General features: G+C 44.1%; 1 protein-coding gene across 1 annotated transcript; it reads right to left on the bottom strand.

The window, feature by feature from the left end:
• Positions 1–32,265: 32,265 nt before the first annotated feature.
• Positions 32,266–51,875, bottom strand: kera (keratocan). The gene is made up of 3 exons (XM_078567758.1): positions 51,720–51,875; positions 41,183–42,063; positions 32,266–33,816 (listed from the first exon to the last, which is right to left on the bottom strand). The coding sequence occupies exons 2-3, from the start codon at positions 42,048–42,050 to the stop codon at positions 33,644–33,646; spliced, it is 1,041 nt and encodes a 346-aa protein (XP_078423884.1). The 5' UTR covers positions 42,051–42,063; positions 51,720–51,875; the 3' UTR covers positions 32,266–33,643.
• Positions 51,876–72,089: the final 20,214 nt, after the last annotated feature.

The following is a 72,089-nucleotide window of genomic DNA, read 5'->3' as shown; positions in this document are numbered from 1 at the left end:
AGCAGCCATGGGCTGGAAGCACTGAGAGGTGTGTGCATGGCTGGAATTTAAATATGGCGCCCGGCGTGATGACGCAGCGAGGTGATGGTGTGGTGGGTGAATGAGAGCCCACCGTGGAAATAGCGTGTTTCCCAGGAATACATTATCAATGTGGTCGGTTTGGGACGATGCGGCATGAAAATCCGCCATTGTGGCAAGTGGGTAAAACATTGTTTTACATGCCCACTACCACACTTAGCGTAAATCTGGGATGATTCTGCCCTGCATCTCCAACAGTGCAGGACTTCCTCGGTACTCCACTGAAGTGCTCTGGCTTTCTGGCACAGAGGTGAGTATTCATGGTGATACAGTTGTAATGACGTGCCATCTGCTTTTTCACAATGTGCCCCATTGTTTCTCTAACGGTTCACGGTTATTTTGCTTTAAGTTCCATATTGGCTGAATCACCATAACAGGCTTTCTGAATCCTGCAGCTTTGAAGGTGTCTTTGAAGGCCACTTCACCTTAAAGCCATGCAAGTGTCCATGGCTGACAGGCCAGCTCCTGTGAGCAGAATTTTCACCCATTATGAAGGTGAAAATGGAGATGGGTGGGTGTGAAAATTTGTGCCTGCTTATTGGCACCATCCCGCCCCTGGTCCATTTTCCCAGAGGTGAGACTGGGGGGTGGAAAGACCACCCACCCACAACTGGTGGGTCGTCAATGTAGGTTTAAGGCTAATGATCAGAGGCCAACTGGAATTTTCCAATCGGCTTGGGGGCCTCTTGTGGTGTTGATTTGAAATAGGAGTGATAGGTCCTTAGGGGATGCCAGAGGTAATTTTTTTAAAATTCATTTATGGGATGTGGGTGTTCCTAAATAAGCCAGCATTTATTGCCCATCCCTAATTGCCCTTGGGAAGGTGGTGGTGAACTGCCTTCTTGAGCCGTTGCAGTCCCTGTGGTGTCGGCACAGGGGCAAGAAGAGGAGGCATCACAGGAGATTCTTTGGGCCATGGCTATATAGATAAGAGTGGAACATAGGAGTATAGGAAATAGGAGCAAGAGTAGGCCATTTGGCCCCTCAAGCCTGCTCCATCATGCAACAATATCCCTTGATATCTTTAATATCTAGAAATCTATTGATGTCTGTCTTGAACCATAAGATCATAAGACGTAGGAGCAGAAATTAGGCCAATCTGCCCATCGAGTCTGCTCTGCCATTCAATCATGGCTGATAAGTTTCTCAACCCCATTCTCCTGCCTTCTCCCCGTAACCTTTGATCCCCTTACCAATCAAGAACCTATCTATCTCGGTCTTAAATACACTCAATGACCTGGCCTCCATAGCCTTCTGTGGCAATGAATTCCATAGATTCACCACTCTCTGGCTAAAGAAGTTTCTCCTCATCTCTGTTCTAAAAGGTCTTCCCTTTACTCTGAGGCTGTGCCCTCAGGTCCTAGTCTCTCCTACAAATGGAAACGTCTTCCCCACATCCACTCTATCCAGGCCTTTCAATATTCTGTAAGTTTCAATCAGATCCCACCTCATCCTTCTAAACTCCATCGAGTATAGACCCAGAGTCCTCAAACGTTCCTCATATGTTAAGCCTTTCATTCCTGGGATCGTTCTCGTGAACCTCCTCTGGACCCTCTCCAGGGCCAGCACATCCTTCCTGAGATACGGGGCCCAAAATTGCTCACAATATTCTAAATGTGGTCTGACCAGAGCCTTATAAAGCCTCAGCAGCACATCCCTGCTTTTATATTCTAGTCCTCTCGAAATAAATGCCAACATTGCATTTGCCTTCCTAACTACCGACTCAACCTGCAATTTAACCTTAAGAGAATCCTGGACTAGGACTCCCAAGTCCCTTTGCACTCCAGATTTCTGAATTCTCTCCCCATTTAGAAAATAGTCCGTGCCTCTATTCTTCCTACCAAAGTGCATGACCTCACACTTCCCCACATTGTATTCATCTGCCACTTCTTTGCCTATTCCCCTAACCTGTCCAAATCCTTCTGCAACTTCCCCGCCTCCTCAATACTACCTGTCCCTCCACCTATCTTTGTATCATCTTCAAACCTAGCCAGGATGCCCTCAGTTCCTTCATCTAGATCATTAATGTATAAAGTGAAAAGTTGTGGTCCCAACACTGACCCCTGCGGAACTCCACTAGTCACCGGCCGCCATCCTGAGAAGGACCCCCTTATCCCCACTCTGTGCCTCCTGCCAGACAGCCAATCTTCTATCCATGCTAGTACCTTGCCTCTAACACCATGGGCTCTTATCTTACTGAGCAGCCTCCTGTGCGGCACCTTGTCAAAGGCCTTCTGGAAGTCCAAGTAGATAACATCCATTGGCTCTCCTTTGTCTAACCTACTCGTTACCTCCTCAAAGAATTCTAACAGATTTGTTAAGCATGACCTCCCCTTCATGAAACCATGCTGACTTTGCCCGATTTTACCATGCACTTCCAAGTATTCTGAAATCTCATCCTTAATAATGGACTCTAAAATCTTACCAACGACCAACATCAGGCTAATCGGCCTGTAATTTCCCGTCTTTTGCCTCACTCCCTTCTTAAACAGAGGGGTTTACATTGGCGATTTTCCAGTCCTCTGGGACCCTCCCTAACTCCCGTGATTCCTGAAAGATCGCTACTAACGCCTCCACTATCTCTTCAGCTATCCCCTTCAGAGCTCTGGGGTGTAATTCATCTGGTCCAGGTGATTTATCCACCTTCATACCTTTCAGTTTTCCTAGCACCTTCTCCTTGGTAATGGCCACCATACTCACCTCTGCCCCCCGACTCTCTTGAACTTTGGAGATGTCACTTGTGTCTTCCACTGTGAAGACTGACGCAAAGTACCTATTCAGTTCCTCCGCCATTTCTTTGTTCCCCACTACCACTTCTCCAGCGTCATTTTCCAGCAGCCCAATGTCCACTTTTGCCTCTCTCTTACCCTTTATATATCTAAAAAAAGCTCTTGCAATCTTCTTTTATATTACTGGCTAGTTTACCCTCATATTTAATCTTCTTCCTCCTTATTTCTTTTTTAGTTGTCCTCTGTTGGTCTTTGTAGGCTTCCCAATCCCCTGGGTTCTCACTGTTCTTTGTCGCATTGTATGCTTTCTCTTTAGCTTTTATGCTGTCCCTGACTTCCCTTGTCAGCCATGGTTGCCTCGTCCTCCCTTTAGTATGCTTCTTCTTTGAAGGGATGAATTTTTGCTGTGTCTCCCAAATTACTCCCAGAAACTCCTGCCATTGCTTTTCCACTGTCTTTCCTGCTAGGCTCATCTCCCAGTCAATTCTGGCCAGCTCCTCCCTCATGCCTCTGTAGTTGCCTTTATTCAACTGTAATACTGTTACATCTGATTCCAGCTTTTTCCTCTCAAATTGCAGGGTAAATTCTATCATATTATGGTCACTTCCTCCTAAGGGTTCCTTCACCTTAAGCTCCCTTATCAAATCTGCCTCATTACACATCACTAAATCTAGAATTGCCTCTTCCCTAGTGGGCTCCACCACAAGCTGCTCCAAAAAGCCATCTTGTAGACATTCCACAAATTCCTTTTCTTGGGATCCACTACCAACCTGATTTTCCCAGTCTACCTGCATATTGAAATCCCCCATGATCACTGTAACCTTGCCTTTCTTACACACCTTTTCTATCTCCTGGTGTATCTTATGCCCCACATCCTGACTACTGTTCGGAGGCCTGTGCATAATTCCCATTATGGTTTCTTTACCTTTGCGGTTCCTCAACTCTACCCACACAGATTTTACATCATCTGACCCTACATCATTTCTTGCTATCGATTTCATTTCATTTCTTACTAACAAAGCAACCCCACCCCCTCTGCCAACCTGCCTATCTTTTCGATAGGATGTATATCCTTGGATATTTAGCTCCCAGTCCTGATCCCCTTGCAGCCATGTCTCCGTAATGCCCATCACATCATACCTGCCAATTTCAATCTGCGCCACAAGCTCATTTACCTTATTTCGTATATTGCGTGCATTCAGATACAACACCTTCAGTCCTGTATTTCCCGTCCCCTTTCTCATTGTCGTCCCTTTATCTGATGTGCTTGAAGTTAGATTCCTAGCCCTTTCCAAACACTCTGTCAATGACTGAGCCTCCACAGCCCTCTGGGGTAGAGAATTCCAAAGATTGGAACTTCCTCACTCAGATTCCTCTGAGTGAAGAAATTCCTCCTCACCTCAGTCCTAAATGGCCTGCCGCTTATTCTGAGACTGTGTCCCCTGGTCCTAGTCCTGCCAGCCGGGGGAAACATCCTTCCTACATCTACCCTCTTGAGCCCTATAACAATTTTGTATGTCTCAATGAAATCGCCTCTCATTCTTCTAAACACTAGAGAATACAGGCCCAGTCTCCTCAACCTCTCCCCATAGGACAATCCTGCCATCCCAGGAATCAGTCCAGTGAATGTTCGTTGCGCTCCCTCTATGGCAAGTTTATCTTTCCTTAAGTAAGGAGACCAAAATTATGCACAACACTCCAGGTGTGGTCTCACCAAGGCTCAGTATAATTGCAGTAAGACATCTTTACTTCCTGTACTCAAATCCTCTTACAATAAAGGGAAAACACTATATGCCTTCCTAATCGCTTGCTGGATCTGCATGTTAGCTTTCAGTGACTCATGAACAAGGACACCCAGGTTCCTTTGGACATCAACACTTCCCAATCAAGAACTTCTAATTTCTGTTTTTCCTACCAAAGTGGATAACTTCACATTTTTCTACATTATATTCCATCTGCCATGTTCTTGACCACTCACTCAGACTGTCTAAATCCTCTTGAAGCTTCTTTACATCCTCCTCACAACTTACATTCCCACCTAGCTTTGTGTCCTCAGCAAATTTGGAAATGTTGCATTTGGTCTCCACATTCAAATCAATACTTTGTGTTAATATTATTAAGATTACAATATTAATATTAATTAATATTATTATTATTATGAACCCGGTGAGAGCAGTTTCACTCAGCTGGACAAAGAAGTTGTAGGTGAATGATTTGGCCGGCGTATCACAGGCTGCAGAGAAGTCAAGAGGACAAGCACCACAGACAAAGTCATGGAGAATGTCATTTGTGATTTTGAGCAGAGTAGTTTCAGTATTGCAGATGTTCATCCATGGAGTTGTGGGAAGGGTGGGCACAGATGTTGACCAGAAAAGAGATGGAGGTTGGAAATAGGTTGGGGGGTAGTGGTGGGGGAAGGGGTAGAGGTGTTGGCATGGTTAGTTTGCAAGGACAAAGGGGTCAAGATTTTGTGGTGGGATGATGCAGGCAGATTTGAAAGGTTGAGGATAGTATCTGAGGAGAGGGAACCATTATCAATGTCCGTTAACATAGGGGTCAGGAGGGGAATTCAACAGTTTAGTGCGTATCAGTCAAGAGAGCAGGAGGTGAGTCTTGTGGACAAGGTAAGCTCATAGAGGGCATAAGAAGAGAAGCCAGGTAAAGCTATGATGGGATGGTGGGGGGTGGGGGTGGGCGGTGTGGTGAGGGAACTTCAGGAAAACTTCACTTGGTGGCCAAGGGGAAGTAAGGAGAGTGGAAGAGACAGATGAGTGAATGGTCCTAATTGTAGCGACAAAAAGTCCATGAGCTCCTCACAACCTTGTTCTTAGATAACTCATATTTCTTCAAGATTTTGAGTTTCCTTGAGATTAACCCCAAAGCAAACTTTACTCTTTCCTTGAGGACTCCCTTGTCATTAACCTGCATTGGTCATTACAGGGCATTTTCTTATCTATCCGAAATATTTTTTTACTGGGCTCCAAGTGCATACTGGCTTTTCACTCCCAGAAACTGGATTTGAACACAGGCCAGGCTAATGTCATCAATCCTTCCCTTTCTGCTGGCTGCAAGTGTCTTGTTTGAAATAAGTCTGGGCCATCCTCAGCCAGTTCAAACTGGGCAGGCTGCCCAGTTTGAGCTGCCCACAATTTGGGCACAAGTTATATTAGATTGGCAGCCTTGGAGTGGTCAATGTGGCAAATGGAAAAATGGATACTGGTGCAATTGTATCGTTTTAACACAATGTTGAGGTTGCAGCAAAGGCAGAGTCAATGGAAAATCCTGGGGCATGATGGGGACAGGAATATGCTTGAGTTTCGCACGTGTACTCGCAGTGTACAAAGTTCTCTAGCAAGAGTACCAAAAACAAAATATACCCCATCATTAGGTCTGGTTGAAAGTGCTTGTTTCTGCAGTTTATTTGAGAAGGCAGTGGTGGGCCTCTAGTATTGTTATCCCTCTCCTTAGTGAACACACATATTTAGCAAAAAAAAAATGATTTTTCAGGGTGCTTAATGAAAAATAGTTGAGCTTAAACCATTTTACTCATTTAAGAACCTTAACGTAGTGTAGCTACTTGCACATTTTTCTACCATTAGTAATTCTGTACTAGGAGGAAAAAAGCAACATAAGACATTTGTTGGGAAGTGGTGGCATAGTGGTATTGTCACTGGACTAGTATTTCAGAGACCAGGGTGGTGTTTTGCAGGCCTGGGTTTAAATCTCACTATGACAGATGTTGAAATTTGAATTCAATAAAAATCTGGAATTAAAAGTCTGATGACAACCATGAAACCATTGTTGTAAAAACCCATCTGGTTCACTAATATTGCTTTAGTGAGAGGAAATCTGCTGTCCTTACCTGGTCTGGCCTACATGTGACTCCAGAACCACAGCAATGTGGTTGACTCTTAAATGCCCTCTGAGCAAGGGCAATTAGGGATGGGTAATATATGCTGTTTTATATAAAAGTCTTTCAAATGTAATCAGTTTTTTCTTAACACTGTTATTTTACCTTACTGAAAAAGGAATTTTAGCCAAATAAATTTTAAAGTAAATTATATTTGAGAAATACCAGTAGAGGTCAGTGCGTCAACAGTTATAAAGAGAACCCTCAAACTTTTAAGTAATTTTTTGTCTGCAGATTAGAATGTGAAGAATGATTCCAGAGTGATTTCCTAATCAGATGCCTCTTGATTTTCCAAGGCACATGTCCTGTAGTCGTTACTGCCTGACGCACATGTTGGACCTCAAGGTTTTTATTGTTGTACAAATAAGAACCAGAATGCAGGGGCTGACAGATGCTTGCTGAAGTGGTGGATGTGCTGTGAAATCTGTTCCTCTTCATAACAAGGTCAACAGAGCTTTGAGATTTTCCCAGGCACCAGCCAAACCTGACAGACAGGGGAATAAATTGAGTGATACTGAATGCCTGCTGGGCATATTGCAGGGATTCCTTCACTTCATCCTTTTAAATATAACAAAGTTATTAGCTTGACAGGATTTTCCACAAGCTCAGACTGTTTTGGTCAGCAGTAAGGGATAGGAGAATGCGACCATGAGTGAGGCAGGTAAAGGGACCAAGCAGATAGGAGTGGAGGAGCCCCAGACTTTGCAATTGTCAAACAGGCTTGAGGTACTTAAAACTTGTGTGGATGAAGGCGAGATCTTCAAGGTCGATGAGCAGGCTGGCCATGGCACCATTGGACAGAAAGCCTTCAAGCAGGGGGAGCAGTATAGTGAGAGGGATTGACACTGTTCTCTGCAGCAAAGAATGAGAGTCCAGACGGCCGTGTTGCCTGCCCGATGCCAGGGTTCCAGGCATCTGCTCTGGGCTGGAGAGGAACTTGGAGTGGGAAGGGAAGGATCCAGTTGTCATGGTCCATGTAGGTACCAATGACATAAGAAGAACTAGGAAAGAGGTTCTGTATAGTCAGAATGAGAAGCTAGGCATCAAATTAAGAAGCATAACCTCAAAGGTAATAATCTCTGGATTATTACCTGAGCCATGTGCGAATTGGCCAGGGCAAATAAGATTAGAGAGATGAATGCGTGGCTCAAGACTGGTGTGGGAGAAGTGGGTTCCAGTTTGTGGGGCACTGGCATCGGTACTGGGGAAAGTGGGGGCCGTACTGTTGGGGCGGCCTACACCTGAACCATGTGGGGACCAATGTTCTTGCGAGCTACATAACTAGGGAGGTAGACAGGGCTTTAAACTAAACAAGGGGGATGAGGGATTAAGCTTGGGTAGATGTTACAAATTATGGGGTGGAGTAAAAGTAGGAGAGCAAAATAGTAATACTGGAAATGAGGATCAGAGAATGGCAGGAAGGAAAAAAGAGAAAAAAACTTAAGAATGCACCATAAGTCAAGACTAGATGTTACAAAGATAACAAAAACGCAAAACTAAAGGCTTTGTATCTGAATGCACGTAGCATTCATAACGAAGTAAATGAATTGATAGCACACATTGAAGTAAATTAATATGATCTGATAGTCATTTCAGAGAGATGGCTGCAGGATGACAAGGATTGGGTCCTGAATATTGAGGGGTATAAGACATTCAAGAAGAATATGAAGTGAGGTAAAGGTGGAGGGGTAGCACTGTTAATCAAAGAAAGCGTTGGTGCAATAGTTAGAGATGACCTTGGTTCAGGAGATCAGGATGTAGAATCAGTTTGGGTGGAGATAAGGAATAGTAGAGGAAGAAAGTCACTAGCGGGTGTGATCTTCAGGCCCCCTAACAGTAAAAAGAAGAAATATTGAGTGCTAAAGGGATGGCAATAATCATGGGTGATTTTAATCTACATGTAAACTGGAAAAATCAGCAGTAGTAGCCTGGATGAGGAGTTCATAGAATTGTTTCAAGACAATTTCTTAGAGCAGCATGCTCTGGAACCAACCAGAGAGCAGGTTATATTCAACATGATATTGTGTAATGTGACAGGATTAATTAGTGACCTCAGAGTAAAGGCACCCCTAGGTAGCAGCCTCCACAATATAACAGAATTTTACATTCAGTTTGAAAGAGAGTAGAGTGGTTCTAAGACTAGTATTTTAACTTAAATAAGGGCAACTATGTGGGCATATGCGAAGAGCTAACTGAAATGAACTGGGATACTAGGCTAGAGGATAGATGAATAGAGGAGCAGTGGGAGACATTTAAGGGATATTTCAGAATATTCAGAATATGTACATTCCTACTATAAAGAAATATTCTAAGGTGAGGACCCACCATCCTTGGTTAACTAAAGAAGTTAAGGAAAGCATCAAACTTAAGGAAAAAGCATATAACTGTGCAAAGAAGAGTAGCATGTCAGATGATTGGTCAGAAAATAAAGAATGGCAGAGAATGACTAAAAGGTTAATCAGGAGAAAGAACTTGGAGTATGAGAGGAAGGTAGCTAGAAATGTAAGAACAGATAGCAAGAGCTTCTTCAGGTATTTAAAAAGAAAAAGAGTAAGTAAAGTGATTGTTGGTCCTCTACAGAGTGAGAATGGGGAGCTAATAGTAGATAATAAAGAAATGGTGGATGAAATGAATAAATATTTTGCTCCTGTCTTCACTATAGAGGATACAAAAACATTCCATTAAAAGCTGTAAATCTAGAGTTTGAAAGGAGAGGGGAACTTGGTGAAATTACAATCACTAGGAAAGCCTTACTGAGCAAACTGATGGAGCTGCGGGCTGACAAGTCTCCAGGTCCTGATGAACATCATCCTAGGGTCTTAAAAGAGGTAGCTGATGAAATGGTAGATACATTGGTGTTAATTTTCTAAATTTGGCTAAATTCTGGAAAGGTTCAATCAGACTGGAAATTAGCAAGAAGGGAGCAAGGCAGAAAACAAGAGACTATAAGCCAGTTAGCCTGACGTCTGTTGTGGGGAAGGTGCTAGAATCAGTCATTAAGGAGGTTATAGCTGGGCACTTAGAAAATCTCAAAGTAATCAGGAAGAGTCAGCATGGTTTTGTGAAAGAGAAATCATGTTTAACTAATTTCAAGGAGTAGCATGCATTGGGAATAAAAGTGACCCTGTAGATGTGCTATACTTGGATTTCCGGAAGGCATTTGATAAGGTGCCACTTCAAAGGTTATTGCAGAAAATGAAAGCTCATTGTGTAGGGGGTAACATATTAGCATGGATAGAAGATTGACTGACTGACAGAAAACAGAGAAATATAAATGCATTGGTTTCTGATTGGTAGGATGTGACAAGTAGAGTCTCTTAGGTTTCTGTGCTGGGGCCTCAACATTTTACAATTTATATCAATGATTTAATTGAGTGGAGTGAAGGCATGGTAGCTAGGTTTGCATAAAGAAAGGTAGGAAAATATGTTGTGAAGAGGACATAAGGAGATTGCAGACGGATATAGATAGGTTGAGTAAGTGGGCAAAATCTGGCAGATGGAGTATAATGTGGGAAAATGTGAAGTTGTTCACGTTGGCAGGAAGAATAAAGAAGCAGAGCATTTCTTAAATGGAAAACAACTGCAGAATTTCGAGATGCAGAGGGATCTAGGTGTTCTAGTGCATGAGTCACAAAAAGTTAGTATGTGGGTACAACAAGGAATTAAGAAGGCTAATGGAATGCTATCCTTTATTATGAGAGGGATTAAACATAAAAGTCAGGATGTTATGCTTCAATTATACAGGGCATTGGTGAGACCACATTTCGAATACTGTGCTGTTTGGTCTCGTTATCTAAGGAAGGATGTAAATGCGTTAGAGGCGATTCAGAGGAGGTTTACTAGATTGATACCTGGAATGAGTGAGTTGTCTTATGAAGATAGATTGGACAGACCAGGCTTGTTTCCACTGGAGTGGGTGGGAGCATGAATCATGTTAAACTCTGGGTAACCAGTTGGTGAAGGAAAAAACCAGAGCCAGCCTTTACTTGGAAAAGGTTTCTTCATAGAATGAAACATTACAGTATATATCTCCTGACTACTCCGCATCCACCTTGTCAAGACTATTCAGGGCCTTTACACTTCAATCAAGTCACCCCTCACTCTTCTGTCCAACCTATCCCCTTAAGACACCCAACTCATCCCAATCTAGTAAACTTCCTCTGAACCACCTCCAATGCATTTACATCCTTCCTTAAATAAGGAGACCAAAACCGCACATGGTATTCGAGATGTGGTCTCACCAATGCCCTGTATAACTGAAGCATAACATCCTTACTTTAATGTTCAATTCCTCTCATAATAAAGGATAACATTCCATTGGCCCTCTTAATTACTTGCTGTACCTGCATACTAACTTTTTGTGACTCATGCACTAGAACACCTAGATTCCTCTGCACCTTGGAATTCTGCAGCCATTCTCCATTTAAGTAATGCTCTGCTTCTTTATTCTTCCTGCCAAAGTGAACAACTTCACATTTTCCCACATTATACTTCATCTGCCAGATTTTTGCCCACTCACTCAATCTATCTATATCCGTCTGCAACCTCCTTATATCTTCTTCACAACATATTTTCCTATCTATCCCTGTGTCAGCAAGTGCCTCTTTATTTGTGCTCTTGTAGACATCCAATCAACTTGGACACCCTCCACTTGTATGCACTTAACCTTAACTGATACAATTCACAGATCAGAGAGTGGGATACCCTCCCTCAATAGGCCAATTCCTCAGCCCTGTCTGACGGGGCTCCATAACAGGAGCAAAATGTTCCAAAATACCCCTCCTCTGTCTCCTCTACTCCACCTGGATTACCACGGATGAAACAAAAAGATGAAATAGCCATTTTTTAAAAGGCTGCACTGGACCAGTTTCATGTAAAGTTTGTTTCATGTAAAATGGAACTGAAGTGGATCCGCATGAGCTACGTGCCCCAAACAGTGGATCTGATGAAGCTCGCCCATTTGGGAGGGTGGCCCAAAGCTGATGGCGAGAGGGCAGAACCGTTTCCACGTTAAGACCTTGGTAGCCTAATTTGATTGAGCAAGAGCAGGCAGTTTACCACACTGGGTGGGTGTTTGTGAAGAATCCAGAGGCTCCATTGGCCGAATCTGAAGACAGAGGTAAAAGGAAGGGCACACTGGGTTGGAGGCAGGAGCAGAGGCCTGTAGGAGGTGATCCCATCATGGGCCCCCAGCAGACTGGAGTATTTTTGTGGTGTTAATAGCAGTGACCATGCATCCCCTGGCTCCACAAAAATAAAAGGCAAAAGTAATGTGTGTATCTTCGGAGCTGTCTCCAGCCTCATTGGATTACCTCTGGCAGATCCCCCGTTGGGTCAGTCAGTCAGAGGGGCAAAGTTTGTGTGGCACACGTCTTATCCCTTTGTGCCTCAAAATTACTACTGGAGTTCCCTAGACATCATAGGACTCCAATTTGCGTATTAAAATGGCTTCCAGCCTGGAAAAGGTATGCACTCTGGCCACCTGACTAAAGGCCCCGACCAAGATGGCGATGGTCAGAATGCCAACGTAAATGGTGACCCATTTTTGGACAGCCACCATCCCATTTCCAGCATCCGCAGTAGTTTTTTGTTTTTACCATCCCACTTATGTTGTGTGAACACTGTTAAAATCAACCCCAGGGACATCGAAAGTTTGGATTTTGGAATTACAGTCAATTTCTCCATGCAAATTAGCACTGACTTTATTTTGTTAATATCCAGTTGAGGGACACTAGTCCAGGAACACATCACTCAAAGCTCTCCCTACTCTACCCCAACTTCAGCATCAGCCCAATCTTATTGCTCATATTCCTGTTTACAGTTGATTAAACTTGTCCATTCGTTTTTCATTATTGTCAAGAACCTTGGAACATTTTTTTCTTCATTATAGACACTAAATAAATATTGGTTGGGGTAAGAGTAATGGTAGCATTTGCGGTAATAGCAGTAGTGGTGATAGTGATATAACAACAGTGGTAACGGTGATACTAATAATGGTAATAATAGTACTGGTAATAATGGTAACAGTAGTGATAATCATAGTAGTTGTCTGGCCTTAGCTGAAAACTGATAAGAGTATAAATTTTTACACCATGTGAAGTTGAGATTGTTGTAGGGTGGTCGAGTTGTACTATTAGTAATGGAGTAGAACTACAGACACTTTTTGGGTGGAGACATTAAGTTTATTTACAATATACTTGGCAGCAACTACATGTGTGTTTTCAACTCCAATTCTACCTCTACACTGTCTGCTGAGGTAGCCCACGCTACTCTCCTATTGGTTACTACAGATCATGTGATCTTTCCTAACACGTATTATTCTTAAAGGTACATTACACACTAAATAAAACCATAATTACTATATTCCTCCCCCTTTAACTCAGCTATACATACATTTACAAGTACATATTTTTCAAGACAACATAATATTTAAACTAGGTAAGGGATTTACAAGTTCAGTCTTTCAGGTGGTTTCCTGGTATGTGTGGAACGTCACAGCTCCACAACATCAGATTCTTTGTCAGGAACCTCCTTTTCCAGAGTTGCCTGAATATCAGTTGCTTCAGTGGGCACTTGCAGTTCTGAATCCTCAATTCTTACAGGAACATCAGATATGTCAGTCCTGGGTTGAGTATCCTCAACACGAAACGCAGGCCCAGTCATGGACACTGGTGGAACCATATTTTGATGATTTGTCTCTCTCTTCCTTAAATGGTCCACATGTTTATGGATGATCCAGCCTCCCACCTCCACGTGGTAAGATAGAGGTCCAGGCACTGCACTTATTTCACCCAGTAACCACTTTGGCCCTTCCCCGAAGTTTTTCACGTATACCAGCTCTCCCACAGTAAATTTCCTCTCATGACTATGCCAGTCATGTCTAGTTTTCTGGCTTCCCTGACTCCTTTCCACCTTCCCCTCTAAATTCAGCATTATTAAGATCAATCTCACCCTGACACAGTGTTTCAACAATAACACTGCAGGTGTGACACCTGTTGTTGTGTGAGGGGTAGTCCTGTAATGAAAAAGAAAGCATGCCAGCCTGGATGCCAAGGAATCACCAGTTAGATTTTTCACGCCTGTCTTGAACGTTTGAACCGTCCTTTTGGCCAGTCCATTTCAGGAAGGGCGGTAGGGTGCAGTTTTTGCATGGGTGATACCATTGAGGCTGACAAACCATTGAAACTCAGCACTCGTAAATGCCGTTTTTGGAAACAACTACTTCTGGTAGTCCGTGAATGGCAAAACTCTGACGTAGTTTCTCAATTGTAACACCCGACGTTGGTGACTTCACCTCATATACGTCCAACCATTTTGAATGGGCATCGCCAGTGAGCAGAAACATTGTTCCCAGGAAAGATCCAACGTAGTCAATGTGTAACCGTGCCCAGGGTCTACCTGGCCACTCCCATGGGTGTAATGGAGCTGTCACTGGCAACTTTTGCAGTTGCTGACATTGCCCACAGTGCTTTGCCATATTCTCTATTTTGCCACCCATCCCAGGCCACCAAAGATAGCTGCATGCTATGGTCTTCATTCGGGAAAATCCTGGATGGGCACTGTGTAGTTCAATTAAAAGAGGCTCCCTTCCCTTTGGAGGAACAATCTCTTGTGCTCCCCACATTAAGAAGCCATCCTGACTGGTTAGTTCATGTCTTCTGTTGAAGTACGGTTTTACTTAATCAGATATGGGCTCCTGTGGCCAACCATGTAGCACTTGTTCTCGCACTTAAGATAGGATCGGGTCCCAATTTGTCCAGTCTCTGATCTGTTGAGCACATACTGGCGAGGAATCTAAGACATTTAAAAGTAAAACAAGTTCCTGTGGAACTGAGACATGTTCATTATTTTCTTGTAAAGGCAAATGACTAAGGGCATCGGGGTTTGCGATTTGATTGCCAGGCCTATGTTCGAAAGTGTATTCATATGCTGCCAGAGTACTTCTGTATCTTCTTTCTACATGTCTTCTTCTTTCTAGTACAGACTTTAATCTCGGCCTTCTTTTTGACTTCACTATTGGCCTGACTTCTGTTAGATGCAAGCTCAATTTGCCTGAGCTCAGTGGCTGAGTCTCCTAAAATTTCATTATCTGTATGTTTCTTGGAAAATTCTACGTTTTTTGCTTCCAAAGCCTCTTTGGCTTCATTTAGCTGATTCTTCATCTCTTCCATCTCTTTTTTATTTTTGGTTGCTGCCTCCTGGAAAATTGAACATTGTTGTGTCTTCTCTGCCAACTTGTTCTTCAGTTTGTTCAGAGAAGCACTGAAGTCTTTCTGTTTCTCTTCATACTTTTCCAGAGGTACAAACTTAGACCTGAGGGAATCTTGTAGTGTGTGAAGGTCTTTCAACAGGTTTTCTTCTTCCCTTCGAAGATTGCTCACCTCGTCTCAAACTTTGTCATCAAGCAGGGTCTCTTCAAGTTTCTTTTGCTGTTCTTTCAGGTTTTGGCTTAAGACAGCCTGCATTTCTTCACACGCTCCTTTTCCAAAACAGGAATGCTTCCAGCTTCCTTTTGGAATCTCAGTGGCCAATCAGGTTGATTTCCCTTTGCCAATTTTGCCCTAGAAGGCTTGGTCCTCTGCCTCTCAATACTAACACTGTTGGCTTTGCCGATTGGCTTCCATAATAGACAGTTACTCTGCTTATGCCTTTAACTTGAATGTCTTCACCTGTGTATGTCTTTAGCTTGGCTGCTGTTTGTTCCAAGTTTAATTGATGTTCACCATTATTCAAATATCTGAAGGTATGTTCCCCAATTACTGTAGTGGAAGCTCCTGTGTCTACTTCCATTTTAAAAGGCTTGCCATTTACTTTCACTGTGACAAATATTGGTCCTGCCTTTCCAACTTTTAGATTAAACAACGAGTAAATGTCTGAATTTGTTGTTTCAAGCTCTTCTACATTATGCATTTCATTGAGCTTCTTCTTTTGTTTGCAAGCCTGCTTGAATCTTTCCTTGCGCCTCCTCATTATATGTCCATTTCTGTGACAATGGTAGCATTCAAGTTTTTAAAACTGACAATCGCTAAAAGACTGATTGTTTCCACCTCTATTAAAATTATTCTTCAATCTCGCTGCTGAGTTATTTTTCTTTATTCTTCAGGTAGCGGGGGCTCTTTCCCACTTCTCAGCAGAGTCTCGCTTGTTTGCGTCACTTTCGCTTGAGATTTCCCACCCGATGTGCAGGAAGGCGCCATCTTGCACACCCTGTATTTCTTGTGAATTTCTTATAGCGCGTTCCATGGCCAGCACTATCTCTAGTGCCTTCTGAAATCCAGATTCACTTCGGACAATAATCTTTTCTGAATAGTGTCCTCTTTCACACCACACAGTAAATGATCTCTGAGCATGTCGTTCAGAGTCATACCGAGCTCACAATGTTCTGTTAGCTGCTTCAAATTTACCACGTAGCATGCAATTGTTTCACCCGGGGCTCTATTTCGTGAATTAAACATGAACCTCTGTATTGTGACTGAGGGATTGGGTTGAAAATGACCCTTCACGTGGTTCACCAGTTCATCGAAATCCTTCAAACCTGGGCACTGGTGCCGTCAAACCTTGAATCAAACCGTAGGTTTTGCTCCATAAGTACTCAAGAGGATCACTCACCTCTTCTCTTCCCCAGTTATCTCGTTCGCTTAAAAAAAAGGATGTGAGATGTTCTATGTATTGAGACCAATCATTGTGGCTGGTTCAAAAGCATCAATTCTCCCAATTTATAGCATTTTGAGAGAGGATAACTTCTTCAATCCTAATGGAGCTTGCTACTTAAAATCACTGGGCGAGGTATAGTGCTGATTTTTTTTTAACTTGATTTCTCCTGTTCAATCCTGTTTATCCTCATTGCCAGTTTGTAGTAGGGTGGCCGAGTTGTACTAATAGCAATAGAGTTGAACTGCAGACACTCCTTGGCTAGAGACATTAAGTTTATTTACAATATACTCAGTAGCAACTACACGTGTGCTTTCAACTTCAACTTTATCTCTACATTGTCTGCTGAGGTACTCTGCGCTATTCTCCTATTGGTTACTACAGATCATGAGATCTTTCCTAACAAGTACTATTCTTAAAGGTACATTACACACTAAATAAAACCATAATTACTACAGAGATCATATGTCTTTTGTCAATTATTCTTTCATGGGATGTGGACATAGCTAGATAGGCCAGCACTTATTGCCCACCCCTAATTGCCTTTGAGAAGGTGGTGGTGAGCTGCCTTCTTGAACTGCTGCAGTCCATGTGGTGTAGGTACACCCACACAGTGCTGTTAGGGAGGAAGTTCCAGGAATTTGACCCAGCGACAGTGTGGAATGGCAATATATTTCTAAGTCAGGACGGTCTGTGGCTTGGAGGGGAACTTGCAGGTGATGATGTTCCCATGCATCTGCTGCCCTTGTCCTTCTTGGTGGTGGAGGTCACGGGCTTGGAAAGTGCTGTCAAAGGAGCCTTGGTGAGTTCCTGCAGTGCATCTTGTAGATGGTGCACACTGCTGCTACTGTGCGTCAGTGGTGGAGAGAATGAATGATGAAGGTGCTGTATAGGGTGCCGCTCAAGCGGGCTGCTTTATCCTTGATGGTGTTGAATTTCTTGACTGTTGTTGGAGCTGCATTCATTGAGGCAAGTGGAGAGTATTCCGCCACACTCATAACTTGTGCCTTGTAGATGGTGGACAGGCTTTGGGGAGTCAGGAGGTGAGTTACTCACCGCCGGATTCCTATCCTCTGACCTTCTCTTGTAGCCACAGTATTTATATGGCTAGTCCAGTTCAGTTTCTGGTTAATGGTAACCCCCAGGATGTTGATAGTGTGGGATTCAATGATGATAATACCATTGAATATCAAGGGGAGATGGTTAGATTCTCTCATGTTTTATATTCCATCAAACCAGAGTGTAGTGACCTAGCATCTGTTTTCAGTACATTTGCGTAGATATTGATCAGGAAAAGGTACGCTCGGGTTCAGGAGAGTCAGCAGGTCCAATTATAGCAGTGGTTACAGCCACTGCACCCAAGGAGCGTATCTGGCACAAGAAGTGCACCGCATACAATTTCAAAATTTGAGAATGATACAAAACTTGTCAGCATTGTGAACTGTGAGCTTGGTGGAATGGGTGGACAAGTGGCAGATGAAATTTAATGCAGAGAAGTGTGAAGTGATCCTTTTTGGCAGGAAGGACACAGAGACACAATATACAATAAAGGGTCCAATTCTAAAGGGAGTGCAAGAGAAGAGAGACTTGGGTGTAAATGTACTCAAACCCTTGACGGTGGCAGGACAGGTTGAGGAAGCAGCTAATAAAGCATGCAGCATTCTGGGCTTTATTAAATAGAATACAAAAGCAAGGAAGTTAGGTTAAACTTGTATAGAACACTGGTTCAGCCTCAACTGGAGTATTGCGTCTAATTCTGGGTGCTGGACTTTAGGAAGGATGTGAAGAGAGTGCAGAAAAGATTCACAAGAATGGTTCCAGGGATGAGAGACTTCAGTTATGTTGATAGATTGGAGAAGTTGGGACTGTTTTTCTTGGAGAAGAGAAGGTTGAGAGCAGGTAGAGCTATTCAAAATCATGAAGGGCCTGGACAGAGTAGATGGGGAGAAACTGTTCACATTAGTGGAAGGATCGAGAACCAGAGGGCACAGATTTAAGGTAATTGGCAAAAGAAGCAATGGAGACATGAGGAAAACTTTTTTCAAGCAGCAAGTGGTTAGGATCTGGAATGCGCTGCCTGAAAGTGTGGTGGAGGTTCAATTGAGGCATTCAGGAGGGAATTAGATTGTTATCTGAAAAGGAAAAATGTGCAGGGCTACAGGCAGAAGGCGGGGGCATGGTACTCGGTGAACTGCCCCTTCGGAAAGCTAGCACAGACTGAGCAGGCTGAATAGCTCCTTCCATGCTTTAATGATTCTGTGATAACACACCCATCAATCAGAGGGAACTTTAATCCAAATTTAAGCCAAGCCCTACAGTTTAAGGCCGAGTTTGCTACTCTCGGTGCCCATTGAGGATGGTCATGCAGTTTAATTCTGACATGGGCCAGCTGTTTTTGACAAAAGCCAGGCTTATTTGGCTTGTGATTCCTGGGGGCTGAGAGGAGTGTTGACTGCAGTCCAAGAAACAGTGGAGGAAAACAGCAAGCCTTTATTTTTAATGATTAAATCAGCGTGAATTGCATAGAGAAATGCCAGAAAATATTTAGACTTGCCAAAAGAAACATTAAGGAAAATGCTTAAAAGCCCTGGAACAGAATAATAAACAATAAATAATTCAACAGTCTACTTTTAATTAATAGCTGTTCACAATTTTGAATATTTGGAGCTTCACCGATTTCTTGGGTTAACCACTAATGAAATGCAATTAGCAATATTGACATACATGAACACATTTATTCACAATTACTTGTTCTGTTGTTTTCACAATGACATCAACCTGTTTTGTGTAAGAATTTCGTACAGATCTATCAATGTATGCTAAAACTGCACATTGAAATTTTACTCCTAAGCATTGCAATTATATTTCTTTCCTGACTTTTTTTGATTTTGCTGTTCAAGTTTACTTGCACGTTAATTATTCGCAAGTACCTTTCCTAGGCAAGACTTTTCATTAAAATTAATTGTATGGAAACTCACGGCTGGGGGTGCAGACTTTCCAGATGTACAACAGGGGTGCCCAAAGCAAGAAATCTTCCCCCTTACATAGGAACAAGAATTTAGCTTCTTTGAAACACTTAACTTTGTGTTAATCTCACTCAGCTGTGTTTAGCTGGTAGCTCTTTTGTCTCTGAGTCAGAAGATTGTAGGTTCAAGCACCACCAACGCAACCCCCATCCCCTCCCCAGCCCCCAAAGATTTCAGCATTAAGATTAAGGGGTGACACCCCAGTGCAGTATTGTGGGAGATCTGCACCATTGGGGGTACTGTCCTTCGGGTGAGACATTCTTCCAAGGCTCTGTCAGCCCTCGAAGATGGATGGGCTATTTTGAAGAAGAGAAGGGGAGTTATTCTGAGTCTTGGCCAATATTTATCCTTCGGCCAACATCACGAGAAACAGATCATTCTGATGATCATAGTGCTGTTTGTGGGAGCTTGCTGTGTGTAAATTGGCTACCATTCTCCATTTCTCTTGTTAGAGGGGATTGCCACAATGCTGGTTGATCATTCGTTCCTATCAACCATCATTTTTGATGAAAAATCAAAAACTTTCTGTATTTAGTTGTTGGTTTTTCAGCTGCGTGTACTTCCTCCTATGAAACCGCCATTTACCTGGGCTGTGGGAACCAGCAACAGTACACACTGGCTTGCCTGCAACAGTTGCTCCGTTCTTTCACAGCCAACAAGTCCTGGAGTGGAATAAAAGCAAAGTACTACGGTGCTGGAAATCTGGAATAAAAACAGAAAATGTTGGAACAGCTCAGCAGGTCTGGCAGCATCTGTGGAGAGCGAAACAGAGTTAATATTTTGAGTCCATATGCCGTTGAAGAAGAGTCATTTGGACTCGAAACGTTAATTCTGGTTTCTCTCTTCACAGGTGAAGCTAGACCTGCAAAGTCTTTTCAGCATTTTCTGTTTTTTAAAGTCCTGGAGTAGGACTTGAACCTAAACCTTTCATTTCAGAGGCAGTAGCGCTACCCGCCAAACCAGTGAAGCAGTCCATGTCCAAATGCAGCAAGACCTGGAAAATGTCGAGGCATGGGCTGACAAGTGGCAAGTAACATTTGCGCCACATAAGTGCCAGGCAATGACCATCTCCAACAAGAAAGAATCTAACCATTGCCCCTTGACACTCAATGGCATTACCATCACTGAATCCTCCACTATCAACATCCTGGGGGTTACCATTTGCCAGAAACTGACTAGCTATATAAATAATGTGGCCACAAGAACAGGTCAGAGGCTAGGAATCCTGCGGTGAGTAACTCACCTCCTGACTCTCCAAAGCCTGTCCACTATCTACAAGGCGCAAGTCAGGAGTGTAATGGAATACTCCCCACTTGCTTGGATGAGCGTAGCTCCAACAACACTCAAGAAGATCGACACCATCCAAGACAAAGCAGCCCGCTTGATTGGCACCACTTCCACAAACATTTACTCCCTCCACCGCCGACGCACAGTGGCAGCAGTGTGTACCAGCTACAAAATGCACTGCAGGAACTCACCAAGCCTCCTTAGACAGCACCTTCCAAGCCCATGACCACTACCAAATAGAAGGACAAGGGCAGCAGACTCATGGGAACACCACCACCTGAAAGTTCCCCTCCAAGCCATTCACCATCCTGCCTTGGAAATAATAAATGCTTATATTTCACCTTTCTCCTAACTATACTCAGTTCTGCCGAAGGGTCATGAAGACTCGAAACGTTAACTGATTTCTTCTCCACCGATGCTGCCAGACCTGCTGAGTTTTTCCAGATAATTCTGTTTTTGTTTTGGAAATATATTGCTGTTCCTTCACTGTCGCTGGGTCAAAATCCTGGAACTACCTCCCTAACAGCATTGTGGGTGTACCTATACCACATGGACTTCAGCGGTTCAAGAAGGCAGCTCACCACCACCTTCTCAGGGGCATTTAGCGGCGGGCAATAAATGCTAGCCTAGCCAGTGGTGCCCACATCCCATGAATACATTTTAAAAAGCCACTCCAGCACCCTGCAAGCTGGCTGTCATATTTGTTATGCTACAAGAGTGACTGCACTTCAAAAAAAAATGTACTTCATTGGCTGCAGTGTGCTTTGGCACATCCTGACATTGTGAAAGGCACTATATAAATGTATCTTTCCTCTTTTCCCTTAGATGCTGAACTGCTCAGTGAGTTGCAGTGTTGAGCTTCTTTAGGTTTTAGAAATTAAGAATCCGACTTAAAAGCTTTAACTATGCCAAATATGATGGTCAGTGAACTCGCACAATTCTCTGTAACAACGCTGCGTGTTTTGATTGCAATGCCTGAATCATAACATTTTAAGACTTTGCACTCCCATGGGGAGCCTGGCTTATCGGTCATATTACGGAAATTGAGGCATTAATTTAAATAGATGGAATATTGTCTCCACTCAGATTTCCACTGTCTGTTACTGGGAGGCGAGGCACAGTGTCGGGAGATTATAGTTGGAAAATTAGCTAAAAAAATGTAATTTATAAAATACACTCCTGTTCACTTTCACTCCTGGATCTGGCTTTCCTTGCTCATCAAGATGACATTGCACAGATGGCTAGATTTTCTGGAACCGTCTTACATTAAATAGAATTTACAGCACAGAAACAAATCATTCAACTTAATTGTTCCAAGCTCCTCCAACTTCACCTAACTTTATCAGCATATCCTTCTCTTCCTTTCTGCTTCATGTGTTTATAGAGTCATAGAGTTATACAGCACAGAAACAGGACCTTCGATCCATCGTGTCCATGCCAGCCATCAAGCACCTATCTATTCTAATCCCATTTTCCAGCACTTGGCCCGTAGCCCTGTATGCTATGGTGTATCTAGTGCTCATCTAAATATTTCTTAAATATTGTGAGTGTTCCTGCCTCTACCACATGTTATGACCCAGCAGTTGGTAAAGCTGAGTTATTTAAACATCCCAGAGGGAAACTTTAGACAACTGTCATAACCTATATTTTTAAGTGGTATGTTTGAGATGCAGCTCTAAATTCAGGAATCAGGCCACCAGTTTTCGAGAGGTTTTTATATCAAACTACATGAGACATTCATTAACTTAGACAAGTTAAATATATATACATGGCGACAAATTACTACCATCATAACTTTTAACAAATTCCCAAACTAACCTCCATTTAGGTAACAGCAACCTGTAAACTTTAAGCAGACACCAGCCAAGGATTTTCACCTTACAAATTCAAATGAGGTTCCTTTCACTTCGGTTCCTTTACAGACACAGTGGTAGACTTACAGGCTTTGATGTTACATGCCTCTGTCCTGCACACATAAAATTGCTATCTGTTATACCCAGCACACCTCATTGAATGTAAATTCTCATTGTATCACCAGCCCTTTTGAACCCCACCTCTTCTAACAATAAAACCCCTTTCATAGTACTAATTTTATTAGTAATATAAGCATTGCTTGGTCTCTTCTAGCTAGGTGCCAAAATTTCACTCCCCTTCTTAAATGCTCTATTCAACAAAATGCAAGTGCACTCCACCTCACTTACACTTCAAAACTAATATACATCAAAGCACCCAGACTAACTAGCTTTAATCCAATTAAGGCACGCCCACAGACTAAAACTCTATTTTTTTTAAAAATTCCAATAATATTATATACATTAATAGCTTCATGACACACCCCCTCAGGCAGTGAGTTCCAGATTCCAACCACCCTCTGAGTGAAAAAAGATTTCCTCATATCTCCTCTAAACCTCCTGCCCCTTACCTTAAATCTATGCCCCCTGGTTATTAACACCTCCGCCAAGGGGAAAAGTTTCTTCCTATCTACCCTATCTATGCCCCTCATAATTTTATATACCTCTAACAAGTCCCCCTTCAGCCTTCTCTGCTCTAAGGAAAGCAATCCTAGTCTATCCTGTCTCTCTTCATAGCTGAAATGCTCCAGCCCAGGCAATATCCTGTGCACCCTCTCCAGTGCAATCACATCCTTCCTATAGTTATTTGGGCTTCCATATAAACGTGTCCGTGCTATTCACCTCAATCACTCTGGGTGACAGCGAGTTCTACATTCTAATCACTCCCTGAGTAAAAAGGTTTCTCCTGAATTCATTATTGGATTTGTTAATAGAAACATAGAAACTAGGAGCAGGAGTAGGCCATTCGGCCCTTCGAGCCTGCTCCGCCATTCATTATGACCATGGCCGATCATCCAACTCAATAGCCTGCTCCTGCTTTCTCCTCATACCCTTTGATCCCTTTTGCCCCAAGGAGTTATATCTAACTCCTTCTTGAAAACATATAATGTTTTGGTCTCAACTACTTTCTATGGTAATGAATTCCACAGGCACACCACTCTCTGGGTGAAGAAATTTCTCCTCATCTCAGCCCTAAATGGTCTACCCCATATCTTCAGACTGTGACCCCTGGTTCTGGACTCCCCCACCATCAGGAACATCGTTCCTGCATCTACCCTGTCTAGTCCTGTTAGAATTTTATCGGTTTCTATGAGATCCCCCCTCATTCTTATGAACTCCAGCAAATATAATCCTAATCGACTCAATCTCTCCTCACATGTTAGTCCCGCCATCCCAAGAATCAGTCTGGTAAACCTTCGCTGCACTCCCTCTATAGCAAGTACATCCTTCCTCAGATAAGGAGACCAAAACTGCACACGATATTCCAGGTGTGGTCTCACCAAGGCCCTGTACAATTGCAGCAAGACATCCCTGTTCCTGAACTCGAATCCTCTGGCTATGAAGGCCAACATACCATTTGCCTTCTTTACCGCCTACTGCACCTGCATGCTTACCTGGTGTACAAGAACACCCAGGTCTCATTGCACATTCCCCTCTCTCAATTTATAGCCATTCAGATAATAATCTGCCTTCCTGTTTTTGCTACCAAAATGGATAACCTCACATTTATCCACATTATACTGCATTTGCCTACTCACTCAGCTTGTCCAAATCACACAGAAGCATCTCTGCATCCTCCTCATAGCTCACCCTCCCAACCAGCTTTGTGTCATCTTCAAATTTGAAGATATTACATTTAATTCCCTCATCTAAATCATTAATATATATCATGAATAACAGGGGTCCCAGCACCGATCCCTGTGGTACCCCACTAGTCACTGCCTGCCATTTGGAAAAAGACCCGTTTATTCCTACTCTTTGTTTCCTGTCTGCCAACCAGTTTTCTATCCATCTCAATACACCACCCCAAATCCCATGCGCTTTAATTTTACACACCAATCTCTTATGTGGGGCTTTGCCAAAAGCCATCTGAAAGTCCAAATAAACCACATCCACTGGCTCCCCCTCATCAACTCTACTAGTTACATCCTCAAAAAATTCCAGTATATTTGTCAAGCATGATTTCCCTTTCATAAATCCATGCTGACTCTGTGATTCTGCCACTGTTTTCCACGTGTTCAAATATTAAATCTTTTATAATGGACTCTAGAATTTTCCCCACTACCGACATCAGGCTGACTGGTCTATAATTCTGTTTTCTCTCTGCCTCCCTTTTTAAATAGTGGAGTTACATTAGCTACCCTCCAATCTGTAGGAACTGTTCCAGAGTCTATAGAATCTCAGAAGATGACCACCAATACATCTACTATTTCTAGGGCCACTTCCTTAAGTACTCTGTGATGTAGATTATCAGGCCCCGGGGATTTATCGGCCTTCAGTCCCATCAATTACCCCAACACCATTTCCCTACTAATACTGATTTCTTTCAGTTCCTCCCTCACTAAACCCCATGTTCCCCTACATTTCTCGTATGTTATTAGTGTACTCCTTTGTGAAGACAGAACCAAAGTATGTATTTAGTTGCTTATAAGCCAACCCAGTCCCCCACCAACCGCCCACTCACCACCCATCCCTCCCCGCCCCGCTTTTGGACCTCCCCTACAACCCTTTGTCAAGCCTGCCAGACGTCCATATCATTTTTAAGGTCACCCACCACCCCGCCCCACCAACGCACCACCCCCCCTCCCCCACTCCAGCTTTTTCTTCTCTCTTTTCAGTTATGAGTGTGCATATGGATCAGGATTTTCAGCTTGGTGTGTGGGTGCATGTCCAATATGCACGAGCGTGAAATAGCTTGGGTGTTGGCAGCATGACCGCCGACAATTAAGAGGGCTGTTAAGCCCATTAATCGCTTAACCTTAAGATTGGTGGAGGGCAGGCGAAGAGCCCAGGCGGCCTTCGCATTTTTCATGAAACCTCATCCATAGGTGGGATGAGGTTTCACGAAGGGTTTGTTAATTAAATTAAAAAAATTTTAAAAATTAATGGACATGTCCCAGCTCATGTGACAGTTTCATATGAGGGGACATGTCCTTAAATTTTTTTTCCACCTTTATTAAACCTTCCACAACTTAAACTAATCTCCCTGAGGCACCTCCATGGCCCAGACTCAGGGAATCACCCCCGCCTTCACAGGGAGTGCACAGCGCTTCCGGGTGCGCGGCACGCTGGGTGAGCCTTAATTGGCCCGCCCACGTAAAATGGCGGCGCACACCCGATCAGAGGCGTCGATCGGATTTGCGCTCGCTCCCGCCCGCCCCCGCACAACCCCCCCCAATGGGGGGAGAATTCTTCCCTAAGTGATCTTCATATTTCAGTCAGCTTTATGTCAACATGTTAAGCGAAAGCTACGCTGGCACATCAGTATTTTACTTAATTTAAGGCTGGCAGCGCCTATCTTTGCCCTATTCCCCCGTCCATTCAGGCTGCCAGCTGTGTTCAAGCAGCTCGTTGACAACTTGCCCTGGGCCTCTGCCAGTGCTGCTTTATGCCAATCGTAAAGGGGTGTACAAGTTGTCCATTGATGTCTCTTCTATTGGCATTGTGGCCTCTGTTCAGAACATCCTCAGTGAGGCACAAGTCCATGCCCAACAAATGCACAATACCATTCCGCGTGGCACAGTAAAAATAGCTGGTTTCTGACCTAAGATAGCACTGACTGTCTGCCTGAGCACTGTCAGGTAAAAGCAGCCACTTGCTTCATGTGAAGGGAAAATCTGAACTTCCCAGTTTTAATCATCATCCTGCCCTAGAGTCCATTTCATTCTTCCCTCCCCCTCCGCTGCTGGCTACATCGTTCTCCATTCCACAGAAAGTAAACGCTGGTGGCAGGGCCATTGGTGGGGTGGGGTTTACTGTTCAATTTTAAGCACACCTTCCCCCTTGCTGCCTACTGCTACCCAGGCCCAACAGGTATAAAAGTCATCGACCTGAAACATCGGGCTAGATGTTGCCGAGATTGCCTGGACCCTGACGTTGGATGCAGTTCCAGGTCGGGAACATGGAAGCGGGAACGTGCAAGACATAGGTCACGATCTACCCAGAGATGCCCAATTAAGAATCCACCTCCAGGAGCCCCAACCAAATGAGGACACCAGGTAGCTAAGAAACCAGCAGGCTCAGTCAGAGAGCCAACATGATGTCAGACCAGCAGCCCCATGGGGAAAGGTGGGCACTGTTCGAAGTCGGCAGGCGACCGTGAGGGTGTCTCAATGTGGAGGCACTCTTGGTTGCCTGCAATGAAGTTGTAAATTAAAAAGCCCAAGTCTCACAGGGCCATCGGGTTAAAGGGGAAACCCTTATAGAGGCCTATTCACGGATGAGGCTGCGACCTTTCATCCTCACAGCCCCGTCATCAGTGCATGGAGCCTCTGGCTCTGCGGCCCCCCTGGCCTTCTGCTAGGTGCCCATCCAATTGAGCTGATGACCTCAGCGTGGTGGTGAGGGGAGGGTTAGGGATTGGCGGGGTGGGGGTTGCCATTCTGATGTTGGTAAAATACCGGTGCAGCTCAAGGTCGTCCTAAGCGGGCCCTTAATTGGAATCTAGAACTAGGGGTCACAGTTTGAAAATTGGGGGTCTCTTGTTGAACACAGAGATGAGGAGGAATTCCTGCTCTCAGAAGGTCATTAATGTTTGGAATTCTCTGCCCTGGAAAGTAGTGGAGGCTGGGTATTGAATATATTCAAGACTGAATTCGACAGATTTTTGATTGAAAAGGGAATGAAGGGTCATTTGTGGGAGGGTGTGAGGGCAGTTGATGGGGGAGAGGCATGAAAGTGGAGTTGAGGCCACATCAGATCAGCCATGACATTATCAAATGGTGGAGCAGGCCTGAAGGGCCAAATGGCCTATGCCTGCTCCTATTTCTTGCGTTCTTATATCCTTATGCAATAGGCAGTCAACCTGGTTCCCAACCCGCCCTTAGGAAAGTCCCATGGAGATGGTAATATTGAGTCATTGCGTCATAGAGGTCTACAGTGCAGAAAAAGGCCCTTCGGCCCATCGAGTCAATGCTGATCAAACAAGTACCTAACTATTCTAATTCCATTTTCCAGCACTAGGCCCATAGTCTTGTATGCCATGGCATCGCAAGTACACATCCAAATACTTCTTAAATGTTATGAGGGTTTCTGCCTCTACCACCCTTTCAGGTAGTGAGTTCCACCACCCTCTGGGTGAAAAAATTCTCCCTCACATCCCCTCTAAACCTCCTGCCCCTTACCTTAAATCTATGCCCCCTGGTTATTGATCCCTCCACCGAGGGGAAAAGCTCCCTCCTGTCTACCCTATCTATGCCCCTCATACTTTTATACACCTCAATCATGTCTCCCCTCAGTCTCCTCTGCTCCAGGGAAAATAACCCCAGAGTTTCCAATCTCTCCTCATAGCTAAAACTCTTCAGCCAAGGCAACATCTGGTAAATCTCCTCTCCACTCTCTCTATTGCAATCACATCCTTCCTAAAATGCGGATTCCAGAACTGGAATCAGGGAATTGTCCTGATGCGATTCCCTGCTGTTTCCCGGACCCCAATCCAGTCTCCACTGGACTGGGAAAATCCAGCCCGTCGACTCAGTTTCTCTCTCCACAGATGCTGCCTGACCTGCTGAGTGGTTTCAGCATTTTCTATTTTTATTCCGCCAGATATAAGGGGATATGGCAGGAAATTGGAGTTGAGGCAAGAGATCAGTCAGGATTGAATAATGGAGCAGGATTGAGGGCTTACTCCTGCTCCTACTTCTTATGTTCTAATAAAGTAGTGGTGACTGGAAGAAGAAGGCCTAGTCGATTGACGTCGTCTCTTTCTAATTCAACCCCTATACACTCATATTTGTGGGCGATGCCCTCTAGAGCTGGCAGTTTCCTTTATTCTCAGGTTCTTTCTGCCCCTTTAAGGTACCTTGCGGCCTCACTGGTACTGCAGTGGTGATCTTGCAACTGCACAGTCCCATTTTCTTCTTCAACAGTGGGGAACCAAGGTGGTGTCAGATGTAGCTCAGTTGGCAATACTCTCATCTCTAAGTCTGAAGGAGATGGGTTCCTACACACAATTTTGGCTCACACTCCTGTACAGTGTTGAGGGAGTGCTGTACTATTGGAGGTGCTGTTTTTTCAATGAGCTGTTCGACCCAGGCATGTATTTTCCCTCTCTGGTGGAAGTCAAAGATCCCACCATTCAAAGAAGAACAGGGAAGTTCTCCCTGGTGTCCTGGCCAATATTTGTCCCTTCAACCAACATCTCTAAAAATAGATGATTTGTTCATTATTATATTTCTGTTTGTGGAACCTTGATGTCTGCAAGTTTGACTGCTGTGTTTCTTACATTACAGCAGTGACTACGCTTCAGGAGTATTTCAGTGAATATAAATCATGAGGGTTCTGAACAGAGTAGATAGGGAGAAACTGTTCCCATTGGCAGAAGGGTTGAGAACCAGAGGACACAGATTTAAGGCGGATGGCAAAAGAACCAAAAGCAACATGAGGGAGCACTTCTTTATGTAGTGGGTGGTTGGGTTCTGGAATGCACTGCCTGAGATGGAGGGAGGTTCAACTGTGGCTTTTGAAAGGGAACTAGATGATTACTTGAAAAAAAAAAATTGCAGGGCCACTGGGTAAGGGTTGGGGCAGTGAGATTAGCCTAGTTGTTTTTTATTGATTCATGGGATGAAGGCTTCACTGGCCAGACCATCGTTTATTACCCATCCATTATTGTCCTTGAGAAGGTGATGGTGAGCTGCCTTCTTGAACTGCTGCAGTCCCTGTGGTGGATATACCCACAGTGATGTTAGGGATGGAGTTCCAGGATTTTGACCCAGGGACAGTGAAGGAACGACGATATATTTCCAAGGCAGGATGGTGAGTGACTTGGAGGGGAACTTCCAAGTGATGGTGTTCCCATCCATCTGCTGCCCTTGACCTTCTAGATGGTGGTGGTTGTGGTTTGGAAGGTGCTGTATAAGGAGGCTTGGTGAGTTCCTGCAGTGCATCTTGTAGATGGTACACACTGCTGCTACTGTGCATCGGTGGTGGAGGGACTGGATGTTTGTGGATGGTGTGCCAAACAAGAGGGCTGCTTTGTCCTGGATGGTGTTGGGCTTCTTGAATGTTGTTGGAGCTGCACTCATCCAGGCAAGTGGAGAGTATTCTATCACATTCCTGACTTGTGCCCTGTGAATGGTGGCACTTGTGTGGTATGAATGTTACTTGCTACTTGTCAGCCCAAGCCTAGATAATGCTGCATTTGGACAGGGATTGCTTCAGAAGCTGAGGAATCGTGAATGGTGCTGAGCAATCATCAGCGAACATCCCCACTTCTGACCTTATGATGGAAAGAAGGTCATTGATGAAGCAGCTGGTTGGACTGAGGACACTACACTGAGGAACTCCTGCAGTGATGTCCTGGAGCAGAGACCGATTGACCTCCAACAACCACAACCATCTTCCTTTGTGCTAGGTATGACTTCAACCAGTGAAGAGTTTTCCCCCTGATCCCCATTGACTCCAATTTTGCTAGGGCTCCTTGATGCCACACTCGGTCAAATGCTGTCTTGATATCAAGGGCAGTCACTCTCATCTCAAGTTGCTCTTGCAGAGGGCTGACAAGGACATGATGGGCAGAACAGTCTCCTCCTGTGTTGTAACCATTCTAGGATTCTATTCGAATCTTATTCTAAAATCAATACACATTCATTGCATCGAGAGATTGCCCATGAAAGTGTAAGCTAAGGTTTCACAATGAGATACCAACATGCAAATTTGGTTTAAAGTCCTGTTCCCAGGACCTAACCAGTAGTATAAAGCCATAGGTTAAATGTTTTGACAAAACAGCACGGGGGAACTTTCAGACGTATGCACAATTTCAGATGTCTATCTGTCATTTCTGTGAACATATCCGCAGGTCTCTCTCTTTGCACAAGTTGTAATAAGTTAGACAGATTTCTTTTTCTTTGGCATTTTATTATTTTTGCGATAATATAAAAACACTCCAGTAGCTTATTTATCAGAAATGGAAATAAATTAATTTTGTCCATGCATGTTTATTGTAAGATTTTGCAATGCTGTAATAACGTGCATATTACACAGCACTTTACTATTATAATCAGCTTCTTAACTCTAAATTATTGCATAATAAAGCACATTTGATGCATAAAGATCTAGTTAAACATAGACATACCTTCTAACATGCTGTATAGGTTTTTCTATTGTATCTAGGAATATAAAAACAATTTTATTTCAGAACATATTTTTGTGGCAATTTAGCAGTATTATCAGATGAAAATGTGTTGTTGTGTCTTGTCAGTTCCCTTGTGAATGTCGCGTTAAATCAGTGAACGCATCGCTGAGTGTGTGAGGGGGCGGGGGGTGGGGTTGGTGGGGGAGCGAGATGCAGTCATTTTCCAAGATGGCATTTCTGGTGTGAGCCTTGCCCATAGTTTCCGTGTATCGGGGGCTGGGCATGAGCATTGCGAGATTGAGTTTGCGAGGTGAGCTGACGATCAACGAGGCTTCCAGGCAGCAGCATAAACTCCCAAAATTGCTCCCTATTTCTAGCACAATCCAAGTGTATACTAACGTGCCATTAATCCTTCACTGGGACCATTTGCACAATACTACACGGACTTCTACTTGCAAACCGTGAAACTGTTTTCACTGGCAGGAGAGTCGGTAAGCATTTAGGGTAATTGGCAAAAGAGCCAAGATGGGGAGGGGGATGAGAACTTTTTTAACACAGTGAGTTGTTAACAAATTGGAAAACACTGCCTGTAAGGGCAGTGGAAGCAGATTCAATGGTAACTTTCAAAAAGGAATCATATAAAATTTGCAGGGCTATGGGGAAAGAGCCGGGGAGTGAGACTAATTGGATAGCTGTTTCAAAGAGGGGGCAGAGGCACGATGGGCCAAATGGCCTCCTTCTGTTCTCCTCTTAGATGCCAAACTGACCTTCTGTATGCTTCCAGCATTTTATGGTTTGATTTTGAACATTTTCAGAATTAAATTGTAATGTATAAACTTACTGATCAACTGAAAATATTGAAAAAGACAGTTTCTGGTTTTTATTTCTTCTTGCTTCTGTTTTGCCATTAATTTTCTATCATGATTTATTTTTTTAAAATCACAATTTAGATTATTACAGTATGTTGTTGAATTCTAAGCCACTTCTCAGTTCAATGACTGGCTACCCAGTTGTGGTGTAGTCGGAATGGGGATGATATCCAAAGGCTACTTAGTGCAGCTGGCTAATGCACAGGAATATACAGTATTGATGTAAAGAATCTGTAAAGCATTTTTCTGCATTTGGCAAGAGAAAAGGCAAGTTAGTATCTTGGGAAAAACCTAAAGTTCTCACCAAGACACCAATCTTTTGTTTTCTCCATGGTTAGAAGCATTAGGAGGAGTAGTAGGCTTTTCAATCTCTTGAACCTGCTCCGTCATTCAGTTAGATCCTGGCAGACCCATAACTGGGGGAGATGGTAGGGTCAGAGGCCCAGGCAGATGTGCTCGGACATAGGTTCAAATCCCACCATGGTGGAATTTAAATTCAGCTAACTCTTTTTAAAATTTGGAACTAATAGCTATAGTCTCAGTAATGGTGACCAAGGTTGATTGTTCACTAATGTCCTTTAGGGAAGGAAATCTGCCATCTTTACCTGGTCTGGCCTACATGTGACTCCAGATACACAGCAATGTGGTTGATTCTTAACTGCTCCCAACAAGCAATTAAGGATGGGCAACAAATGCTGGTCCGGCCAGCAACACCTACACCCAATGAATGAATAAAAAACCTGCCTTTGATCTTTATCCCTTGACACCCTCACCTAACACAAATCCACCTATTTTGGTCTTGAAAACTCCAATCACACCCTAACATCCACAGCCTTTTGCGAGGAGAGAGTTCCAGATTTCTTCCAATGACGTGATATTTCCAACATTTCCTGCTTGTATTTCAGATTTCCAGTCTTTGTATTTGGGATATTTCCTGCTGGATCCTTAGCAGGTGAAGTCCTAAGATGGAGTAACAATGTCCTATAGATCAGAGGAAGACAATGATGGGGTAACAAGCAAGTTATTTTGTTTTTGCTTTGAATGGAGCATGTACAATATGGCTTAAAAGTTCCAAATTTGATTTTCACCATAACTAGGAAGATGTGTTGGTGATGACACAACCTCGACCTAGACGGTCCCTGCGGGGAGGTGATGGCGTAGTGGTATTGTTGCTGGCCTAGTAATTCAGAGACCTGTTCTGGGGACCTGGGTTCATATCCTACTATAGCAGGCAGTGGAATTTGAATTCAGTCAAAATCTGGAATTATCTAATGATAACTGCCATTGTCAATTGCTGTAAAAATCTATGTGGTTCATTAATGCCCCTTTAGGGAAGGAAATCTGCTGGCCTATGTGTGACTCCAGAAGTGCCCTCTAAACAAGGGGCCAACTAGGGATGGGTAATAAATGCCTACATCCCATGAATGAATAAAAAAATGCATGCCTTGTAAACCCTCTATCAAACAATAAGCAGTTAGTTCAACAGAGAAAGGATCAATGTATAATATCAACATCAGATAGGTTCTGCTACCAGACCAAATATCAGATAGCACTTTGGTCTGGTCAAGATATTTGAGATACTGTAGGCATTAAGACAGACTAAAGAGTACCAATTTTCCAGTCCAAACTTGCAGAGAATCGGATACCTAACTATAAATGAGAGCTTGGAAAATCTACCCAAACAATTATACCAGGTGGTGACTGTTCTTTTACTGGCCAGAGATTTCATTTCAATGTAGTTCCTAGCAGTATTTATTCCAAACTAGTGCACTTGAATTTCTGCCATTGCTTTTCTGCCATTACTAGATTATTATTTGTCCCCCTTTTTTTTCTCCCAGTTTAGAAGGTATACAACTAGGAATCATCTCAAACTGCAAGTACTAGACCAGCAAGACTTGCATTTCTTTTTCCCTCTCTGAACTAATTTGGAGAGTAGGTTTTATTTGTTTAAATCACAATCCCAGTAAGGAGCCTAAAACACATCAAAAGCTCAAGTGGGATGGGAGGCTTGATTCCATTGCCGTCAAGGCGGAGGTAACGGAGACGAGGCTGTTGATCCCTTGAGAGCATGTGGTCAATTGTGTTGACGGGTATGGGGCAGACTTGAGCTCCATTAATATCTGTGGATTAAAAACAACACAGCTGCAGGTTAATTTTGTGTTTGGGAGAAAAACTAAATTATCATTAAATTTATTTTCATTCTTCCTCTTGGTTTTCTGTGACACTGAGAGATCTAAATATTTGAGCATGTCCAAAAAATAGGGGAGCAATCCCAACATCTGAATAGGTAGAGGCCCAAGGCGCACATGGTATTGGGCCTTGGGCCTCATTACCATGGAGGACCAAGAAGTCCCCAGCAATAATATGATGTATAGCTCTGTTCCCCCTACCCACCATATTGGAGGCTTAAACGGACATTTAGCACCTGAAAAACATGGATGAATTTCCAGCTCTGACCCTCTCATGATGAGGTAGCCCATGGTCCAGAACCCAGCACTGGTGAGGAAGAGATATTGATGAGTGGTGTTTAATGTGTGGCGGTTATAAAGTTGAGGGGCAATGCATTGAATACCTTAAGTGCATTCCTTGTGAATGAGTCTGCTTTCAAATGGAGGCATACTGGGGATCCACTGGAGAGCAGCCTAGGCGGTTTGGAGGAGATTAGCGCTCAGATAAACATTGCCATTTCCCTCCAGGGATGTTGTAACGTTATGGATCACTAATTACCTGACTGTCTGACTTTGAGTATGTGCTGTGGAGATCTCACCCACACAGGCCTTTGGAAAATCTCCAATGAGCATTTCCAGCAGTGGCATAAATTCCCTGGAGGTAAAAACTAAAAGAGACTGCAATTTTTGGCTTCTACTCACTTGGAGGCAGCCAGAAATAATCTAGAGTTTGTAGATGCTCAATAATTCAATAGGCACCCGGCAATGACCTTGAACATTGGTACACATCGAGGTCAATGATGCGGTTCTGGCTGGGACCTAGGGCATATCTGAAAAAAACATTTTTCACAATTTATTCTTAGGATGTGAGCGTTTCTGATAAGACCAGCACTTATTGCCCTTGAGGAGTTGATGGTGAGTCATCTTTTTGAACCGCTGCAGTCCATGTGGTGTAGGTACACCCACAGTGCTGTTAGGGAGGGAGTTCCAGGATTTTGATCCAGTGATGATGAGGGAGCATATATTTCCAAGTCAGGACGATGTACAACTTGGAGGTGATGAAAAAAGAAAGGCTTACATTTATATAGCGTCTTTCGCAACCAATGGATGACCCAAACTGCTTCATAGCCAATGGGGTATTTTTGTACTCTAGTCACTGTTTTAATGTAGGAAATGCAATGTGTTCCCAAGCACCTGCTGCCCTTGTCCTTCTGGTGATGGAAGTTGTCATCTGGGCGTGTGCTGTTGAAGAAGTGCTGACTGCTGTTACACTTGTAAAACACATCCAGCATTTAGTAGGTGATGTACACAGACTGCCATGGTGGTTGGGGACAAGATTATCAAGCACAAGTAATCATTGAGAGGTTGCGAAGCTGTGCCTGGTTTTGGCATAGCTTCGCTTGCTCTCCATCTAGCTTACCTTGCCAGGTGGTGGTGGAAGTCTGGGGATCTGGACAGAACTCTGACTACTTCGGACTGCCATGCCCCTGGTTGAAATCGGGGCTATAGTGAGAGGGAGGCAAACATGCCAACAAAATGGACGACTACCAAAACTATGCAACTGAATTCATTTAATGCGCCATTAATTATGCCGTGTAATCCGTCATTTTTAATTGTGCAGAAAGGAAGGGTTATCTGTTGCTAGGTTCACCCAGTTAAACACTCCACACATGTTTACTTTTCCATAAAGTACGATGAATAGAAGAATTTTAAAAATTAATTCACAGGATGTGGACATCACTGGCTAGGCCAGCATTTATTGCCCATCCCTAATTGCCCTTGAGAAACTGAGTGGCTTGCTAGGCCATTCAGAAGGTGTTTAAGAGTCAACCACATTGCTGTGGTTCTGGAATCACATGTAGGCCAGACCAGGTAAGGATGGTAGATTTCCTTCCCTAAGGGACATCAGTGAACCAGATGGGGTTTTCTGACAATCAGTAGTGGTTTCATGGTCATCATTAGACTTTTAATTGCAGACTTTTATTGGATTGAAATTACACCATCTGCCATGGCGGAATTCAAACCCAGGTCCCGAGAGCATTACACTGGGTCTCTGGGTTACTAGGCAAGTGACAATACTCCTACGCCACCACCACCACCACCTTAATGGGCCATATAGCAATGAGTTAACAATCAGATTGGGAAATGTAAGGTAGCGCATATAAATATCACCTTCAGTTCTCTGCCTAAAGGCAGGTCCAGCCCACAGCGCCACAATGGCTAGGACAAGGAGGCAGGTTCCAAATCCACCCCAGCTGGAACTCCGTGCTGTTGGCACCAATCTGATCCACACCAGCCCCCAAAGGAGTTGCTGTGGCAACATACATTTTTACGTGCATGTTGTAGTCTGGAGTGATGGTAGAGGCTCCAATTTTCTTGCTGAACATGGCTGGCCAGGAATCGCTCCCGTTCTTACTGTATGTAATTTCCATATGTTGGAAGGATTTACAAGTTGACGCTTGATCTGTTTGGTCACGTTACGAACTTTGGCCATCAAGTCCTGGAGTGGGACTTGAACCTGGATCTCCTGTCTCAGAGGCAGGGACCCTACCCAACACACCACAAGTTCCCTGCATAGAATTATAGCAAATAGATTTATAAATGAAAAATGTAGCAATAATTATTCTCCTCTGGGCACCAAGAGGACCCAATTGTTATGTAATCATAGGGTTGGATTTTCAATCTGGGGTTGGGAACTGGAAATGGGGGCTAGTTCCAGGTCCTGATCCTGCCTGATGTGTTTAGACACGCTCACTGCAATTTTCAATGTTTCAGTGAATTAAGGGTCAGGGAGCTGGCCCGCCATCCAATCAGGGACGGTACGAAGACTCCCAACAATGGAGGGCCAATGGGAGGCCCTCCAACATTTAGTGAGTGGTGTAGTGTTCTTTGGTTCAGTTGTTCTATGTTCGATTATGTCAGTCTGGTAACTGATCTATGCTCACTGTGCTTGGTTGGTTAAGCCTGGGTGTTGAGTCCAAGTAAAGACAATAGACATCACTGAAGCTGACCTCAGATAAGCATGGTGCAGACATTTTGTGATTGCAGACATACTTTGAAACTCCTGTAAGTAAATGTGTTACGCACTCAGAAACTAGTATCATCTCTTCTTTGCTCTGAGATATATATAATATACCATGATCGACAGCCCCACCAGTAAAGGTGGAAGCTGCTGATGTGAACATGGAGACAAGTGATAGTAAGTTTGTTTTCAGTCTTTAAAAAGCCATAGCTGCCTGTCCATGAGCCTGGAGGGGCAACCCCTCCAAGGGTCATCCAGCTGCCATAGCCTTGGTCTTGAAGACGTTATAAATACGAGGGAGGAGGCCCCTTTCCTGACCCATTGGTTCCCCACCTCCCACCCTGTGCCCACCATATTTGGCTTGGGCATGATGCAGGCCAACTGGGCTGCCCACCTTTACAACTGGAAATTCCAGTCAGTGCTGGAACAGGGCCTTAATGGGTCAGGTAATGAACAACAATTGGCCTCAATTGGCTGCACATTGCTTCACAGCTGGCAGCTGATCCACACTTCTCTGTTCCTGAAGTGAGGGTAAGAGGGGATAATGTACAAAAATAATACAATGTGAATGCAGCTGAGAGAGTGTGGATTGAAGCCAAGAATAATAAGAAGAAGCAGGTGATTATTGGTTGTCTCCTCCCAAAGGATAGACCATGGGTGCAATTTTCCAGTCCCCCCCACCACGGTGAGTTTAATGTTGGGCGGGGGGAGCAATGCGGTGGGAGCTGACTAATTGGTTTCCAGCTGACGGAAAATGACGGCGGGATCTTCTGCTCCCACCCACCATGGCGGGTCATCATTCCTGCCAGAGGCCAGCATGAAACTGATTTGCATCCCATTGATAGGATGCAGATGAAGGCCTGACCGGAATCGACCCACTCTGCCTGATCGTCCGCACCACCAGCAGGAAATCATACCGGCCCCGAACACGTCTGGACCCAGTATGGTGTGGAGATGTCAGACTTACCTGAAGAAAGCCTGGGCCAGCTTCCAGAGTTCAGGATTGAGGCCTCCAGCGACCGTGGACCCTGGAACACGCAGACTTGGGTTGGGGGAAACATCTGCCTGGTTGATCTACCAGCTTCAGAGTCTTCTAGTCCATCTTCTTTCTTCAAAGTCTTCCTGGAGTCCCAACTTCTATTTTCAGCGGTGGGTCAGTTATGTCCGGATGCCTTTTAAATATGGCACCTGGATATGACGATGGGGCGCGCGCACTATCCAGCCTGCCATCCAGCCTGCTCCATTGCGCGGTACGTCGGGAAAACCCCAACTGCATATTTAATGCGATGGGGGTCACGTGATATGGCGCGCATTCCCAGCAGCCTCTGTGGTGGGAAACACTCCCCATCCCTGCCCCGCCACAGGACTTAGTCATGGAATGGAAAATCCGTCCTGTGTCTTCAGAGGTAAGAGAGGGCCGCAATGAGGCCAGGACATAAGGAATTTCAATTACCCAGCTTTTGACATGGGAAATGGTAGGAGATAATCCAAAGAGAAACTTTGTCAAGATTGTGTATTGCTGTCTTGTTAATGATTGGATAATCAGGAGTTTCACGAATCACTTTGCAGTGGCCTGTGACCCTGATTCTCTAAGAAATGTTCCCTTCAGTCGGCACACCACTGCAGGAGCGTAGCTCACTCTGAAATGATCTGGAGTGTTAGAAGTAAGAGGAAGGCTTTCAAAATGCACAAAGGTTTCAGGAACATACTGATCACAGTAATGTGAAAGTAATGAGATTCACAGGAAAATGTTTACTGAACATATGATTTCTGGGACCATCTCAACGGTTTGCCTGCAAGTACATCTGCAACAAATAAAGGGTGAAAGAAAAATAGAATCGATGAACAAAGAGTGAAGCAGAGTTATTACTTTATAGGATCATTTTTCCATGTGTGGGAGATCAGTCAAGAACCCTGCCTGTGGTGATGCACTTCAGGATATTGTAGGCATGCTGCCCATCATCTTCAATGGATGCCATAAGGGCACTGCTGCTGCAATTTCCCGCTTTATGCAACCAGCTGGCAGAGATTGAATTGTCCCTCGCATGTGTTTCTAACCGCACAGGGGAGGGCAATTTGCTTAAATTTAGACATCAGATTTTCAGGAATGTCAGAGCAACTGGCTTCTACATGAATAATAAAGCTTATGATTAAAAAGAGGTTACATCTATATTGTGCTAAAAAAAATCTTAAGCTGGTGTTCATTCCCGTCCCAAAGATATGATTTCCTGTTGCTTAATTTTTGATTAACACTCTTACGTAAATATTCCAAATCAGCATTCACAATGGGAACTCCCTACCTGCCTCTGTCAACAATAGGTGATCATGATCCATAGGAACATAGGAGCAGGAATAAGCCATTCAGCCCATCGAGCCTGCTCCGCCACAATACTACCATGGCTGGTCATCCACTTCACTGCCTTTTTTCCACACTATCCCCATATCCAAGCCTCTATTCAGTAGTGACACTCTGATAGGGATATGTGAGGAGAAATTTTTTCTTTCAGAGGGTTGTGAGTCTTTGGAACTCTCTTTCTTAAAAGACAGTGGAAGCAGAGTCTTTGAATATTTTTAAGGCAGAGCTAGATATGTTCTTGATTAACAAGGGGGCGTAAGGTTATCAAGGGTAAACAAGAATGTGGGGTTGAGGTTACATTCAGGTCAGCCATGATCTTATTGAATGGTGGAGCAGGCTCGAGGGGCTGAGTGGCCTACTTCTGTTCCCAATTCATATGTTCATATGTTGTCAGTCTCCCACCAGCTTGGATGGTAGCTAGCAACCTACAACCAATTTTTCAAACCAATGTAGAACTTCTTGTGCCTGTCTGTTTTAAATGTTATGTATACATTTTTTGTCCTTCTGCCTGTACTCTGTCAGTCAAGGCTGAAACTACACTAGTGCAGGTACTAAGGAGGTGCTGCATCATCGGAAGTCTGACTTTCAGATGAGACGTTACTTTCAAATGTACGTAAAAGATCCCAAGGCAGTATTTCGAGGAAGAGCATGGGAGCTATTCCTGAGTACTGGCCAATAATTATCACTCAAACTACTTTAAAAAAAGATTATCTGTTCATTACCTCATTGCTACTTGTGAGAGCTTAATGTGCATAAATTGGCTGCAGTGTTTCCTAAATTATAACAGTGACTGGGGTTCGGTTGGATGTAAAGTATTTTGGCTCATCCTGAGGTCATGAAAGGTGTTATATAAATTCAAATCTTTTTTTTTTTGTCTGGAACACAGATCTTCAACTAGGTTCTGCCCTTCAAAGACCATAGGCATATGGATTTATGAGAGTTGATAAAACAGATAATACACCAGGTCCAGACAGGTTGACCAACAAAGTCTCAAAGGAAGTGGGGATGGAAGCGAATGAAGCTTTAAATGACATAATTTTGGTCCAGTAACATTAGAAACTGTCTTTGAAACAGTCTTGAGAGGTCAAATGGATGATTTTTTGAAAAGCATAACTTGCTAAAGGTCAGCCAGCATGAATGGCATAAGTGCTTGACCAAGATTCAAAGTATTTCAAGGGCATCATTGATAATGGTGGGCAAGGCAAATTGAATTAGGTAATATAATTGGAGCTCTAGACTGCTTTCAATAAGGTTTCAAATCAATGATTACAGTAAGGTATAAGCAATAATGTATGCTGCTGGACTCAAAATTGATTAGAAACATGAAATCAAGGGCAGGGAGAAAATCAAATGTCAATTCAGGTGGAATTCTTCTACCTAACAGATAATAGACTGTGGAATGAGCTACCAAGAAGGACTATTGGTTCATCCAGTGTAATTTTATGATTTATGAATGGAAAATCCTGCAGTGTCTACTGATCTCCATGTCCAAATTCTGATGATTTTTTATAGGAGTGGAGATTGGGTCATTAAATATATTCAAGGCTGAGTTAAACAGATCAGTCAAACCAGCCATAATCTTATTGAATGGCATAGCAAGCTCAATGGGCTGAATGGCTGACTCCTGCTCCTATTTCTTATATTCCTGTGTTCACTCCCAATAGGCAAAGTTCTGCCCCCAGGAATGCAACTTCATAACACCTGCCGTACAATCTCACTGATACCAGATCCAACTATTATGTGATCTATTACTTCAAGTACCATGAACCTACCTAGAGTGCAAAAAGCAACAGGGGCAACAGTGGTGAATAGCCTATATGTGTCATATCTGCTAATTTCTGAAACTCATTACTGTGGCTTGCCCAGTTTGTTAATTATGCTTGAAAAGCATTTACTCTTGTTCTGAAAACAATAAGGTTTCATAGTAACCTGCTACTTACTTTTGATTTGGTTGTGGTCAAGGTACAAATGTTCAAGACTAAAATGGATGGGTGGAACTGCAGTGAGCTGATTATGCGACAACTGCAAGTCTAAAATGGATGACACGTTAAAAACAGTTTCAGGTATTCCAGTGTCAGAAATCTCATTATGATTCAGCCTGATGGTAGACAGCTTGGGCAGACCGCTGAAGTAGTTCTGTGGTATCGCTTTAATGGCATTATTGTCCAAGAAGAGTTGCAGAGTTGAAGCGGGGACCTGCTGGGGCATTTCCTTCAAGCCATTTGTGGCCAAATTGAGCTGCATTAGAGTCTTCAGTCCTCGAAAAGTGTTCACCTCAATGGCAAAGTCTCTCAGGTTGTTCCCCTGCAGGTCCAGCACCATCAGCTTCTCTAGGTTGGTGAAAGTTCCCTCAGAAATGCTGGAAATCTTGTTCCTAGCCAGGCGTAAGTGCTCTAGGCTGCTTGGCAGGGGTGCAGGAACTTCTTCAAGATTATTATCTTCCAAGTACAGGTACAGCAGGTTTTCCATCTTCTGAAAGAGACCTTTATCAATTTTGCTGCTTGTGATCTTGTTCTTATTTAAGTTTAGCCAACTCAAATGAGTTTTGTTCTTGAAGGACTTCTCTGAAAGTGCTTCAATGAGATTGTTCTGAAAGTACGCATACAAGACCCTTGATGGCACTTTGGGCATCTCTTTGAGGTTTTGGCTGTCACAGAACAGGGCATTAGAAAAGTTAGGAGGGCATCGGCACTCTTTAGGGCATTCATAAAAGTATTCCATACGCTCTAAATAGTTTGATATGTCCTGGCACCAAATGCCACTGCTTAAGAATAAAGCAACTAGAACAGGCTGGACCACAACTTTCATGTTTGCAGCTACCCTGAAAAAAAAGAAGTGGAAAAAAATATCAATTGTTTCTTAGCAACTTTTTGTTCAGCGTAAATATATATCATGTGAGGAATTTTATAAACATGTAGACTTAATGGCTGGTGCATCGATTCTGTCCCATGATGACTGGAGTGTTACAACTAAAAACTTGCCCCCCATCACCACCATCCCCCTGCCTCCCCATCCCCCCAGTGCCCAGGGGAGCCATGGTAATCTTCTGAAAGAGGCAAAAGACCTAGCAATTTGGGACCAGTGACAAAAAGAACAGATCAATAAGTGAAGAAATGTTTTGGAAAGTCCCTCTCTGCCTGCGTCAGATTGACTGAAACAACTACAGGAGATCAAATTTACCAAGTGTTATCTCTAAAGCAAAGCTTCCCAAACCTTTTCCCAATGAGACCCCATTTTAATGCTTCAGACTTTGGGTGGGGGAACAGGAGTTGAGTTTTAGGGCAGTTGATAAAAAGGCAGGGTTGCTACGAAAAAAAACCTAACACCTACTTACAGGTTTTTTTTGCCGCAGCAATCGGGCTTCAGAGAGCGGTCCATTAGGCCATGCCCACCAATGGAAAAATGTGAGGATTTAAAGGGGCCTTGCAGCAGTCAGGAATCAGCCCGTAGAGCTTCAGAGCTTGCAGTCACAAATTCTTATCTCGTGACCCGGCTGGGGGTCACGACCCACAGATTGGGAAGCCCTGCTCTAAAGATTCATGCTTTCCATATGATGTGATCTCTGCCCCACTCAAGAATTGGTCCAGCTCCCACTCAAAGGCGGAGAGGGAGTCAACATCTACCACATCAGCCGTGACTAATTAAGGTCAAATCTGTTTACAATTTCATTACAGACGGTGAGTGCACCAAGAATTTTTTTTCCTCTGACATACCTAGTTCCATGTATTAGGATTACATTACACATGATCACCTTTCTATACAGGGATACGTGCTCACAAGGGTCCATTTTCCAAGGTTGTCCTGCCAGCTGTGAGCACCATATGTACAGCTCAGAAAGTTCCCTGTATGTCATCTGGCAGACGAGCTTTCTAACTGACAGTGCTAATGCAGAAAATCATTCCTGCCTTGTCTAATTTTGCTTAAAATTTTATACTTGCTCTTTCAATCCAAGTCTACCTTTATGGATTGGAGGAGTTAGGGCTGTTTTACTTGGAGAAATGAAGGCTGAGGGGAGATTTGATAGATGTTTTCAAAATCACAAGGCGTCTAGAAAGAGTAGATATGGGGGAAACTGTTCCCACTCATGAAAGGATTGAGAATGAGATGAAACAGATTAAAGTAATTGGCTAAAGAAGCAAAAGCAATTTTTTTCATTCTTTCAAGGGATTTTGGCAAGGCCAGCATTTGTTGCCCATCCCTAATTGCCCTTGAACTGAATGGCTTGCAAGGCCATTTCAGAGTCAACCACATTGCTCTAGGTCTGGAGTCACATGTAGGCCAGACCAGGTAAGGATGGCAGATTTCTTTTCCTAAAGGACATTAGTGAACCAGATTTGTTTTTACAACAATCGATGATGGTTGTCATGGTCACCATTACTGAGATGAGGTCTATAGATTTATATTTCAGTTATGAGAAAAAAGGTTTCCATGCAGTAAGTGGTTAAGATTTGGAGTGCATGCCTGGCAATGTACTGGGGGCAAGTGCAATTGAAGCATTCAAAAGGGGATTAGACTGTTATCTGAAAAGGAAGAATGTATGGGGTTACAGGGAGAAGGCGGGAGTATGGCACCCAGGGTATTGCTCTATCAGAGGACCGATGCAGACACAATGGGCCAAACTGCCTCCTTCTCTGCCACAACAATCCTGTGATTCCATGATTCTGTGATATTAAATGTGACTCTTGGATCCTGAAAATGAAATAACTTGGATTTATAAAACACTTTTCACAATCTCAGGATGTCCCAAAGGAATTTCCAACTGTATGTTTGAAGTGTAGGCTGGTATTTTCCAGCCCCACTGCGGGGAATGCGGCAGGCCAGCCATAAGTCCATTGACTTTCGATAGGACAAGACAATCCTGATGGTGGGCAGGGTTGGAAAATCCCACCCATAGTCTCCAGTGTAATGTAGGGAACGCAGCATCCAAATTGCGCACAGCAATGCACAGCAATATGATAATGACCAGATAATCTGTTTTAGTGATGTTGGTTGAGAGATAAATATTGGGTGGGACATCAGGGAGAATTCCCCTGCTCTTTGAAACTTTGAATAGTGCCACGGGATCTCTCACGCCCACGTGAGAGGGCAGACAAAGCTTCGGTTTAAATGACTCATCTGAAAGATGGCACCTCCAGCGGTGCAGCACTTCCTCAGTACTGCACTGGGAGTGTCAGCCTAGATTTGGTGCTTAAGTAACTGGAGTGGGGCTTGAACCCACAACCTTCTGAACAAGAGGAGTGAGTTCTTATTTTGACACTTAATTGGATACCCTTAAAATATATTGAGTGCTTAATTAGACTTGTTCTTTGCAGTCTCATAATCATTGAATGCTATCATTGAATGTTATCAATAAGTGGTCAATAATCACACCTACATCTTTCTTTTATCATATTACATGTCTCCATCATCCACTTGTTTATTCATGCTTCTTTTCCTGATGTGTATTATGTAGATTAAAATTAATTTGCTATTAATCTGAACTGACCAGGATACACTAAAAAAGTAGTCCTGGGTCAACAATCTGGACGTCTTGAATTCACGATCATCTGTGATGATCATCTGTGTGCTGATCCCAGAAGAAAGAACTATGAAAGCTACTGGATCATTACAGAAACCCAACAGATTCGCTAATGTTCTTCAGGGAAGAAAACTTGCTGGCTCCTATCTATCTTCCCTACCCATGACTCCAGTAATACCCCACATGGTGACCTCTGAAGTGGCCGAGCAAACCACTCAGTTGAAAGAGAATTGTTTCAAGAAGGTGGCCCACCATCTTGTCAAGACAGCTCGAGGATGACCAATTGATACTCACTGCCCAAGAGCAAATAAAAAGATATCCCCACTTCACTTGTCACCTAGCCATGCATTACTGCAGCACCCAATAATGTTCAAAATGAAAGTGTCAACCTTGGCTCAGTGATAACACGCTAGCCTTTGAGTCAGACGGTCGTAGATTCAAGCCACTCCGGAGAGTTGTATGTGTAATCAAGGCTGATGTTTCAGTATAGGACTGAAGAATCTGTTTGATCAAGCGGATGTAGAAGAGCTTCATGGCACTATTTGAAGAATGGGGGAGTTTTCTCCCGGCCAATATCTATCTCTCAACGGCGACTGCTATGAAACAGATTGGGGTAGAAATTGATCTATACTAGGAGCATGAAACCAAGTCAGCGAATCAGCGGCTTGTTTCAAACCACTCCTGATTTCCTTTTCCATCAATCAAATTGTAAAATGGGCTTCCGGTTTACAGCGAAACTGTTTTGCCATACTTCCATCGACCAATTGCAACCCCATTAACAGATCTTCTATCACATTGCTCTTTATAGGGCCTTGCTGTGTGCAAATTGCCTGCACAGCAACAGCACACTTCAGAAGTAATCCATTTGCAGCGAAGAATTTGGGAACGTCCTGGGGACATGAAAGGAATTAAAGGATTTATATAGACAACATCTTGGGTACTGTGCACAGTTCAGGACACTGGTCCTGAGAAAGGACATATTGGCTTTGGAAGGCATGCAACACAGGATCACAGAATGTTACCAGGAGTTAGGATATAAAGAAAGATTCCATAAATCTCAATGTAGAAGATTGAGGGATGATTTGACTGAGGCTTTTTGCATGTTGAAAGGTATTGATAGGAGAAACTGTTTCCGCTGCATGGGGGGAGGCCAGCAAGGGGATGAAACCTTAAAATCAGAGCCAGGCCATATTCTGGAGAGAAGTTCAGAAACAATTCTTCATGCAAAGGTAGTGGAAGTGTGGAACTCTGCCCCAACAGAAAGCAGTAGTTACTACCTCATTTAATAATCTTAAATCTGGGATCACCAGTCTTTTGCTAGCCAATGGCATGAAGGGATATGGAGCTAAGGATGGAGTCAGGACACAGATCAGCAATGATCTCACTGAATGACGAAACAGGCTTGAGAGGCTGAATAGCCTCCTCCTGTTCCTTTTGCTCCAAATAGGCTATCAAGCGCTTTGGGATGTCCTGAGGCCGTGTAAAGCATTGGATAAACACCACTTCTTTCTTCTTCTTTCTGTATTATTGATGATTGTGGGAAGAGCAGGAAAGCTATATGGGAACACTGTGAAAGTTCAGCAAGCACTGCATCCCAGAGAGAGCCATTGTCATTTGTTACTACTGCCTGTTCTTTATAGCTCATAGGCAGTTTTCAAGCCAGTTTACTAATTTGGCATTGATCCAATGCACCTTGACCTTTAGAAGCCTCCCACATAGAACATGAAGAAATGTCACAAATGGCTGAGGGCAATACTGCAGGCACTAATGAAAAATAGCAGAGGCTCAGATGCAGCAAAAACCAGGGACCAAAAGAGACTGACACATTGCAGGATTTTGGAACAGCTATTGATATAGAAATGAATGGAAAATGTTCTGAGACAAAAATGCCTCAAAACCAAAGCATAACTACACAGGGTGTCACGTCATGAATCCTTAAATAAGAGTAAGCGATCGACAGAAATACCAACACCTGGTTTACCATACCCTGGACTGAAACATTCAGAGGAGTCACTGAGCGCAGTCACAAGCTGGGAAACATAAATATTCCCCTGCCAATGTGCTACTCTGAATACTGATTCATCTAGTGAGAATTTCAGTCAGTGGATTGTAGCATAAATATCTGGTGACTATCTCAGTGCTATCTGCGGGATCTTGCTGTGGCGCAATATGGCTGCCGCATTTTCCTACATCACAATGGTTACAACACTTTCAAAAGGCTTCACTGGCCGCAGTTTGGGATGTCCTGAGGTTGTGAAAGGTGCAGTAGAAATACAGGTGTTTTCTTTCTTTCATAGTTTGAAACCACAAGAATGGACAAGAAGTGGGAGGAAGGCATGGGAAGCAGGGAGGGGGAGTGTGGGAGCCCAGGGCAGGAAAGGCCCATGGTGTCCTTTTAGGATCTGGAGGCGTCACTTGGCCCCACAAAGAAACCTGTCTGGCTGCTATTTCTGGCAGGTTTTGACCAACAGTGAAAGATATTGCTCAAGCTTCAGGTTAAAATAGCAGATTGAATCCGGATGACATCAGCAGAGCTCAATTTGCATATTTAAAGAGGACCCTGCCTGGCTTGGGACAGGTATCCACACTGCCTGTAATTTAAAACTGCAGTCAGCCAGTTTGGGCAGAAAAAGATGTAGGTAAATCCATCTCAACTGGGGTGGGGGTGATATTTTAACTTCCCCTGCTGAGGGGGAGGCAGGGGGTTTGGAGGGGGGTGGTGGTGGGGGAGATATTAAAGACAATCTATTACATTGAGACTATTTAAAATCTACCATACGGTGTACAGTCTGACTGATCAAAGACTCTTCTGCATCACTACATGCCCTGAGGGAAATTTCCGCCCAACGTAGTCCTTGATCTTTCAAAAGGAAATCATGCGGAAATATAGACAATTTATCCATTCGGTATCCTCACTGTTCACTCCAGACCAGCTGTCTCCACCAGTAAACCCATATATCATAGAATGTCACAGAATCACTGAATTGTTACAGTGCAGAAGGAGGCCATTTGGCCCATTGTGTCTGCACCGGCTCTCTGAATGAGCACTATGATTCAGTGCCATTCTCCTGCCTTTTCCCCGTAACCCTGCACAGTGTTTCTATTTAGATAATCATCCAATGCCCTCTTGGATGCCTCTGTTGAACCTGCCTCTACCACACTTCCAGGCAGTGCATTCCAGACCCAAACCACTCGCTGTGTGAAAATGCTTTATCTCACATTGCATTTGCTTCTTTTACAAATCACTTTAAATCTATGGAGAGTATAATGGAGAGTTTCAAACTGCCCACTCCTGAATCTCAGAATTTCAAAAAGTAAGTGTCTTTGGCCATCTTTGCTAATACACTGAAAGAAACATATTAGTGTTGAACAACATGTTGTCAACAGTGCAAAGAAGCATCCTCAATCTGAAATTCAGCATCAACTGTATTTTTTCACTAATACCAGGATACTGTGTTCAATATGTTAATACAACAACAACATGCATTTATATGGCTTCTAATATACGAAAATATCCCAAGATGCTTGACACAAGTGTTATCAAACAAAATTTGACACCGAGACACATAAGGAAACACTAAAACAGGTGACCAAAAGCTTGATCAAAATAGGTGACCAAAAGCTTTAATCGAGGGCCCAGGCAGCAGAAGGCCCAGCCACCAATGGCAGAACAATTAAAATGGGAGAATCATCAAGATCAGAATTGGAGGAGCACAAAGCACTTGGAGGGTTATAGGGGCTGGAGGAGATTATGGAGACAGGCCATGGAGGGATTGATAACAAGGGTGAGAATTTAAAATGAAGGTGTTGGTGGACCAGCAACCATGATAGGTCAGCGACAGGGACAGGGAGAGAAATCATAGGCCCTGGTGCTTCTCCTGTTTCCGGGGCCCTCATTGCCACACCCCCTCCCTGCCATACCTCCACACCCTTCCTCTAACTCTCCTCCTTAATTAAGTGGAGCCAGTTGACATGTGCTGCTTCAATGATTCTTTGAATATGGAACTGAAGCCAACTGGTTTGACTTAAGTCAAAAAAGACTGCCTTCTCCCGATCGATGGTGGCTCATCCTGGAAGCCTGACCATCGTGCGGGAAGAGGTTGGGAATCGAGTGTGGATCTCAGGACACTTGACGTAATGTGATGCTGGGAACAGAGGAGCTGGAATTTTGTGTCAGGAAACTTCAAGGCAGGATGTGGGGATAAAGCCCTTAACTTAACTCAGAGGCAGGCACTTTAGATTATTCACCTTGCATTCCAGATCTGAAGAAATTTCCCGCCAGGCCCTCTGCTACTAATGCCCAACAAACAGAACTCTCCTCACATGAGGCAAGCAAGAAAGGAAGGACTGGGGGAATCTGATGAGCCCTAGTTGGTCAATGATTGCTATTGTCCTGATAGTGTCCAAAGCAGCCAATGTGACACGTGGACCATTCTGATCGACAGACTACTCTGCCAATGATTACTGTTGTTCTGGCAGTGTCTTGAAAATATTTGCTTGAGCCTGGGCCCTCCTAGGCCATGGGCCCTTGTGTCTTGCGTCTTGTGCACCCCCCTCTCCCGGGCCCTAGTCAGCGAGCACAGGGTGAACAGGACTTGGTGTGAGTTAGGATGAGCTCCAAAGAGAGTACAGTTAGAGCAGCCAGAAGAGTGCTGGAGTATTCATGTCTAGAGGTAACAAAGGCATATACATATGTTTGAGTTTATATACATTTAATCACCTTGAAATAAAATAAAGTCATCTGGATTACATTTTCTAAAGAGGAGATTTTCCCCATTACCTACCCAACATCAAAGGAAAATATAGTGGCTGCCTGTCATTGCTCCTTATTGGTCAGCTCAAAAAATCCTGGTGGATAATTTTTCGATGATCATTGATCCAGAATACACAGCTGATTTCTTTAGAGGTCAAATAACAATCTTACCTTACACCTAAATAAACAACGTTTGAACAGAAATCACCTGTAGTTGAGAGCTTTCTACTCTCCATGTTTATTTTAGTCCCTATTTTGCCAGATCAACTAAGGAGTAAACTGTTTAAGTGAATCATTATTTCAATTCAATAGCCAAAGACTCTGCACGGTTAACATTTACACTGTAACCATTGCTCTAATCAATTGACTGCATTCAAGAAAAAAAGGTTAGGATGAGAAGACATGACAGGAGGTAGTAATCTCCCAAACAAAAGCTCATGAGACTGTTAGCTTTATGACACAACAAATACTGTCTTGAATACTTTGTGCAGTTTTGGTCTCCTTATTTAAGGAAGGATGTAAGTGCATTGGAGGCAGTTCAGAGGAGGTTTATTAGATTGATACCTGGAATGAGTGGGTTGTCTTATGAGGAAAGGTTAGACAGACTGGGCTTGTTTCCACTGGAGTTTAGAAGAGTGAGGGGTGACTTGTTTGGAGTATATAAGATCTTGAATGGTGTTGACAAGGTGGATGTGGAAAGGATGTTTACTTTTGTGGATGAGTCCAGAACTAGGGGGGGCGGGGGTGGGGGCATTGTCTTACAATTAGGGGTCACCCTTTTAGGACAGAGATGAGAAGAATTTTATTTCTCTCAGGGTTATGTAACTTTGGAACTCTGCCTCAGAAGGCAGTGGAAGCAGGGTCACTGAATATTTTTAAGGCAGAGGTAGATAGATTCTTGTTAGGCAAGGGAATCAAAGATTATTGGGGGTAGATGGGAATGTGGAACTCAAAACACATACAGATAAGCCATGATCTTATTGAATGGCAGAGCAGGCTCGAGGGGCCAAATGAGTGGCTACTTCTCCTATTTCATATGTTCGTAACAAGAAGCCTATTAACTAGCACTACTGTGCTGTTCTATGATTTATATCAATTTTTTTTTGTGGTCACTTGGCTAATATCGAGAACATTAAATGCCTGCACCCTTTGTTGCCGGTATAAATATAAACCAGCAGGGACAGACCTGGATGTGCAATGCAGCACCCACCACCTGACACCGGAGGAAATGGCAATGGATATTGGGATACAGGGTAGGAATCTAAGTGGAATAGGAGAAGGATGACGCATGGGGAGACTACAGAGAGCCTGCAAAGCAATGACATCTCATTTGCTGTCCTGCAGTGTTTGGTTTATACTGAGACAGTGAGAGTTAAGGATGACTAGAGATATATCTTATCACAAGTGAGCCACTGCATCTCAGACCACACGTGCTGTGTCCAACTGCATAGCCCCAAACGCTAGCTTAGCACTCCAACTACCTGAGATGATTTGTAGATCTGGTTGACAAGACAATTATGTCTTAATCCTTATTTGAGAACCATGTTCCAAATGGAACAAAATCACCAGAAAAGAACAACAAACAATTGTAAATATTTCCATATGTCTTAGGTATGTTTGATAAATTTAAACTTCCTCAATCCAAACCATCATAAAACTTGAGCCAAGGTTTTCTAGAAAGCAAGTGGAGAATTCAGCATGAAAGAAATTTCAGTTTATAATCAGTAACTTTTTGGATTTAAGAGCTGGTATGAGTATAATTTGTGGGCTTAAGGTCATCACCTTGCTTTCTAAATCTGCTTTCACCTGTGTAAATCAGAGCCACAGATTATTAATTTCCTCATATTTTCAAGGGTTGAAGAAAGATGGAAAAGTGTGCTGATAAAATATGGACATCAAACAATTAAATAAAGTAAAAAGAAATTTGAAAATCTATAATTATCGTTCTTGTTTTCATTGAGATTATCCAAACTCAATTTCATGTATTTCTAATTATTTAATTACAGCATTCTCTTAAACAGTCTTTTAAGATGGTTCTTTCACAAAGCTAGACAATTCCTTATCAAAGCATTAACTCTTGACTAATTTTGCAGACCCTATAGTGCATATGGCACTAGGATGTGTGGGCTTCACACTGAGAATCCCACGTTCATAAATATTCTGAAAAATCTGATTTATGCTTTCAAAAAGTGCAATAACGGTTTACCTTGGATTCCAGAAGTTCAGCTCAACTCTCCTTTGAATGGTTTTTTTCCCCTTTGTGAGGGTTTGCTCCTGCTAAAGGGAATGCTGGATTATTTTAAATAGCTTTCCTCCAATCCTGAGTTCCTGAAACTAAGCATCAACTAAAAGCTCTCCAGGGTCTATCTTTAACCTCTTGCTCTTACATGCACAGCAGAGTTTAATCTGTAGACACACTTTTCTGCAATCTCTCTTACACCATTGTTCGCCTGTTAAAGATTGGCTGAGCTTGCATGCTGTGCTTTATTAAGGCAGCCTAATATATATACACCGATAAAGTCCTTTTTTTTAACCCTAAAATAGCGGACACCCCCACATATCAAGCTCAGAGGGGGGGTTGGGAGGATAAGAATTTGTAACAGCTGCTTGTACTGCAATTAATCTTTTAATATGATCCATAAATTAAATCATTTTACTTTAACGCGATGCATAATGCAAACTGTCACCACTTGAAAAGGATGCAAATTAAAATAGAACCACATGGAATGGTGGTGAAAAAAGCTTCAGATCAGCTAATTATATTCAGTAATGACATTTTGTATTGCAGTCACATTGCTGAACAATAAGGAAACCCAGCTGTTTCTGAATGATCTTTCTCGGATTCAGGATATAAACCAGATGCAAGGATATTTAAGTCTAACATCTAGGATAGCCGATTCATCCTGCCAGTGTCTAAAACCAGACTTATTAACTACGTGCATTGAATAAATGTACTGCATGTAGATTGTTAAAATCAATTCTGATCACACACGTGTTTCAGCCACATGTGGTAGTTGGCCTTTGCCTGGAACGAGAGAATTCCCAGCTGCCTGGAGCCCTACCTTGGAGGTCTTTTCAGTACAAGCCCCCATCTACCTCCTCCTCACTGACTCATCCATAACTGGGGAAGGGAACAACCCAATCGGTACGAGCAAGCAGGGCCACTCTCCCATAGCTTCCTGTCCCTGCCTTAAATGAGCATCAACATCCAAGAACCAAATGCCTCAACCCTTGTATGAGTGGGGATGGTAGCATAGCAGTGAGGTCACTGGGCTCATTATCCAGAAGCCTGCTGTAATGCTTTCAGAGATGTGGGTTCAAATCCCACCATGTGAGTTGGGGGAAATTTAAATTTAATTGATGATCGGCACATACATGATGGCCTGATGGGTCTCTTTCCGTGCTGTAAAACTCTATGACTATGATATAGCACCTTTGGCAGGTGACCAAAAAGTTGGTCAAAAAGGGATGTTTTAAGGACCATCTTTACAGAGAAGAGAGAGTTAGAAAGGCAGAGAGGATGAGGGGTGGAATTGCAGTGCTGAGGGCCGAGCAGTGTGAAACCTCTTCTTGAACCGTTGCAGTTCATGGGGTGTAGGTACACCCACAGTGCTGTTAGGGAGGGAGTTCCAGGATTTTAATCCAGTGACAGTGAAGGAACGGCGATTTATTTCCAAGTCAGGATGGTGAGTGGCTTGGACGGGAACTTGCAGGTGGTGGTTTCCCCATGCATCTGCTGCCTTTGTCTTTCTAGATGGCGGGGGCTCCTGGGTCGAAGGAGCCTTGGTGAGTTGCTGCAGTGCATCTTGTAGATGGTACGCACTGCTGCCACTGTACATCGGTGGTAGAGGGAGTAAATGTTGAAGGGGTGTCGATCAAGTAGGCTGCTTTGTCCTGGATGGTGTCAAGCTTCTTGAGTGTTGTTGGAGCTGCACTCATCCTGGCAAGTGGAGAGTATTCCATCACATTCCTGATTTGTGCCAAAGACAGTCTTTGGGGGGTCAAGAGGTGAGTTACTCTCCGCAGAATTTCCAGCCTCTGATTTGCTCTTGTAGCCACAGTATTTATATGGCTAGTCCAGTTCAGTTTCTGGTCAATAGTAGCCCCCAGATGTTGATAGTAAGGGATTATGATGGAGGGAAGGTCATTGATGAAGCAGCTGAAGATGGTTGGGCCTAGGGCGCTACCCTGAGGAACTCTTGCAGTGATGTCCTGGAGCTGAGATGATTGACCTCCAACAGCCGCAACCATCTTCTTTTGAGCTAGGTATGACTCCAACCAGCAGAGAATTTTCCGCCTGATTCCCATTGACTCCAGTTTTGCTAGGGCTCCATGATGCCACACTCGATCAACTGCTGCCTTGATGTCAAGGGCAATAGCTCTCACCTCACTTTTGGAGTTCAGCTTTTTTTTATCCATGTTTGGATGAAGGCTGCAATGAGGTCAGGAGCTAAGTGGCCCTGGCAGAACCCAAACTGAGGGTCAGTGAGCAGGTTGTTGTTGAGTAAGTGCCACTTGATAGCACTGTGATGGCCCCTTCCATTGCTTTACTGATAATCGAGATAAGATTGATGGGGCGGTAATTTGCCGGATTTGATTTGTCCTGCTTTTTGTGTACAAGACATACCTGGGCAATTTTCCACATTGCTGGGTAGATGCCAAATCTGGCCAATTACCGCCCCATCAGTCTATTGGAACAGTTTGGCTAGGGGTGTGGCTAGTTCTGCAGCACAAGTCTTCAGTACTATTGCTGGAATGTTGTCAGGGCCCATAGCCTTTGCAGTATCCAGTGCCTTCAGCCGTTTCTTGATATCATGTGGACTGAATCAAATTGGCACAGAGACTGACCTGTTGTGTGTTTTCAAGATTTTAGCTATTTTGATTTTGCTTCTCACCTTGTCAATATTTAACTTAGTGCCTATACATAGCATCCGACTCTGTTGGACTTATTCCTGATAGCTTCATCACATGATCTCACACCTTTAACTGCTCCACCCAGTCACACCTCCAGCATTGTTCCAGTATTTCTGAATCTAATGAACAAAAATATTCAAAGAAAATGAGTAAAAACACATATTTTGCCCTTATAACTTTTCTCTGAGATTGAATACAGCAGTGCCTAGGAAATTAATTTTTAATTCCTAAGGACTCCAGGCCAGCCCTGATGGGTTGGCAACACATTGCCTGTGGTGTAAGACTTGACTTCCTAAAAATTGATTGTACATTAACAGTTCAGCCTGTGTTGTGACATTTAAATTGATGACTTCTCACAATCTGCGCTGCAGAATCATAAAATGAAACAGCACAGAAGAGGAGGCCATTTGGCCCATCATGCTTGTGCTGTTCGCAACAGTGCAATGAGATCTTTTACATCCACCCAGGTGGGCCTCGGTTTAACGCCTAATCCAAAAGGCGGCATCTCCAACAGTGCGGCACTCCCTCAGTGCTGCACTGGATTGTCAACCTGGATTTTTGTGCTCATTATCTGGAGTGAATGCATGGCCGATTATCACAGAGGTGAGAGAGCCATCCCCCCGAGCCATGGCTGATGTTACTCTTTCCTCCTCAATGCAGATTTGCACATTAATTTCCAAACACAGTTATGTGTGCATGGTACAGCTGTGTGCCTTTTCTATCTCCTGTGGCTTAACAGAGGTAAGGGCAAATATTTAAATCTTTAGTCTTGAAACAGAGTTTCTTTTGTTTTTAAGAAAAATGTTTGTGCAACCTCCCAGTGGAGCTCCAGTGGTGCAGTAATTAGAGAATTCGGTTGATGCCCAACTCTGGGGTTTTATTGCATCCGACTTAGGTATCCTTTCAGAAAACTCATTTAAAAGTAGACAAAAATAAGTATTCTGTCCTGAAATCTGTTCTGCTCCTGAGCAGAACAGACCTATTGTGAAGATGAAAATGGCATATTAATATCAATGAACATTGTATCAATATATCAAATCCCTTTTCATATCTCTGGGCACCTATTATTATCATTTCCAATGCTTTGTATGATTTTGATTCAGAATAAATAATGCAATGTCCTATACCAGCCATGGTAATAGTAGAATTGTGATTATGTCACTGGGCTAGTAATCCAGGAGGCCTGGCCTAAACTTTCCAGAGATATGGGGCAAGATTTTACCAGCTCCCGGGGGCATCTAAGAGGTGGGAGGGCTGGGCCAATAAAATGCTGGGAAGCTGCGTCAGGACAGCTCCCCAGTGCAGTCCCACCATTGGCGGCGTCTCCCAGTGCTGGGAATAACCGGATCAGGCATGCCCAGTTAAAAGCCCATTTGATGGGCAACTTCCTAGGCCACTTTTTTTTTTCTCAGGAGCTCCCAAAGAGCTATCGGAGCCAGAGTCTCCAAGGCCGAAGCAGGGGCCTGGCAACAGCAATAGCTGCCCCTGTGGCCCTGACACCCCCACTGGAAGGGTGCCCCTTCTGAACACCTGGGCTAGGCTGCCTAGCCAAGGCAGAAAAATGAATTGTCTTCTTTGGTTCTCCTTGTAGCATCGGCAGCGATCGCCCCTCCCAGTACCGAGACTGCAGAGCTACCTGTTGTGTATTTGCCAGTTTGCTGTACATTTTATATATCACAGAAGAATGCAGAGTTGACATTAGTTTCTAAGTGTGTAACAGTTTTAATTATATTGCTTTAAAACATCTCTGCAATCACAAAATGCCTGCACCAATGCTTATCCCTGTGTTTCCTCAATCTCTGAGTCATCACCCAGACTTAATCAATCAAGCACAGTGAGCATAGATCAGTTAACAGACTCTCATAATCAAACACAGGACAATTAAACCATTGACCACTACACTGATTGGGCCAGCAGCGTGGAACACCTCCTGCTGTCCTTAATTGGCTCGGGACCTACATGTGGTCCCAATATTGGGAGTTAACCCCTGCCGAGAAAATTCTGGCAATGAGCTCAATCCCAGCACAGCAGCTGGCAAATTTCAATTCAGTTCATTAAATAAATCTGAAATTGAAAAACAAGTGTCAGTAAGGGTGACCATGAAAACAACCGGATTGTTGTAAAAGCCCACCTGGTTGAATAATGTTCTTTAGAGAAGGAAACCCTTAGCTGGTCCATCCTATATGTGAATCCAGACTCTCTGCATCCTGAAATGGCCTAGCAAGCAACTCAGTTGTACCAAAATTCCAGAGGGGAACTCACCATCACCTTCTGAATGGCAATTGGGAATTGGCAATAAATTGTCACCAAAACCCACATCCTGTGAAAGAATAAAAAAAAGTCTAACTTACACTTTGGGCAAAATTTTTAGCTCGGCGGGCGGGCGCACGCCCGACTCACTCGAGCGTAAAATGACACATGTTGACGCTGGGCGAGTATCGGGTGGTATTTCGGATGGTGGGCACGTGCTGAATTAAAAGGCCTGTTAAGGCCATTAACAAGGTTATTAGCTTAAATTTTTCACTGCCCGTCCAACCTTAAGGTTGACGGGCAGGCGAAAAGGCCAAGCAGCCTCTGCGCTTTTTAGGAAGCCTCATCTACAGGTGGAATGAAGTTTCCTAAAGCAAATAAAAATATAATTAAAGTTTTAAAATTTGATTAATAACATGTCCCTGCTCATGTGACAGACTCACACGAGGGACATGTCTTATTACATTTTTCAATTATTTGTTTTTAAATCCTTCATCTCCTGAGGCAGCTCTATGCCTCAGGGAGATTCTGAAGCACTCACGCACATGCGCGAAGTTTGCACTCGCCCCGCTCGCTCTCCTCTCCCCACCTGCACAGGTAGCGATGAGCGCTGCCGCTCATGTTACACGCTGGACGGGCCTTAATTGGCCCACCAGCGTGAAATCGCCTCCTGGCCTCGATTGCAGGCAGCAGTCGACTTCCAGACCGCCCCCGCCAGCCCCCGCTGAGCCTACCCGACAATGGCTAAATTCTGCCCTATATAATGTCAATTCTCTCATTATGTTTAGGGCTCTGGTTTCAGTAAAATCACAGTAAATAAGAGTGGCCAGATTGCACTGTTTGTAAACATTGCTTTGCTCTGAACATTAGAGTTCCAAGCACTTGTGCACACATACAACCTGACATTAATAACAACAATTTGCATTTATATAGTGCCTTTATGTAGTAACAACATCAAGGGGCTTCACAGGAACCATATTCACCATTGGCACCGAGCCACAGAACAAGACATTAGGACAGGTGACCAAAAACTTGGTCAAAGATGTGGATCTCCAGAGGTGGCTTAAAGGAGGAAAGAGAGGTAGCGAGGAGGAGAGGTTTAGAGAGGGAATTTCAGAGTTTAGGGCCTTGGCAGCTAAAGGCACGGCACCAATGGTGGACAATGAAAATTCAGAATTTGCAAGAGGCCAGAATTGAAAGGTGGTTACAGATTGTATCTGCTTTTTTTATTCTTTCATGGGATGTGGCAAGGCCAGCATTTGCTGCCCATTCCTAATTGCCCTTGAACTGGATGGCTTGCTAGACTATTGCAGAGGGCAGTTAAGTGTCAACCACATTGCTGTGGGCCTGGAGTCTCATGTAGGCCAGACAGGGAAAGAATGGCAGATTTCCTTCACTAAAGGGGCTAGCGAACCAGATGGGTTTTTATGACAATCAATGATAGTTTCATGGTCACCATCACTGAGACCAGCTTTCAATTCAAGATTGTATTAACTGACTTTGAATTACACCAGTTGCTGTGGCAGGATTTGAACCAATGCTCCCACAGTATTAACCTTGACCTCTAGATTATGAGTCCAGTGACATCACCACTACACTACTATCTTCCATTAAATGAATCTAAGCGAATATGAATAGTCCTGATCAATGAAGTATTCCATTTTGATACATAAACTTCATTTCTGATTTGATTGTAATCAGTTTAGTGGTGCCAGATTAGGATTTGTTTTGATCTGTCCAAGGCTTTTTGTCTTCATTTGTCTTCACGTCTGTACCATGCAACCTTGGGCTTGCATTAATTTGCTTGCATATCAAGTTGCCGATTCAGAAGAATCTGATTGGGATTTATCCAACAATTATATTAATGCACCAAAACAGCCCCTGTCCAAACCTCCAGGATTGCATAATCCAAACAGAATATGCCACCAAATAAGAACTGAACTGTCTGAGCTGCAGGGATTGGATCACCAGGGCTGAAACTGGTATTCCTGGTCCATCTGATGCACAAGTTTGGCCCAGACTATTGTTTTCAGTTGGTCCTCGATGAGGTTTGTCCAGTTTATTTCAGATCCTTGCCTTAAGCATTCTGACCTCGATGCCTCTACATGTGGTTCAAATTTAATAAGAATATGTAAATATGCATAAATTCATTACTGCAATGCAGACCATAATTCCTGGCAGATGGCACAGCAGACAATGGTTTCATTGTGCTGTATTTTGTTGCTTCAGTGCTACGTTGGCAATGCTTGGCTGGAACGTATTCAACTAACTGAAAGGGATGTTGACCATTATGGCTGCTGTCAGTTCAGGTCCCGAAAAGGCCGCCCCGCCCCCACATATCAGGCAGGCAATTAGGCCGGTCAATAGCCACGTTAATCAAGGATTAAGGAAACTGACTCAGATTTTCCAGTCGGCATCCAGTTTCCCGACACAACGCAGCTTAACTGCCCTGGAGGCAAGAACCCAGCGGCAGGCCGGGGTGCTTTTGGTATTTTTTCATTAAAGTTCTAAAAAGAGTGGCTCGGAGAACACCTTCAGTTTGAAATGCCCATGTAGTTACTTGCCCTTTACTGTAGCTGGGTGCTCCTCTGAAGCTGGAGGCCTTTGATTGGCTCTCCAGCTTCAGACAACGAACCAGTCCCCATGCCACTTAAGGGGGTGGCGTGGTCGAAATTCCAAGACAGTGACTGTTCCTCCCCAGGGTAATTTCAAGACCCAGAAAGGAATATTCCCAACTCCTGTTTACTATTCATGAGATAAAAATTCAGCCCAGTGAGATGAATGTGGTCTAAGAGACACATTTCCCAATTTGCTACAGATTCCTATTATTTCTAAGCTTTGAATTATTTGTGGGGTAAAATAAAGTTATTATTTCAACTTGGTCTATTTTTAGTAGACTTACTTGTTAAATGTATCCCAAGTTAGATGGTGGCGTATGAAATGAGACACTATCCTTTTATTGATAATAGGTTTATTTACAGAATGCAGCATTACATGTCTACTTACCTCTATGATATTCCAGCAGTCTCTCCTTATAAGTGCTCTAGGTACTTAATTAAATAATGCCCTTCATCTCTGTATCTTAAAAATATAATTAACATATCTTAACATTACTGTGATTATTCAATGTCTCTTTTCATAGGCCATCCCTCGAGATTGAGGATGACTTGCTTCCACTCAGGTTTGATGGGTTCTAAGATGGCTGATAGATCCAATGCAGGATCTGCAGACTGCCACACGTGGGCAGGTGGTACTTGAAGGATTGGGTTAGATGGGTTATTTTGAGTTTTGTGCGCGTTCTCCAATGCCTCGACTTCCCTTCTGCACGTTCCCGGTTAAGTCACTTGATGTGTTCAGTGCCTTCCTGGGTGAGCCTTCTCCATTTTGGTCAGTCAAAAGTTGACCACATGGTCTCCCATGATTCAGTGAACATGTTTGATCTCTTCAGGGTTGCTCTGAGGACATCCCTAAAGCATTTCCGCTGTCCACCTGGGAATCTCCTGCTGCAAGTAAATTCTGAGCAGAGCAGTTGCTTCAGCATATAAATAGTAAAAGAGTGGTAAAAGGAGGAGTAGAGCTTATTAGGGACCATCTACAGATGGAAGCAGTGGGCATAGCTTAGGTATTAAATGAATACTTTTCATCTGTCTTTACCAAATAAGAAGATGCTACTCAGACCATAGTAAAAGATGAGGTAATTCAGACACTAGAAGTGTTTAAAATTGAAAAGGAAGTGATATTGGATAAAGGTATTGGGACCAGATGGGATGTATCCAAAGATACTGAGGGAAGTGAGAGTGGAACTTGCAGAGGAATTGGCCATAAATTTTCAGTCTTCCTTAGACTCAGGGGTGGTCCCAGAGGACTGGAGAATTGCAAACATTGCCCCTTTGTTCAAAAGGGGTTAACAAAAAAAAGTGTAAGAGTAAGCCCAGCAGCTAAAGGTTTAACTTCAGTGGTGAAGCAATAACTCGGGACAAAATTACAAGTCACATGGACGAATATGTGTTAATTAAGGAAAGCCAGCATGGGTTTCTTAAGGGAAAATCATGTTTGACTAACTTGCTTGAGTTTTTTGATGAGGTAACAGAGACGGCTGATGGGGGTAATGTAACTAATGTGGTGTACATGGACTTCTAAAAGGTGTTTGATACAGTGCCATACAACAACAGTAGAGTCTGGTACATAAAGGGTTAATGTGGAACTAAGTCCAGTACCACCCACACAGTGACGTAAAAAAGTACATGACCCAGGGCCAGGGTCAGTCTAGAGATGGACAGAGTTGGGTAAAGGCCTAGACTGGAGTCAGCTCCTTACCCGCACCCTCTATTGTACATGAGTTGTTAATAAAGACTTGCTGTTGACATACTCAAAACTACGAAGCAGGATTCTCCATTGTGGCAGCATTGGGCTCAAAACACCCATCCTCGCAAGAATGCTGAGAAACTATGAAAAAGGACACCTTCGATAGATTCTGCGCTGAATCTAACTCCAAACTGAAGTTACAGATGCTGAGAAAACTCACCAGAGAGGGGAAAAAAAAAAGGAAAAGCTCAGAGACAAAGGAGCCTGGAAGCAAACATGAAAAGGTAGAAGTTTTACTCAAGCAGAAGACTCCATTGCAGCTTCCTTGGAAGTGCAGCCACAGCAAGCAGAACTCACAGCCTGCAAGGGTGAGTTAACATTTTTAACTTCCAGGCTAGCCAGTCCTGAGAAACTCCTTTTGAATCATTCAGTCAGAAGCGGCGTTTGCAAGCAACCCGTCGCTAAACCCAATCCCAGACTCAATACATGGCTCTCGAGTCCAGCAAAACAAAGACCATTAATCATTAATTTTATTTGCTCCGGGTACCTTGCGACCGATCAAGCTCACAAACAGCAAGGCTGCAGTTGTTTTCCAAGAGACCCAGCTCATAATGCAGCTGAATAAGATTAAGTCAGCAGCCGGCTGACCTACGCCGCCATTGCAGTCACTTCTTCTTCAGGCGGAATTGTGCTGCCGCCATTTTGAAAAGCCTGCCAAAAACCAGCAAGTGCAGGAAGATCCTTTGTTCAGGAGTAACTGTCAACACCATCTTGGAAACCAGTAATCTCTTAAAGCTGTACCCATACTTTTTAAAAGCATCAAAAATGGATTGCAATTCCACACTTCCAGCTTCACTGGGACTCACACTGGTCCAGACCAGTCTCTCAATTGGAGTCTTTGGAGGTGAAGATTTATAAGATACAGCATTGCTCCAGATCTCAATAAGAAATCAAAGGCAGAACAAGTTAGTACAATTCTTTACTCGATTGGGCCAATAGTGGACGCCATCATTGCGCAACAAGCTATTGATGAACCATCTGCCAAATTTGATGGTGTATTGAAATCTGTCAACCTCTATTTCAACTTGAGATCCAAAAAAATACTGGAGACAGCTAAATTTAATAAGTGAGTCCAGCTCCCTTGAGACCTTGTAGGTTCCTTCATTAACAATCTCTATAGGATAGCAGAAGGATGTGAATTTGGCGATTTAAAGTCTGAGATTTTCTGGGACAGAATCATGGTGGGTGTTGCAGATGATTCGTTCTCTGAACTCTCACAAGCTAAAGATGATCTTACCCTCAACAAGGCTGTCCCGCTAGCTAGATTGTCTGAGCTGCGTGAACAACACAGGGCCATCCTATGGGGAGAGAACACTTCATGGGGCAGAAACCAACCCTCAATCCACCATATCAAGTCACAAAAATGCAGGGACCACCCAAACTACGGAATGCAATCCCTGAACCGCCTAGCAGTGCCACCTTGCTAGCGCTGTGGTGTAAAGCGCCCTCACAGGAAAGATCAGTGTTCTGCGAGTACCGCCCAATGCTTCCACTGCCAAAGGCAGGGACACTGGGCAAGTCAAAACCCCAGCACCACACAGAGATCCCAAAGGCCATCCATGAGGTTGAGACCGAAGACCCAGAAGACGCATGGTCATTTTTCTTGGGGGGGCATCAGAGAATGTGGTTCTTCGTTTTGGAATGCTGACATCCTTGTAAATGGCCAGCTAACAAATTTTAAATTAGATTCAGGTGCCAGTGTGACAGACCTGTCAGACAAGGAACCATGGCTCTAAGATAAAAGCAAAAAACTGCAGATGCTGGAAATCTAAAACAAAAACAAAAATAAAAATACCTGGAAAAACTCAGCAGGTCTGACAGCATCTGCGGAGAGGAACACAGTTAACGTTTCGAATCATGGCTCTAAGGTCTTTGGATTCGAACGATAGACACTCCACTTTATGGAGCAGGGGGAGCCCGACTCCTGGTCAGCCTGGTATGACCCTTGAACCACTGAGATATGGTGACAAACAAATCTTTGAGCTGGTGTATGTCGTCTGTAATCAGCCTTTCTCTCTTCTGAGCAGGGGTAGCTGCATAGCCCTCGATCTTCTCCAGCTGGTGTAGGTGTCAAGATTGCCAGTTATTAGCCGTTCAGAGTAGCGCAGTCCTGAGTCCTCAAACACTAAAGAGTATTCAGACTCTGATTTTACCTGTGATCTCGCTTCTCTTTTTGCAGAGCAGGATTGTCTATCATCATTCCAGATCCTGTCAAGCCCCCAATGGTCAGACCAACCTCCCGCACATGAGGTTACCATTTCACCTCCAGTAGAAATGGTACCAGAGAAGGATCAACAGCCTGAGGAGTCTCTACCTCCAACTACGATGATGGTACAATGGGTAGACACACCAACCGCTGTGCACACACAGCAACTAGCATGTCAAAACCACAGGGGATGCTGGAACCCCATTGCACTATCTCACACTATCAACAACAAAGAGCAGAGATGAGCATGCTACTCAATCTTCTTCTTGCCACAGGAACACTCTTGTTCAGCTGCGGAGAGCTTCCCAACAGCCCAAATGGAAAAGAAAGAAGAAAGGGCACCACCAAGTAGATGAATACCATTTTCATTCACCCTGCAAGCAATGGCCAAGTTAAACAACAACCATACACTGCCAAGGTAGCCAGACCAACCAGACATGGCTTAATCTCAGGCAATGGAAGAAATGGATAAGACCATACCCAAACATCAGTCCAACCTCCAAGCCAACAAGAATGAGAAACACCAGAGCCTACCATTCTCCTGACAGAATGGAGAACAAGATATGGAAGCGCTGTAAGGCCTCCAGAACACCTGAATCTCTAACTTCAAGGACTTGAAGGGGGAAGATGGGGTGCTGAGAATGCTGTTAATGTTGTTAATGTCAATACTGTAATGGCAGAAGTGTTAGAATAACATTAAGGTTGTAACAATAAGATTAATGTACAAGACTTATAACATTGTAACGCTTGGGACTATAGTAACTCTATATCCAGGGGATAAAGGTTTGGGGGGAGGTGTAGTAATAGGGTCTGGTATATAAAGGATTAATGTGGGACAGAGTACAGTACCACCCATACAGTGACGTAAGTAGACACATGACCCAGAGCCAGGGTCAGTCTAGAGATGGGCAGACTTGGGTAAGACCTAGGCTAGAGTCAGCTTCATACCCAAACCATCTACTGTAAATATGGACATTTGAACATACAAACAAGGAACAGGAGTAGGCCATTCAGCCCCTCGAGCCTGCCCCACCTTTTAATAAGATCATGGCTGTTCTGATAGTAACCTGAAATCTGCATCCTACATACCCCAGATAACCTATCACCCTCTTGCTTACCAAGAATCTATCCACCTCTGCCTTAACAGTATTCAAAGACTCTGCTTCCACTGCCTTTACACATTTACCCTGTCAAGACCCCTCAGGATCTTTTATGTTTCAATCAAGTCACCTCTTACTCTTCTAAACACCAGTGGATACAAGCCTAGTCTGTCCAACCTTTCCTCATAAGACAATCCACCCATTCCAGGCATTAGCCTCATTAACCTTTTCTGAACTGCTTCCAACGCATTTACATCCTTCTTTAAATAAGGTGACCAATACTGTACAATACTCCAGATGTGGCCTCACTAGCGCTCTGTACAACTGAAGCATAACCTCCCTACTTTTGTATTCAATTCCCGTCACAATAACTGATAACATTCTATTAGCTTTCCTAATTACTTGTTGAACTTGCATTCTAGCCTTTTGTGATTCATACATTAGGACACTAAAATCCCTCTGCACCTCAGAGCTCTGCAATCTCTCACCATTTAGATAACATGCTTCTCTTTTATTCTTCCTGCCAAAATGGACAATTTCACATTTTCCCACATTACACTGTATTTGCCAGATCTTTGCCCACTCACTTAGTCTATCTATATCTGTTTGTAGCCTCCTTATGTTCACTTCACAACTTACTTTCCTACCTATCTTTGTGTCATCAGAAAATTTAGCAACCATCCCTTCAATCCCTTCATCCAATCATTTATATAAATTGTAAACAGTTGAGGTCCCAGCACTGATTCCTGTGGCACACCACTTGTTACATCTTGCCAACTTGAAAAAGACCCATTTATGCCTACTTTCTGCTGCTTGTTAGCCAGCCAACTTTTTATCCATGTCAATACGTTACCCTCTATACCATGACCTTTTCTTTTCTGTAATAATCTTTGATGTAGCACTTTATCAAATGCCTTCTGGAAATGTAAGTATAGTACATCCACTGGTTCTCCTTCATCCGCAGCACATCTTACTTCCTTGAAGAACTCCAATGAGTTGGTTAAACACGATTTCCCTTTCACAAAACCATGTTGACTCTGCCTGATGACCTTGAGCTTATCCAAGTGCCCTGCTATCACTTCTTTAATAATGGCTTCTAACATTTTCCCTACGACAGATGTTAAGCTAGCTGGCCTGTAATTTCCCGCTTTCTGCCTCCCTCCCTTTTTGAATAATGGAGTTACATTTGCTATCTTCCAATCTAATGGGACCTTCCCTGAATCTAGGGAGTTTTGGAAAATTAAGTCCAACACATCACCTATCTCACCAGACACTTCTTTTAAGACCATAGGATGAAATCCATCAGGGCCCAGGCTCTCGTCAGCCTGCAACCCCAACAATTTACTCAGTACCACTTCTCTAGTGACTGTAATTTCCCTGACTTCCTCCCCTACTTCCATTTCCTGGTTTATAGCTGCTTCTGGGATGTTACTGTATCCTCTATAGCGAAAACTGCTGCAAAATACCTGTTCAATTCATCTGCCATCTCCTTGTTTTCCATTATCAATTCTCCAGACTCGCTTTCTATAGGACCAACGCTCACTTTGTTAACTCTTTTCTCTTTTAAATATTTATCAAAACTTTTACTATCTGTTTTTATATTTCTGGCTAGCTTTCTCTCATACTCTAGTATTTCCCTCTTTATTAGTCTTTTAGTCATTCTTTGCTGTTCCTTATATTCTGTTCAATCTTCTGACCTACAACCAGTCTTTGCACAGCTATATGCTTTTTCTTTAAGTTTGATACTGTCTTTAACCTTTCTAGTTAACCCTGGATGGTGTGTCGGTCCCTTACATTTTTTCTTATTTGTTGGAATGTATCTATTCTGTGCATTCTGAAATATCCCCTTAAATATTAGCCACTCCATCTCTATTGACCCTCAACCTAATTTGCCAATTCACTTTAGCCAGCTCAGCTTTCATGCCCTCATATTTGCCCTTACTTAAGTTTAAAAACTTAGTGCAAATCTGGGAAAATTCCACCCTAAGTGCAGTAGCGGGCGGGTAAAACGACATTTGACCCGCCGGCTGCAATGACAGGTTTTCACAACGTATTGTTCCAAACCTGCCTCATTATTTATCCATTCCTAGGAAACATGCCCTTTCCATGGCAGGCGGGCTCTTATTTGCCCTCCCACCATCACCCCACCATTGCATCATGCTGGTCACCATGTTTAAAAGGCAGCCACCAGCACAGCGCTCATCGCCACCAGCTCACCACCGCTGCCCGGGAGACATGGCCTGTAAAGGAAAAAAGATTGCAGCACGCCAGTTTAATGACGGGTCCCTCGAGCAACCGCTGGATGCCGTGGAGGCCCGCCAGGATGTCCTTTACCCCCATTCTGGTCACAAGATGGGCAGCAGCATGACCAATCTGGCTTGGGAGGCGGTGGCAGTGGTGGTCAGCATCAACGCCATTCAGAAGAGGACAGCCACCCAGTGCTGCAAGAGGATGAATGATCTCCTCCTTTCCACCAGGGTAAGTCACTCTTTTCATTACTCTCAACTCACAAACCGATCACACATCCACAGGGACCTCATTCACTGCCAGTTCAAGGGATATCACCATTCACTCTCTCACACACACCATCATTGTCCTCATCCCATCCATGGGATCACTCACCACCCACACATGCCAGACACATTTATCACCTGGCCCAGCAGGCATCCTGCTTACACTTTCTCCATTTCTATCCATGCAGGACAAGCTGACACGCAACAAGAGGGAGAGGTTGCAGACTGGTGGCAGAATGCCCGAAATCAAGGTCTCACGGGCTTTGAAAACAAAGCCATCCAGCTGGCTGGCAACGATCTGGACCGGTCCTGTGCTGATGGTGAGGTCACCACTGCTCCATCAAGTGAGGATCCAGCAGTGCAACATCCATCAGACAACCATGCCGTGAGTGATGTGTCCTCTTTCACAGGTCACTGCCAGGCACTAATTATCTCCCCTTGCTTCCACAGGCATATCTGCCAAACAGCCAACGGAGTCCATGACCCAGGGCCTCCAATTAAGCCCCAAAGAAACCTCTGAAGAGGAATCTGCAGGCACCCTCCTCGAAATTCCATCACAGCGCTCACCCACACCCTCCACCAGTGCAGAGACACACACCTCAGTGGGACCTAGCTTTAGAATAGACATGGATCACAATCTGGTGAGCACATCACACTGTCTGATTCACAGCAGGTGGTGGCAGGTCCATGTCCCTGGCATTCGGAGGAGTGCTGGAGGCCAGAAATATGCTGAGTCTGATTCAGATGACGAGCCTCTGGACTCAGTAATGTCACAGTTGCTGGAGCTGCAAAGACAAGCTCGAGAACATCAGGAAGTGATGTCCGCTGCACTCCTCGGATTGCAAGGCACAATGGAGGAGTCTATCTGCCTTCATTCTGAGGTGATAGCACCGGCATGACAATGCACCAAGGTCAACACTGGTAGGATGGCAGCCACCATGGAACCTTGGTCCAGGACATCGCTTCTGCACTGCTTCATGGGCTCAACTCCATTGCTGACGCCATAGTTGGCCTACAACAATGTATACATGAGAGACGTACTGGGCAGCTCAGTCTCACTCCAGCTATCCCTTCCCCTCAAGGAGTCAGCCTGGGGCCCTCGACACCCATAGGGAGGAGGATCAGCAGGTGCACACTCTGAGCCCATCGAGCCAGGTGACTCCGGGAGTGACCAGCCCATTCGAGTCCCCTCTTCCTGTGACCTTAGCAACTCCAGCTTCACAGCCGAGGAGAGTGTCACTGCCACACAGCAGGACCCCGAAAAGAGTCCGGGGCCCTCCAAGTCTCGACCCTCCAGATGATGCCTGCCAAGGTCATCACAGACAGGGCATTGCAGTCAGCAGGTTGCCTCCACCTCCGCTGTGGAAATGTGGAGAGCACCAAGATGTAGTGGCAGGGTTAGGAAAGTTAAGGAGAATTAGTTACACAGTCTGTGCACAGGCATTAATCACTTGTACATACTGTTCACTATCGTCAATCAACTCTCAAGAATGTCTCCCTGCCTATGGCTCCTTGTTCTGATGAGTAAGTTCTTGTCACTCAGATGTGGAAAAAGCTGGAATCAGATGTAACGGTATTACAGTTGAATAAAGGCAACTACAGAGGCATGAGGGAGGAGCTGAGCAGAATTGACTGGGAGATGAGCCTAGCAGGAAAGACAGTGGAACAGTAATGGCAGGAGTTTCTGGGAGTAATTTGGGAGACACAGCAGAAATACATCCCTAGGAAGAAGAAGCATACTAAAGGGAGGACAAGGCAACCATGGCTGACAAGGGAAGTCAGGGACAGCATAAAAGCTAAAGAGAAAGCATACAATGCGGCGAAGAGCAGTGGGAAACCAGGGGATTGGGAAGCCTACAACGACCAACAGAGGACAACTAAAAAAGAAATAAGGAGGGAGAAGATTAAATGTGAGGGTAAACTAGCCAGTAATATAAAAGAAGATTGCAAGAGTTTTTTTAGATATATAAAGGATAAGAGAGAGGCAAAAGTGGACATTGGGCCGCTGGAAAATGACGCTGGAGAAGTAGTAGTGGGGAACAAAGAAATGGCGGAAGAACTGAATAGGTACCTTGCATCAGTCTTCACGGTGAAAGACACGAGTAACATCCCCAAAGTTCAAGAGAGTCGGGGGGCAGAGGTGAGTATGGTGGCCATTACCAAGGAGAAGGTGCTAGGAAAACTGAAAGGTCTGAAGGTGGATAAATCACCTGGGCCAGATGGATTACACCCCAGAGTTCTGAAGGAGATAGCTGAAGAGATAGTGGAGGCGTTACTGGTGATCTTTCAAGAATCACTGAAGTCAGGGAGGGTCCCAGAGGACTGGAAAATCGCTAATGTAACCCTCCTGTTTAAGAAGGGAGTAAGGCAAAAGTTGGGAAATTACAGGCCAATTTAACCTGACCTCGGTCGTTGGTAAGATTTTAGAGTCCATTATTAAGGATGAGATTTCAGAATACTTGGAAGTGCATGATAAAATATGGCAAAGTCAGCATGGTTTCATCAAGGGGAGGTCATGCCTGACAAATCTGTTAGAATTCTTTGAGGAGGTAACGAGTAGGTTAGACAAAGGAGAGCCAATGGATGTTATCTACTTGGACTTCCAGAAGGCCTTTGACAAGATGCCGCACAGGAGGCTGTTCAGTAAGATAAGAGCCCATGGTGTTAGAGGCAAGGTACTAGCATGGATAGAAGATTGGCTGTCTGGCAGGAGGCAGAGAGTGGGGATAAGGGGGTCCTTCTCAGGTTGGCGGCCGGTGACTAGTGGAGTTCCGCAGGAGTCAGTGTTGGGACTACAACTTTTCACTTTATACATTAATGATCTAGATGAAGGAACTGAGGGCATCCTGGCTAAGTTTGCAGATGATACAAAGATAGGTGGAGGGACAGGTAGTATTGAGGAGATGAGGAGGCTGCAGAAGGATTTGGACAGGTTAGGAGAATGGGCAAAGAAGTGGCAGATGGAATACAATGTGGGGAATTGTGAGGTCTTGCACTTTGGTGGGAAGAATAGAGGCATGGACTATTTTCTAAATGGGGAGAGAATTCAGAAATCTGGAGTGCAAAGGGACTTGGGAGTCCTAGTCCAGGATTCTCTTAAGGTTAACTTGCAGGTTGAGTCGGTAGTTAGGAAGGCAAATGCAATGTTGGCATTTATTTCGAGAGGACTAGAATATAAAATCAGGGATGTGCTGCTGAGGCTTTATAAGGCTCTGGTCAGACCACATTTAAAATATTGTGAGCAATTTTGGGCCCCTTATCTCAGGAAGGATGTGCTGGCCCTGGAGAGGGTCCAGAGGAGGTTCACGAGAACGAGCCCAGGAATGAAAGGCTGAACATATGAGGAACGTTTGAGGACTCTGGGTCTATACTCGATGGAGTTTAGAAGGATGAGGTGGGATCTGATTGAAACTTACAGAATACTGAAAGGCCTGGATAGAGTGGACATGGGGAAAATGTTTCCATTAGTAGGAGAGACTAGTTTCTCTAGGGCACAGCCTCAGAGTAAAGGGAAGACCTTTTAGAACAGAGATGAGGAGAAATTTCTTTAACCAGAGAGTGGTGAATCTATGGAATTCATTGCCACAAAAGGCTGTGGAGGCCAGGTCATTGAGTGTATTTAAGACCGAGATAGATAGGTTCTTGATTGGTAAGGGGATCAAAGGTTACGGGGAGAAGGCGGGAGAATGGGGTTGAGAAACTTATCAGCCATGATTGAATGGCGGAGCAGACTCGATGGGCCGATTGGCCTAATTTCTGCTCCTATGTCTTATGGTCTTATGTGAAACCTTTGTGCACAAGATAAAAAGGCAGGTGTCTCAGTCCAGGGTCTCTTCCCTGTGCTCTGTGCAGCCTTCAGACAACAGTGATGGTCCAGCCTCACACATTACTAATGCCTGTATCTCGGCGGTGCTGGTCATTGCTGCCAGAATGTAGTGGGCAGTTGCCACAGAATTCTCTCATTCTCTCGATGTGCTCTCAGCACCTTTAAGGAGAGGCCCCCATCTCTTCAGCATCTGTGACCACTGATGCTGTGCTCCAGCTCTTGAAAGGCTGAAGGCAGGCGAAGCATCAGATGCTTCTAAAGTTTCTTGGCTGTGTCTCTATACGATCCTGATCACAGAGCTCAAGCGAGCTGCCCTCGACCAGACAGGAGTCAGACATTCTCAGAGACTATATGAAGATCTATGGAGTGTCCTCACTGCATGTCGTCATCATCCTCCTGAAATCGAGCAGCTATTAGGGCCTCCGCTGTGTCCCCTTGACAGGAGCATTCTCACAGAGGGTATTCATGCGGCAATAAGTCAGACTGGAGACAAATGTTCACAAATGCGCTGTGAAGATCAATGGGGACACCTCACTGCATGTTGTCATTATCCTCCACAAATCTAACAGCTATGAGGGCCTCGCGAGCGCACCAGCCTCGTCTAGCCAGTGCGAGGGCCTCATCCCCGTCTTCGTCGCCTCCATGGACTTCCTCACCCTCATCCCGTCGGCGTTCTCCTCATCAGAGGATATGCGCAGCTCCTCCATCTCCTCCTCAGCCTGCTCCTCTCCCCGTTGGAACGCCAGGTTGTACACGACGCAGCAGGCAATGATGATGCGTGACATCCTCTGTGGACTGTATTTCAGGGCTCCACCAGACCGGTCCAGGCACCAGAACCTCATCTTCAGCATCCCGCTGGTCTGCTCCATCAAGTTGTGAGTTGCAGCATGAGCCTCATTGTACCATCACTCTGCTGCAGTCTGAGGCCGCCGCACGGGTGTCATCAGCCACATCCTCTGCAGATAGCCCTTGTCCCCGAGGAGCCATCCCTGCACCTCCTGTGGACCCTGGAAGACTCCAGGGATCTGTGACTGACTGAGGATGTAGGCATCGTGCACACTCCCTGGAAACCGTGCGCACACCTGCATTTCTGGTGGTCGCATACCTGCTGCATAGTCAGTGAGTGGAAGCCCTTGCAGTTGATGAAATCCACTGAGTGTAGCGATGGAGACCTGAGCGCCACATGGATGCAGCCAATCGTACCCTGCACCTGTAGGAACCCCAAGATCCGGGAGAATCCAATAGCCCTTGCATCCTGACTGTCCCGGTCCTGGGCAAAATGCACAAAATTGTGTGCCGTGGAGAAGTTGGCATCCGTGACCTCATGGATGCATTTGTGGCTGGTGGCTTGTGATATCCCACAGAGATCACCTGTAGAGCCCTGAAAGAAGCCACTGGTGTA

The sequence above is a fragment of the Cetorhinus maximus genome, chromosome 22 (assembly GCF_964194155.1).
Source record: "Cetorhinus maximus chromosome 22, sCetMax3.hap1.1, whole genome shotgun sequence".
NCBI classification, from domain to species: Eukaryota; Metazoa; Chordata; class Chondrichthyes; order Lamniformes; family Cetorhinidae; genus Cetorhinus; species Cetorhinus maximus.
The sequence above is the reverse complement of the archived record's forward strand: the minus strand, read 5'-3'. Positions and strand labels throughout refer to the sequence as shown.

Bases quoted from the DNA above. Each gene is read 5' to 3' on its own strand.
- kera (XM_078567758.1), bottom strand. From the start codon at position 42,050: ATGAAAGTTGTGGTCCAGCCTGTTCTAGTTGCTTTATTCTTAAGCAGT. The intron at 33,817-41,182 runs GTAAGTAGCAGG...TTTAATCCACAG, and splicing joins TGACCACAACCAAATCAAAA to ATATTAATGGAGCTCAAGTC.